Raw genomic sequence first — 72,089 nt, forward strand, 5'->3', positions numbered from 1 at the left:
TTGTGCACAACGGTATTTTTAGGCTTAATGGGTCGAAAACGGGCCAATGGGCCAACGGGCCCACTTTGGTAGAAAGACGGGTAAGTACTTCTGATTGCTTGGTAAACGCTAGAATGAGCATGGAACCTTAGCAATAGGTAATAATTACTGAAATACCCTTATGCGTGCAAAATTACGATTTTACCCCTAGGGTTACATTTTTTTCTGAAAAGCATGATGTTATGTTTCTGTATACGTATGCCATGACATATTATTTCTGTTGCATGGGACATGGGTTTATATTGATGGAGGAAGCGTTCTGGCAGCCTCGCTGCAATCTGTTGGCCTCGCCACATATATCTCTTCTGGTGACTTCGTCACAATATCTGGCAGCCTCGCTGCAATCTGGTGGCTTCGCCACATATATATATCTGTTCTGGTGGCCTAGCCACAATATCTGTATCTGGTGACTTCGTCACAATATCTGGCAGCCTCGCTGTAATTTCTTTGGTGTGTAGCGGTTGGGTGGGTCGAGTAGTCTCCCCACATGGTGTAAGGTTGGTACGAGGGTGTATACGGCTGGATTGGGTTGGGATTGCATTCACATTCTGATTTTGATTCTGTTACCTGATATTGATTCTGATTCTAATTCTGTCACCTAATTCTGATTCTGATTCTGATTTTGATTCTGTCACCTAATTCTGATTTTGATTCTCATTTTGTTTCTAGTTCTGATAATGTTTCTTATTCTATAATGGGCTAAGGCCCATCTGGTACTGTCTGTTATAATGGGCTAAGGCCCAATTGATACTAAAACTGTAAGTAAGGCTGGAGCCAAACTTTTAATTCTTTTATATGACTGACTGTTCCTTTTTAGTAGGGGATTTCACACTAAGTTTTCGTAAACTCACCTTGTTTATTAACCTTTTGTAACACCCCGTACCTGAGACTGTTTCTGGAGTCAAACACGAGGTGCTAACGGACTTAATTCCTTACTTAAACAGCTCATACAATTCGTTTTTAAAATTTCCAGACGAGCTGGCTAACTGCATCACAGTCACTCTAAAAATCATATCTCAAGTTCCGAAACTCCAAATCCAATTCCGTAAATTTTTCCTGAAAATAGACTCATACATATATTTATTAATTTTTTATAGAATTTTTGGTCGGGCCAATTAGTACAGTTTATTAGCTAAAGTCTCCCCTGTTTCAGGGTTCGACTACTCTAACCTTCATGCATTACGACTTAGATATCTCCCTGTACAGAGCTTCAATACTTATGCCGTTTGTTTCTAATGAAACTAGACTCAAAAAGGAATCTATAAATATAAAGCATGACTTCTAATTATCTCTGGTTAATTTATGGTGAATTTCCAAAGTCAGAACAGGGGATCCAGAAATCGCTCTGGCCCTGTTTCACAAAAACTTAAACATCTCATAAAATACGGCTCATATGGTCATTTCGTTTCTTTCATATGAAAATAGACTCATCAGGATTCGATTACATAATTTATTAATTATTTAATTCCATTTTTACTATTTTTAGTGATTTTTCAAATTCACATCACTGCTGCTGTCAGCATCTATTTTAAGGTAATTTACCTATTTCATAGTTTTCCATGAATCAACTAGTAATTTGACATACATTATTTCCAAGTATAGTCACGATTAGCCATGACATACGTAGCACCAATAGGACCATGATTGGCCATTCCAATGCCTAATCATTACCAAACATTTCCACACCACTTAATAACCATATCATAAGACCATATATACAAAATGATCATAATGTTATACTCAAAATATACAAGCCATTTTCGCATGGCTATACGAATATACATTACCAAAAGATACTTAATTACCAAAAGATACTTGGTCAGCCCTATACATGCCATTATCAAGTTCAACTGAAGAGTACCAAAAAGTGGCTTAGATAGTGTGGATGACTTCGACTTTGACACTTCCGAGTCCGATAGCTGACGAACAAAATCTATAACACAAGGAAACAAGGTAACGGAGTAAGCAAAATGATGCTTAGTAAGTCTTAAGTAATTTTAAACAGGTAAAATTTGACATATAAGTCAACATTCAAAATATTAAACTCGAATCAGCTATATACCTTTTTGCCCGAAATTACGTATATATATATACACTAACATACAAAGAGATCACAACCTGAACCTCGATCATAAACATGAATTATAGAAATAATTTAATCGTATACCTTCATATAAATAAAGACATCATCCGAAGTAGTTATTTTCATATTCATAGATGCGACATTCATCCACACGTATATCTATACATACATATGCACATTCCATTCCTTATATATGAAACTTCAATCTAAAAGTGGGTTTCCTTAAGTGTACGAAATGCGTACCTATTTTTCATACTGTATAGTACATTCAATTCATAACCTTACTCGAATTATCGACATTAAGCCTGCTAGGTTAGAACCCGAATCCAGTCACTAGCATAAAGCCTTCAAGACTTTAAATTCAGATATATGTCCAACACGTAGCCTGCGGAACTAAAGTCCGGATATAATTCTCGCATATAGCCTGCGGACATGAAGTCCAGATATAATTCTCGCATATAGCCTGCGGACCTGAAGTCCGGATATAATTCTCGCTTATAGCCTGCGGACCTGAAGTCCGGATATAATTCTTGCATATATATATTCACATGGTAACACATTTCACATAGCCTATCACATTGGTAATTCAATTGCTGCATTCGTATATAAGGGCAAAATATACACCATCATTTTCATTTCGTTTTGAAGATCATACAAACAAATCACATCTACCTTTCATCAATCCAATTTAACCCGAATTAACCATTCAACTAAATGTCATATAATTAAATTATTTACCACACATCTTAGATCAAATAGGACTAAAAGATAATGTTCATCTAGCATATACATATCAAGGCATCGTAAATCTTATACTAAAGGCGATTACTCAAAACTTACTTTATATCCTTCTGAACAAGTCTCGGTTTAGCTATTCCGTGACTTTAGCTTTTCCTCTATCCGATGTTGCCCCTCTATGCTCTTGAGCTATGTTAAACAAGTTTAGTCATATTAAACCTTTTCATCAACTCATTATTCATGACATAAAAATCATTAAGAGCCGAATAGGTGGCCACTTAATAAGCTTGAATTCATAGGAACTAAATGCCAAAAGAAAATGTCTATGAAACATTTACTCAAAATCTTCTATCTTTAGTTCAACTTCTTAGCTCCTAATCGGTACACTAAGGCCATATTAATTCATTTCTCATATTATTAACATAAGCATAGCAAAGCAATTCTCTATAAACAATTTTTATCAATTCATCCATTCACTAGGGACATAGCCGAATGTTCACTAAAAAATTTAAGCACACAAAGTATGGCTTCTTCAATTGACTTACCATTTTTAATTATCCAATTTATTTAAACATTCAATAACAAACTCCTCTATTATCAAACACACATTCGGCAAGAACATTGGTAACTTATACTACATCAATTCTAAGCATATAATATTCAAACACAACCAAATTCACATTCGGCCCTAGTTCATAACAAGATAGCCGATTCTTTTCCCTTAGTATCTAATGCTCACCTATGATTTTTTTTTATAGTTCAAACACTCATCTATCATCATTCACCTAACTTTAACATAAAACAACAAAATTCACCATTATTAACTACCATAGCCGAAAGCCCATTCATTCCAAAAAAATCAAAATTTCAACATGGGTTACAACAATAACTTGATATCTCACTCAATATTAACCAAAATTTCAAGAACTAATATAAACTTCTTACCTTAATATTAACCTAAGATGACTGAATGCTTTCCTCCCTTCTTCCTCTTTACATTCGGCCAAGAAGAACCAAATTCTAACTTTGTTTTTTTTTCACCCTTATTATTTCTTTTATTTATTTCCTTTCTTTTACATAAAATAATAACCATTTAATTAATATTTAATACATATTTTAATATATGTCATCATCATGGCCGGCCACTATTTATAAAAAGGAGTATTTGACATGCAAAACCATTATTTTCAATACATGCTTTAATAGATCCTTATAGATTAACCCATCACATTTCAAAAGTGTCACACATAAGTCCTATTAACTAAATTCACATGCAATCGACTAAATCGAAGTTTAAAACTTTCACACATTCATATTCACATATAATAAACATAAAATATAACGGTTAAATATTTTTATGACTCGGTTTTGTGGTCCCGAGACCACTTCCCGACTATGGTCAAATTAGGGTTGTCACAACTCTCCCCCTCATAAAGAATTTTCGTCCTTGAAAATCTTACCAGTGAATAAATTTGGGTATCTTTCTTTCATAGAGTTTTCAGTTTCCCAAGTAGCTTCTTCGATCCCGTGTTTGAGCCATAACACCTTTACTAAAGGAACCTTTTTGTTTCGCAACTCTTTCACCTCACGAGTTAGGATACGAATCGGTTCTTCTTCGTAACTCAAATCAGATTGAATTTCAACCTCTGATGGACTAATTATGTGCGAAGGGTCGGATCTATAACGTCGAAGCATCGAGACATGAAAAACATTGTGAATCTTTTCAAGTTCAGGGGGTAAAATTAATCTGTAAGCGACTGGCCCAATTCGTTCGGATATCTCATACGGCCCGATAAACCTCGGACTCAATTTGCCTTTACGGCCAAATCTGAGCACTTTTTTCCAAGGTGAAACTTTAAGAAACACTTTATCTCCGACCTGGTATTCAATGTCTTTTCGTTTCAAATCTGCGTACGACTTCTGACGATCTGCAGCTGCTTTCAGACTTTCCCTGATTACTTTTACTTTCTGCTCAGTATCTTTAATCAAATCAACCCCGAAGATTTTACTTTCCCTAAGCTCGATCCAAAACAACGGTGTACGGCATTTACGACCATACAAAGCCTTGTAAGGTGCCATCTTAATACTTGATTGAAAACTATTATTGTAAGCGAATTCAATCAAAGGTAAATACCGTTCCCATGAACCACTAAACTCAAGGATGCAACATCTCAACATATCCTTGAGTATCTGAATTATCCGCTCGGATTGACCATCAGTCTGGGGATGAAAAACGGTGCTAAAATGCAACTTGGTACCCAAAGCTTCTTGCAATTTCTTCCAAAATCGCGAGGTGAACCTCGGATCTCTATCCGACACAATAGAAATAGGTACCCCGTGTGATCTTACAATCTGAGAAACATACAATTTAGCTAGTTTATCCAGTGAATAATCCTACGTATGGGAATAAAATGAGTCGACTTAGTCAGTCTATCAACAACAACCCAAATCGCATCTTTCTTACTTGCCGACAATGGCAACCCAGATACAAAATCCATCGTGACTCGATCCCATTTCCATTCAGGTATCATGATCGGCTGAAGTAAACCTGTAGGCACTTGATGTTTCGCTTTCACTTGTTGACATATTAAAACACTTCGAAACAAAATCGAATATGTCTCGTTTCATACCATGCCACCAAAACTGACGTCTCAGATCGTTGTACATTTTCGTACTCCCCGGGTGAATTGACATTCGGCTACAATGAGCTTCGTTCAGAATCATCGAGATAAGTTCTGAATTTCTTGGAACACACAAACGACTTCTAAACCTCAAACAATCGTCATCATCAATTTGAAACTCTGATTCCATATTCGAAACACATTCAGCCCGTTTTGCAACCAATTCATCATCGACTTTCTGAGCTTCACGAATTTGATGAATCAACAATGGTTTGGCCTTTAATTCTGCTACTAACACATTATCGGATAGAACGGACAAGTGTACATTCATCACTCGTAAAGAAAACAGTGATTTACGACTTAAAGCATCCGCAACCACATTAGCCTTTCCCGGGTGATAGTCAATGACAAGCTCATAATCTTTTAACAACTCAAGCCGATGTCTTTGTCGCAGATTCAAATCTCTTTGAGTCATCAAATATTTGAGACTTTTGTGATCCGAAAATACATGGCACTTCTCACCAATTAAGTAATGTCGCCATATTTTCAAAGCGAATACGATGGCAGCTAATTTGAGATCATGGGTTGGATAATTTTTCTCATGTGGCTTCAATTGGCTCGACGCATAAGCTACAACTCGACCTTCTTGCATCAATACACAACCCAACCCAAGTAAGGATGCATCACTGTAAATGACAAACTCTTTGCCTGATTCGGGCTGCACTAGTACTGGAGCTTCAGTCAAATAAGTTTTTAGTTGATCGAAACTTTTCTGACATTTTTCTGTCCATTCAAACTTAACATCTTTCTGAAGTAGTTTCGTCATTGGTGTGGCTATCATCGAGAAACCCTTTACAAACCGTCTGTAGTAACCGGCAAGTCCTAAAAAGCTCCGAACCTCAGTAATATTTCTCGGAGGCTTCGAGTTAAGTATGGCTGAAATTTTGCTCGGATCAACTCGAATACCCGATGCAGATACCACATGACCCAAAAAGCTAACTTCTCTCAACCAGAACTCACATTTACTGAACTTAGCATATAACTGCTTATCCCGTAAAATCTGCAACACTAATCTCAGGTGCTCAGCATGTTCGGTTTCATCTCTCGAATAGACCAAAATGTCATCAATAAACACAACTAAAAACCGATCCAAATACTATTTGAAGATCTAATTCATCAAATCCATAAATACCGCAGGGGCATTAGTGAGTCCAAACGGCATCACTAAGAACTCATAGTGACCGTATCTCGTTCTAAAAGCGGTTTTGGGTATATCTGAATTTCGAACCCGCAACTGATAATAACCCGATCTCAAATCTATCTTTGAAAACACTGAGGCTCCCTTTAGTTGATCAAACAAATCATCAATACGCGGAAACGGATATTTATTCTTTATTGTCACTTTATTCAGCTGACGATAGTCGATGCACAACCTCATGGTTCCGTCCTTCTTTTTCACAAACAATACTGGTGCACCCCAAGGTGAGAAACTCGGTCGAGCGAAACCTCTATCCATCAACTCTTGCAACTGAGCTTTCAATTCCTTTAATTCCGTCGGTGCCATACGATACGGAGCTATCAAAATCGGTGTAGTCCCAGGTACAAGTTTGATGCCAAACTCTACCTCCCGAACAGGTGGTAACCCCGGTAATTCTTCGGGAAAAACATCCGGATATTCACAAACCGCTGGTACCGATTCAAGTTTCTTTTCTGATTCTTTATTATCAAGTACGTATGCAAGATACACTTCACACCCCTTTCTCACATATTTTTTGTGACAGCCCTAATTTGACCTTAGTTGGAAAGTGGTTTCGAGACCACAAAACCGAGTTGTAAAAAATAATTAATCGTCATATTTAATGCTTAATATATTTGAAAGTGCATGTGTGAAAGTTTCATACTTTAATTTCTTTAATTGTATGTGAAATTTATTAGAAAGGACTTATGTGAGAAAATTTAGAAATGTGCTAGGCAAATGTAAAGTGGCCTATTTATGCATGTTATAAAATAATTGTACTTGCATGTCAAATAACCCTTTTTGGTTATAGTGGCCGGCCATGATGAGGAATTTATATTAAAATAGATGTAAATAATTAGTTAATGGTTGTATAATTGAATTTTGTTAAGTAATAATAATAATAAAAGAAAAAAAGGTGATAAAAACAAAGCTTCATTCTTTTTGGTTCTTCTTGGCCGAATTGAAGAAAGAAGGGAGGAAAGCATTCGGTCATCTTAGGTTAATATTAAGGTAAGAAGTTTATATTAGTTCTTGAAATTTTGGTTAATCTTGAGTGAGATATCAAGTTATTTTTGTAACCCATGTTGAAATTTGGATTTTTTGGAATGAATAGGGCTTTCGGCTATGGTAGTTAATAATGGTGAATTTTGTTGTTTCATGTTAAAGTTAGATGAATGATGATAGATGAGTGTTTGAACTATAAAAAAAGATCATAGGTGAGCATTAGATACTAAGGGAAAAGAATCGGCTATCTTGTTATGAACTAGGGCCGAATGTGAATTTGGTTGTGTTTGACTATTATATGCTTAGAATTGATGTAGTATAAGTTACCAATGTTCTTGCCGAATGTGTGTTTGATAATAAAGGAGTTTGTTATTGAATGTTTAAATAAATTGGATAATTAAAAATGGTAAGTCAATTGAAGAAGCCATACTTTGTGTGCTTAAATTTCTTAGTGAACATTCGGCTATGTCCCTAGTGAATGGATGAATTGATAAAAATTGTTTATAGAGAATTGCTTTGCTATGCTTATGTTAATAATATGAGAAATGAATTAATATGGTCTTAGTGTACCGATTAGGAGCTAAGAAGTTGAACTAAAGATAGAAGATTTTGAGTAAATGTTTCATAGACATTTTCTTTTGGCATTTAGTTCCTATGAATTCAAGCTTATTAAGTGGCCACCTATTCGGCTCTTAATGATTTTTATGTCATGAATAATGAGTTGATGAAAAGGTTTAATATGACTAAACTTGTTTAACATAGCTCAAGAGCATAGAGGGGCAACATCGGATAGAGGAAAAGCTAAAGTCACGGAATAGCCAAACCGAGACTTGTTCAGAAGGATATAAGGTAAGTTTTGAGTAATCGCCATTAGTATAAGATTTACGATGCCTTGATATGTATATGCTAGATGAACATTATCTTTTAGTCCTATTTGATCTAAGATGTGTGGTAAATAATTTAATTATATGACATTTAGTTGAATGGTTAATTCGGGTTAAATTGGATTGATGAAAGGTAGATGTGATTTGTTTGTATGATCTTCAAAACAAAATGAAAATGATGGTGTATATTTTGCCCTTATATACGAATGGAGCAATTGCATTACCAATGTGATAGGCTATGTGAAATGTGTTACCATGTGAATATATATACGTGAGAATTATATCCGGACTTCAGGTCCGCAGGCTATAAGCGAGAATTATATCCGGATTTCAGGTTCGCAGGCTATATGCGAGAATTATATCCGGACTTCATGTCCGCAGGCTATATGCGAGAATTATATCCGGACTTTAGGTCTGCAGGCTACGTGCTGGACATATATCTTAATTTAAAGTCTTGAAGGCTTTATGCTAGTGACTGGATTCGGGTTCTAACCTAGCAGGCTTAATGTCGGTAATTCGAGTAAGGTTATGAATTGAATGTACTATACAGTATGAAAAACAGGTACGCATTTCGTACATTTAAGCGAACCCACTTTTAGATTGAAGTTTCATATATAAGGAATGGAATGTGCATATGTATGTATAGATACACGTATGGATGAATATCGCATCTATGAATATGAAAATAACTACTTCGGACGATGTCTTTATTTATATGAAGGTATACGATTAAATTATTTCTATAATTCATGTTTATGATCGAGGTTCAGGTTGTGATCTCTTTGTATGTTAGTGTATATATATACGTAATTTCGGGCAAAAAGGTATATAGCTGATTCGAGTTTAATATTTTGAATGTTGACTTATATGTCAAATTTTACCTATTTAAAATTACTTAAGACTTACTAAGCATCATTTTACTTACTCCGTTACCTTGTTTCCTTGTGTTATAGATTTTGTTCGTCAGCTATCGGACTCGGAAGTGTCAAAGTCAAAGTCATCCACACTATCTAAGCCACTTTTTGGTACTCTTCAGTTGAATTTGATAATGGCATGTATAGGGCTGACCCTTGTTGTTAATTAAGTATCTTTTGGTAATGTATATTCGTATAGCCATGCGAAAATGGCTTGTATATTTTGAGTATAACATTATGATCATTTTGTATATATGGTCTTATGATATGGTTATTAAGTGGTGTGGAAATGTTTGGTAATGATTAGGCATTGGATTGGCCAATCATGGTCCTATTGGTGCTACGTATGTCATGGCTAATCGTGATTATACTTGAAAATAATGTATGTCAAATTACTAGTTGATTCATGGAAAACTATGAAATAGGTGAAATTTACCTTAAAATAGATGCTGACAGCAGCAGTGATGTGAGTTTGAAAAATCACTAAAAATAGTAGAAATGGAATCAAATAATGAATATATTATGTAATCGAATATTGATGAGTATATTTTCATATGAAAGAAACGAAACAACCATATGAGCCGTATTTTATGAAATGTTTAAGTTTTCGTGAAACAGGGCCAGAGCGATTTATGGATCCCCTATTCTGACTTTGGAAATTCACCATAAATTAACCAGAGATAATTAGAAGTAATAATTTATATTTACAAATTTTTTTTTTAGTCTAGTTTCATTAGAAACAAACGGAATAAGTATTGAAGCCCTGTACAGGGAGATATGTAAGTCGTAATGCATGAAGGTCAGAGTAGTCAAACCCTGAAACAGGGGAGACTTTAACTAATAAACTGTACTAATTGGCCCGACCAAAAATTCTAGAAAACAATTATTAAATATATGTATGAGTGTAGTTTCAGGAAAAATTTACGGAATTGGATTTCGAGTTTTGAAACTCGAGATATGAATTTTAGAGTGACTGTGATGCAGTTAGCCAGCTTGTCTGGAAATTTTAAAAATGAATTGTATGAGCTGTTTAAGTAAGGAATTAAGTCCGTCAGCACCTCGTGTTCGACTCCGACAACGGTCTCGGGTACAAGGTGTTACATTTTTGAGCTAACATCGAGGATATTATTGTTGGAAATCCGTTCCAATTAGTAGACTGAACTCGGATTATCTCATTATTTGCACATCTCAAATCGATGGTCTTACTTTTGCAATTTACAATTGCATCATGTACGGTCAACCAATCCATCCCGAGGATAACATCAAATTCCTCAAATGGTAAAAGCATCAAATCGGCCGGAAAACAGGAACCTCGAATTACTAGGGGACATTTCTTACACACCTTATCGACAAGCACATAATGACCCAAGGGATTCGACACTCTAATAACGAACTCAGTAGACTCAACAGGTAAAGTCTTACTGGATGCTAAAGTCTCACATATATAAGAATGAGTAGAACCAGGGTCAATCAAAGCAAACACATCAGTATCAAAGAGAGTGAATGTACCGGTAATAACATCAGGTGAAGAAGCATCCTCGCGTGCACGTATAGCATAAGCTCTAGCAGGAGCATGAGCCTCAGATCTGGTGGTAACATCTCTAGATCCTCTCTGACCGCCACTAGCATTCCCCCCATTTTTAGATAGTCTACCTCGAGCAGTAGTAGCACCCGGTTTCCCACTCTGATTTACATTTTGTTCAGACAGTCTCGGGCAATCCTTGATAAAGTGGTCAGCTGATCCGCACTTATAACAGGAGCGGTCATGGAATCTACAACTCCCCGAATGCCATTTACCGCAAAACTGGCACTCCGTCCTGTCCCGACGATCATTTCCAACACTGGCAACCGAAGTGACTCACGTACTCACAGGGGGTCGATCACGATCTCGTCTGGAAAAGCCCAAAGTGTCTTTAGATCGGCCTGGATCACTTTTAAATTTCTTCGATGATTGTTGAAAGGGCTTTCCCGAAGACCTCTTACGAAATTCTCTTGCTTCCATTTCAGCTTTTCTTTTCTCCTTATTGAGCTCTTCGGCTTTGCAAGCTCATTCGACAAGTACTACAAATTCTCTAATTTGAAGAATGCCAATATACAGTTTTATATCTTCGTTCAACCCGTCCTCGAAGCGTTTACACATGATAGCCTCGGACGAAACACATTCCCGAGCGTATCTACTAAGTCTGACAAACTTTCGCTCATAATCAGTAACTGACATAGAACTCTGCTTAAGCTCAAGAAATTCTTTCTGTTTCTGATCGATGAATCTTTGACTGATATATTTCTTGCGGAACTCGGTTTGAAAGAATTCCCAAGTAACCCGTTCTCTCGGCACGACGGAAACCAAAGTATTCCACCAATAGTAGGCAGAATCACGTAACAGAGATATAGCACATTTTAAACATTCATCAGGTGTGCACGATAATTCATCGAACACACGAACGGTATTATCAAGCCAAAACTCAGCCTGCTCAGCATCATCACTGTCAGTAGCCTTGAACTCAGTAGCCCCATGCTTCTGAATCCTATCAACCGGGGGCTTGTTCAACCTCGACGGGTCAACTCCAGGAGATATTACAGGTGCAAGGTTTGTATTAGTCGGGGGTGGGGGTTGTGGGACAGCCGTATTAGTTCGAATATACTGATTGAACCAATCATTCATCACGCTATAAAAAGCCTGCCTAGCTTCATCATTCTGATTACTAGCAATAGGTTGAGAGTCCACCGGCGCCGTCCCATGTGCGAGAGCAGGCGCTACACTCTAAACATCATCAGCTACCGCTCGGTTGGGATCAGGATCCATTAGTATAAATAAACACATTTTTAACTGTCAGAAATCACCACACTATCAGATAAACACATAATGGCATGTATAGCTATTCCCCTACGTATTAAGGTAGTCCTAGAATCGACTAAACTGTAGCTCTGATACCAATTAAATGTAACATCCCGTACCCGATACCGTTGCCGGAGTCGAACACGAGGTGCTAATGGACTTAATTCCTTACTTAAACAGCTCATACAATTCATTTTTAAAATTTCCAGACAAGCTGGATAACTACATCACAGTCACTCTAAAATTCATATCTCGAGTTCCAAAACTCGAAATCCAATTCTATAAATTTTTCCTGAAACTAAACTCATACATATATTTAATAATTATTTTCTAGAATTTTTGGTCGGGCCAATTAGTACAGTTTATTAGTTAAAGTCTCCCCTGTTTCAGGTTCAACTACTCTGACCTTCATGCATTACGACTTAGATATCTCCCTGTACAGGGCTTCAATACTTATGCCGTTTGTTTCTAATAAAACTAGACTCAAAAAGGAATCTGTAAATATAAAGCATGACTTGTAATTATCTCTGGTTAATTTATGGTGAATTTCCAAATTCAGAATAGGGATCCAGAAATCGCTCTGGCCCTGTTTCACGAAAACTTAAACATCTCATAAAATACGGCTCATATGGTTGTTTCGTTTCTTTCATATGAAAATAGACTCATCAATATTCGATTACATAATTTATTCATTATTTAATTTCATTTCTACTATTTTTAGAGATTTTTCAAATTCACATCACTACTCCTATCAGCATCTATTTTAAGGTAAATTTTACCTATTTCATAGTTTTCCATGAATCAACTAGTAATTTGACATACATTATTTCCAAGTATAATCACGATTAGCCATGACATACGTAGCACCAATAGGACCATGATTGGCCATTCGAATGGCTAATCATTACCAAACATTTCCACACCACTTAATAACCATATCATAAGACCATATATACAAAATGATCATAATATTATACTCAAAATATACAAGCCATTTTCGCATGGCTATACGAATATACATTACCAAAAGATACTTGGTCAGCCCTATACATGCCATTATCAAGTTCAACTGAAGAGTACCAAAAAGTGGCTTAGATAGTGTGGATGACTTCGACTTTGACACTTCCGAGTCCGATAGCTGACAAACAAAATCTATAACACAAGGAAATAAGGTAACGGAGTAAGCAAAATGATGCTTAGTAAGTCTTAAGTAATTTTAAACAGGTAAAATTTGACATATAAGTCAACATTCAAAATATTAAACTCGAAACAGCTGTATACCTTTTTGCCCGAAATTACGTATATATATATACACTAACATACAAAGAGATCACAACCTGAACCTCGATCATAAACATGAATTATAGAAATAATTTAATCGTATACCTTCATATAAATAAAGACATCATCCGAAGTAGTTATTTTCATATTCATAGATGCGACATTCATCCATACGTATATCTATACATACATATGCACATTCCATTCCTTATATATGAAACTTCAATCTAAAAGTGGGTTCGCTTAAGTGTACGAAATGCGTACCTGTTTTTCATACTGTATAGTACATTCAATTCATAACCTTACTCGAATTATCGACATTAAGCCTGCTAGGTTAGAACCCGAATCCAGTCACTAGCATAAAGCCTTCAAGACTTTAAATTCAGATATATGTCCAACACGTAGCCTGCGGACCTAAAGTCCGGATATAATTCTCGCATATAGCCTGCGGACATGAAGTCCGGATATAATTCTCGCATATAGCCTGCGGACCTGAAGTCCGGATATAATTCTCGCATATAGCCTGCGGACCTGAAGTCCGGATATAATTCTCGCTTACAGCCCGCGGACCTAAAGTCCGGATAAAATTCTTGCATATATATATTCACATGGTAACACATTTCCCATAGCCTATCACATTGGTAATTCAATTGCTGCATTCGTATATAAGGGCAAAATATACACCATCATTTTCATTTCGTTTTGAAGATCATACAAACAAATCACATCTACCTTTCATCAATCCAATTTAACCCGAATTAACCATTCAACTAAATGTCATATAATTAAATTATTTACCACACATCTTAGATCAAATAGGACTAAAAGATAATGTTCATCTAGCATATACATATCAAGGCATCGTAAATCTTATACTAAAGGCGATTACTCAAAACTTACTTTATATCCTTCTGAACAAGTCTCGGTTTGGCTATTCCGTGACTTTAGCTTTTCCTCTATCCGATGTTGCCCCTCTATTCTCTTGAGCTATGTTAAACAAGTTTAGTCATATTAAACCTTTTCATCAACTCATTATTCATGACATTAAAAGCATTAGGAGCCGAATAGGTGGCCACTTAATAAGCTTGAATTCATAGGAACTAAATGCCAAAAGAAAATGTCTATGAAACATTTACTCAAAATCTTCTATCTTTAGTTCAACTTCTTATCTCCTAATCGGTACACTAAGGCCATATTAATTCATTTCTCATATTATTAACATAAGCATAGCAAAGCAATTCTCTATAAACAATTTTTATCAATTCATCCATTCACTAGGGACATAGCCGAATGTTCACTAAAAAATTTAAGCACACAAAGTATGGCTTCTTCAATTGACTTACCATTTTTAATTATCCAATTTATTTAAACATTCAATAACAAACTCCTCTATTATCAAACACACATTCGGCAAGAACATTGGTAACTTATACTACATCAATTCTAAGCATATAATATTCAAACACAACCAAATTCACATTCGGCCCTAGTTCATAACAAGATAGCCGATTCTTTTCCCTTAGTATCTAATGCTCACCTATGATTTTTTTTATAGTTCAAACACTCATCTATCATCATTCATCTAACTTTAACATGAAACAACAAAATTCACCATTATTAACTACCATAGCCGAAAGCCCTATTCATTCCAAAAAAATCAAAATTTCAACATGGGCTACAAAAATAACTTGATATCTCACTCAAGATTAACCAAAATTTCAAGAACTAATATAAACTTCTTACCTTAATATTAACCTAAGATGACCGAATGCTTTCCTCCCTTCTTCCTCTTTACATTCGGCCAAGAAGAACCAAATTCTAACTTTGTTTTTTTTTTCACCCTTATTATTTCTTTTATTTATTTCCTTTCTTTTACATAAAATAATAACCATTTAATTAATATTTAATACATATTTTAATATATGTCATCATCATGGCCGGCCACTATTTATAAAAAGGAGTATTTGACATGCAAAACCATTGTTTTCAATACATGCTTTAATAGATCCTTATAGATTAACCTATCACATTTCAAAAGTGTCACACATAAGTCCTATTAACTAAATTCACATGCAATCGACTAAATCGAAGTTTAAAACTTTCACACATTCATATTCACATATAATAAACATAAAATATAACGGCTAAATATTTTTATGACTCGGTTTTGTGGTCCCGAGACCACTTCCCGACTATGGTCAAATTAGGGTTGTCACACCTTTCAAGTAATTTCCAGCCTTAGACGGATCGGAGATGCGAGGGGCTCGGAGGAAGCCACACACATTGTTTATTTTATAGTTTTGATTATTACTTTTAAATTTTTTATGTGGGTTGTAGTAAAGCCGTTGTAATTTTCTGGATTTCAAATTTGGAATTTTATTTATTGTTTCTATAATTGCTAGTATTAAAACATGGTTTTCCAAAGCAACTACTGTTGTTCAAAAGATCACGTATCCACAATTGTTTTTAAATTAAGCTTTCGTAACTACCAAGATTTTTACAAAGTTGTTAAGAATGTTATTTAGCTGAGGTTTTCTAACAAGGTTTAAAAAGGTATAAGTTTTTAATTATTAAGAAGGGTTTTTAATGGAAACATGGTTTTCGAAAAGCACTTCAATGTGACACACCAGATTCGAGCCAAACATCCGGGCCGGGTTTGGTGTGTTACAGATAGTGTGATGAACTTTGTTGACAGTCGCTGAGCTCGTAGCTTGACTTCAAAAATCTATAAAACAAAGAAATATGAACACACAGAGTAAGCTTTTATAGCTTAGTAAGTCATAAGCAAATAATATCCCAATAATATAGTTAACTCATTAAATTTAAATTAAACTAATTTACATTATCAGTGCCACATTTCATCTTAACTTATACATTCCATAAACCTCACATTTTTTTTCAAACATAACAATCACTTTGGCCGAATACTTATAAGGTTAAATTTTGCAAATTTCCTTTCAACTTTCAAAGCCAGGTATCATTATACATTCAAATATCCAGTCATTTACACAAGCTCACGTACAAGATTTAACTTCATATACATATATCACTTATTTGGCCGAATACACAAGATCATATATAACACCACATATGTATATTATCTATCTAGCCGAATATACATGGTCACACCTATGTACATAGTTAAGAATCATTTCAATAATATTCAAATTATTTAGTCACAAGGCCGAATGCACATACCAATCTCACATATATTTTTCACTTCTATCATACATGATTTTAAACAAATATTCAAAGTACTTACTTACCTTATCTCACATAGGTAACAAGTAATTCATACCTGACCATTTAGCCTATTTTACTTATTCGAACACAACTTATCCTTGCCCGATAAACCATTCAAAATTGGATAGGACAGTCGGATAATCACATATATCGTACAATGCCAACATCCCAAACATGGTCTTACATGTAATCACATATCGATGCCACTGTCCCAGATAGGGTCTTACTCGTACACATATATCAGAATCACATATCGATGCCATGGTCTTACTCACACACATATATCGGAATCCTATGTCATGACATATGTATCATAATTATTCCTAGGGCTCATATGGGGCTTTCAAACGTCGTAACTTGGTCGAAACAAATTCAGAAATATAGTAGCCAAGCTTATTCACATTCGACTATAGCTTAGTTAAATTCATATGCTTATATAAATTTATACATTTCATTTCAGCATGTATACAAAGCATTTAATTAAAATTAAGTATGTCTATTTTCTTATAAATTTACCTCGGACGATACAAAATGGAACAGGGCAGCTAGTAGACAACTTTCGTTTTACCTCGATCCAAATCTAATTTCTTTAGTTCTTGATCTAAACATATTCAAATTAAGCTCATTCAAACATATTTTCACTCAATTTAGTCCAAAAACACATAAATGGGAAAATTACCATTTTACCCCTAACATTTACACTTTTTACATTTTAGTCCCTGTTGCACAAAACACAAAATGTACAAAATTTCAATATACCCATGTTGGGCCGAAATTTACCTATACTCATAAAAGTCCATATATTTCATTTATTTCACATTTTATTAACTAAAATTATTATTTTTGCAATTTAGTTCTAATTACACAAAATTATCAAAAACTCCAATACAAAACATGTTAATCTAAAACATATCTTTCATATTTCATCATCAAACAAAAAAAAATGATAAGCTCTCAATAATGGCATAACTCAAGATATTCACCAAAATAAAAAATTTAAGCATGTGTTTTGTAGTACTCGAAGCAACGATCTGAAAAACGTAAAAATTATCAAAAATTGAGCTAGAACTTACCTTGAATCAAGTTGAGAAATGGCCGAACCTTAGTGTCTTTTACTTTTCTTTCTTATTTCGAAAAGAACATGAAAATAACACATATATGGATTTGTTTATGATATGTTTATATTATATTAACTTATTTTATTAATTTACCATATTAACCTTAGTTAAAAACATTATATTATCTCATTTACATGTCTTTAGCTGTCCACCTATATCACTAATGGCATATTTACATAATAAATGCCTCCATTTATAAAGAAAAAACATCACGTATCCGCAATTGTTTTTAGATTAAGCTTCCGCAACTGCCAAGGTTTTTAGGAAGTTGTTAAGAATGTTATTTAGCTGAGGTTTTCTAACAAGGTTTAAAAAGGGTATAAGTTTTTTAATTATTAAGAAGGGTTTTTAATGGAAACATGGTTTTCAAAAAACACTTCAATGTGACACGCTAGATTCGAGCCAAACTTCCAGGCCGGGTTTGGGGTGTTACAGATGGTGAGAAGGGAAAGGCCTCTAGTTGATCGAGTTAGAAAGCAATGAGCTGAAAAGTTTCGAGCTAACATTGATGATGATTCGGAAAGAGCAAAGTTTTAGCTCGAGAACACCATCCGAGTCTTTGATTAGTTGTCATACATACCGGAGGAGTGCATGAAGTACGTGGTATCGCTTCTAAGAGATTCCGTTTACCAGTGGTGGAATTCCCTCGTGTCAGTTGTGCCGAGGGAGAAAGTTATTTGGGAGTTTTTCCAAGAGGAATTTCACAAGAAGTATATTAGTCAAAGGTTTATGGATCAAAAAAGTAAGGAGTTCCTCGAGTTGAAATAGGGAAAATGACAGTTATCGAGTATAAGCGTGAGTTTGTGAGGCTTAGCAAATACACTCGGGAATGTTTATCTACCAAAACCATCGTGTGTAAAAGATTTGAGAACGGGTTGAACGAAGACATCCAATTGTTGGTTGGCATCCTCGAATTGAAAGAGTTTGTAGAATTGGTCGAAAGAGAATGCAAGGCCGAAGAATTGGCCAAAAAAACATGGAAAGCTGATTTGGTGTCTCAAGACTTGAAGAAGAGGCAACTGAACAAATCTTTTCAATCTTCATCTAAGAATTCGCGAGAGTTTACTACTCGATCTAATGCCTCTTCTGGATATTCGAGCAAGAATAGGAGTAAACAGTACACAGTTTCGAAAGCTCAGACTACCTCAATTGCCAGTGTTTGGAATGCTCGACCTGATAGATCAGGATGTCCTCAACGTGGGAGACACCACTTTGGTGAGTGTCAAGGGAATGATAGAACTTGTTTTAAGTGCAGTTCCCTTGATCACTTTGTTAAGGACTGCCCCGAGAGGACGGAAAGAAGAAATCTCCAAGGAACAAGGTTAGATAGTACTGCTAATAAGGGAAAACCTCAGAGGAATCCGAGTAGTGGAACGAGTAGTAAAGCTGCACCTAGAGATTCTACTGTGAGACCTGAGGGCAGGGCACCTACGAGGACCTATGCCATTCGCCCTTGCGAAGAGGCCTCGTCTCCTGATGTAATTACGGGTACATTTTCTATCTATGAAACTCCTATTGTTCCTTTGATTGATCTAGGTTCTACCCATTCATATATTTGCATGAAGTTGGTGTCTGGTATGAACTTGTTTGTTGAACCTACTGAATTCGTAGTAAAGGTGTCAAACCCATTAGGCAAGTATGTGTTAGTTGATAAAGTGTGTAAAAATTGCCCTTTAATGATTAGAGGTCATTGTTTCCAGGCTAATCTTCTGCTATTACCGTTCGATGAATTTGATGTAATTCTTGGTATGAATTGGTTGACCACTCATGATGTGGTAGTGAATTTTGGAAGAAAGTTTATCGAGCTGAAATATGAGAGTGGTAATGTTTTTTGGGTTGAACAAGATGAATTAAATGGCATGCCTGCAATGATTTTTTCCATGTCTACTCAGAGATGTATAAGAAAGGCGTATGAAGCTTACCTCACCTTTGTACTAAACACTAAAGAGTCTGAGTTAAAGATTGAGTTGGTACCAGTAGTATGTGAATATTCGAATTTATTTTTGGAAGAATCGTCGGGGTTACCTCCTATTAGGGAAGTAGAGTTTGGCATTGATTTGACTCCTGGTACTACGCCTATTTCAATTGCCCCGTATAGGATGGCCCCGATAGAATTAAAAGAGTTGAAGGTTCAGTTATAGGAGTTAACTGATAAGGGTTTCGCGAGACGGAGCTTTTCTCCTTGGGTTGCTCCTAAGTTATTTGTGAAAAAGAAAAATGGTTCGATAAGACTATGTATAGATTATCGACAGCTCAACAAGGTGATAATAAAGAACAAGTATCCTTTGCCAAAGATTGATGATCTATTTGATCAATTGAAGGGAGCCATAGTATTTTTAAAGATAGACTTGAGGTCCGACTACTATCAGTTGCGGGTTAAAGAATTAGATGTGCCTAAGATTGCTATTAGAACGAGGTATGGCCATTACAAATTCCTCGTTATGCCATTTGGGTTAAGAAATGCTCCTGTCGTGTTTATGGATTTAATAAATAGAATATTTCTGCCTTATTTGGATAAATTTGTTGTGGTGTTCATCGATGATATTTTGATTTATTCAAGAGATGAGGAAGGGAATGCCGGGCACTTGAGAACTATTTTGCAGACTTTAAGGGACAAACAATTGTATGCTAAGTTCAATAAAAGGAAATTTTGGCTTCATGAAGTTGGGTTTTTAGGACATTTTGTTTCTAGATATGGTATTAGAGTTGACCCGAGTAAGATTTCAGGCATTGTTGACTAGAAACCGCCAAAGAATGTGACAGTGGTCAGAAGCTTTTTAGGCTTGGCTGGTTATTACAGATGGTTTGTTAAAGGATTTTCGATGATTTCCACTCTAATGACGAAGTTGTTACAAAAGGATGTTAAGTTTGAATGGACAGAGAAATGCCTATAAAGTTTTGAGAAACTGAAAGTGTTGTTGACTGAAGCTCCAGTGTTAGTTCAACCTGAGCTGGGAAAGGAGTTCGTGATTTTCAATAATGTATTCTTGAATGTTTTGGGATGCGTGCTTATGCAATAAGGCAGAGTGATAGCCTATGCATCTAGACAACTGAAACCGCATGAGAAAAATTACCCGATACATGATTTAGAGCTTGCCACTATTGTGTTTGCATTAAAGATTTGGAGACACCATTTGTATGGTGAGACTTGCCGAATATTCACCAATCACAAGAGTTTGAAATACCTGATGACCCAAAAGGATTTAAATATTAGGCAATAGAGATGGTTAGAGTTGATAAAATATTATGAGTTAATAATTGACTACCATCTGAGAATGGCGAATGTGATCACCGATGCCCTAAGTAGAAAATCTTTGCTTCCTTTGAGAGCCATGGATGATCAGTTAGCCTTATCAGATGATGGTGCTATCGTAGCGGAGTTGAGAGCTAGGCTGATGTTCCTTCAAGAAATTTGTGAAGCACGAAGTAACGACAATGAATTGCAAGCTAAGAGAACTCAGTGTGAGTCGAGTTCTGAATCCAATTTTCGGGTTGATTCCGATGGTTGCTTGATGTTTCGAGATAGAATTTTTGTTCCTAAAGACACCGAGTTGATTCATAAGATTTTGAATGAGGCACATAATGGTCGTCTGTCAGTACACCCCGGTAGTACTAAAATGTACAATGACTTCAAGAAAATATATTGGTGGGACGGTATGAAAAGAGATATTTCTGAGTTTGTTGTGAGATGCTTAATTTGTCAACAAATAAAAGCTAAGCACCAAGTGCCTTTAGGATTTCTACAACCTATCATGGTTCCCGAGTGGAAATGAGACCGAATTACCATGGATTTTGTATCAAGCTTACCTTTGACGTTTAGTAAGAAAGATACAGTATGGGTCTGTAACACCCCAAACCCGGCCCAGACGTTACGGTCGAATCTGACGTGCCACATTGGAGTTAAAAATCCACGTTTCATTTTAACGCTTTAAAAACCAACTTTTGTTAAGCTTAACCAAGTGAATGGAGGCTGGGCACCAGGTAGGAATCCGTAACAGAGGAGGTAAGCCATGAAGGTTGCTTAAGTACCAAGCTCTTCGATTGGATCCAATCCTAGACATGCCCACAACCATTGCCACACTAGGTTTTAACGAGTTGAAATTTCTTTGAGTAGATATCTTTGATAAATCGAATAATCGTGACGTTGTGTTATTTTGAAAACAAGTATTGTTTTGAAAATGCGTCCTAAGTCTAGCCCATTTGGATTATTATCAACTAGTTTAAAGTTATTTAAAAATAAAATAATCCTAGAAAAGAAAATAAAGTTAAAATGGCCTTATTACAACCCAAAAATAAATAATAGATAAGGTAAACTAAAGAAAACCAATCACTTATTTCAAAAGCCCAAAAGCGATTACTGTGGCTACTCTGAATCCCCTCCGGCTCCAAGTCCCCAAATCAAGGCTCACCTGCAAGGTTAAGGAAAGGGGTGAGTTTGGAAACTCAGTGTGCAACAAGCCCCTTTCAGAGCCTAAAACAATATCAGCCAGCTGGGCCTCAGCCCAAATTGAATCTCAGCATATACTGGGCCGAAGCCTTTACATTATTCATATCACTGGGCCGAAGCTTTTTCATTATTCATATCACTGGGTCGAAGCCTTTACTGTAACAATATGGCCTATAGGCCCATTTCAATAATACATGCAACATCAATGAACATATGCAAGCCCATTCGGGGAGACTACTCAACCCACCAACCTCTACTCTCCACCCGTACCAACCAAGTTCTCCATGTGGGGAATAACTCAACCCACCCAACCAAAATTTCAACTGGTAGCATAGCTGCTTTAACATATAACTGGAGGCCTAGCCTCTTTTAATAACTAGGGCAAAGCCTTTTTTGATAAACTGGGGCAAAAGCCCTTTTCGGTAAACTAGGGCAAAGCCCTTTTGCACTTCCTCCATCCATATAAACCCAACCCATGAATAAATGAATACATCATGTGCATATCATACATATCATGTGCATATCGTATCAAATCATATATATATATCAAAATCTCATGCATCAAAACTCATAATTAAACCCCAGGGGTAAAATGGTCATTTTTACCTAGGGGCAAAATAGTCATTTTCATTTTATAAGGGTAATTTTGTAATTCTACCAAATATTAGGGTTTTCCATGTTCATTATCATTTACTAACAATTTCATGTGTTTTGATAGCGATTCTAGCCCATTCTTAGCGAAACTGAGTTATTGGGCCAAAAACCCCTAATGGGCCCTACATAGCCAAATTAGTCATCTAGGCCCATTTAGCCCATCTTCCATAACGGTCTTAGCCGTATTAATGCACAATCTGACAGGATTCCATTTTCTACCAAATTTACCCAAATGGGCCCGGAAGCCCATTGAGCCCGATTTTAGCCCCTCGAGGCCCAACCTACCATCGTGCACCAAATCGTGCCCTTAGCTGTTCCAACGATCCCGATCATTGAACTTAGCGAATCTAACTAACCTATGAGTGTTTGCATGCTCACGAGTCCTCGAAATGCCAGAGTTTCGGTATTTCGGTTTTTCGGCAAATATCGAGTTAAGCTACGAAAGAGGGTTCGTTACACACCTGGTTTGTGATATTCCTTGACGAGATCTCTTACGTAATTTCTCCTATAATCAAACACTTATAGATTAGATCATGTTAATAATCAAACCAAATCGAAGACTACCCATTAACACTTACATATTCGGCCACCATCCATAATCTAGATTTAGTCACTCCGATGATCCAAGCTTATCCAAATCGACACCCCACGCCTTGCTGCTCCTCCAATGTATCTACTCCACCATAAAACCCATAAAAAAATGAAGAAGTCAAATAAGGCTTATATCTCTAGTCGGCCACCTCCCTAAACTATAGGGGTTTCGGCATTTGTCAATAGTTACTATTGAAATCAATTAGAGTACGAATACTTACCACAGTTTCTCTTATTGAATCCATTTAAAACCCAGAAGATAAAGGGATTAGCCACCAAAAAGTGAAGGAAAATAGAGAGTTGCTGATCAACAAGAAATCGGCACCACAGGTTTCGACTTTTGTGACTTTTCGGCAAAAGTAAAGATAAAAGTAGTAGATGAACGGAAGGGAATAGTGAACAGGTTTTGGAAAAGAAAAGGAAGGAAAAGTGGATGGAAGGGTGATGGTTCGGCTAGAGAAGAAGAAAGAAAAAAGAAGAAAAAAATAAAACTATGGTTTACAGAAGAAAACGACACAGCTAAATTCCTAAATGCCGAAAATACTAGCCTAACACCCCTCTGTCGAAATCCCCTCCCTAATCCCCTCTAATCGGCTAACTCTATCTCCCTCTCAAATCCTTAAAATCTCTCCCCTTATCCCTCCTTAATCCATGCGTTTGACTGATTCAAACTCTCTCCCACAGAGTTCCATTCGGCTACAACTCCTGCCAGCTCAAAGCATAAAAATTAACATCACATTTTCCATCACAGGGAATCGAACCCAGGTCTTCCCCCAACCACTTACACGCCACCTTTTTAGCTCCCTAGTGGCGTCACTTAGCCACTTTACCAGAGGCTCATTTGTGATACATTTTACCCACAATTTTTAATAAGACCACCTATCCAAATCCCCTAACTTCTTAAGTCCAAAATTCAAAAATCCTACCGGGTTTCTGCCAACACATGGGCCTTCCATAAGTCCATTTACACCCTCCAATTATGAATTTCACGACCAAATATCTAAATTTAAAAAAAAAACTTTAACAATATATCAAGAATCATGACAAAACCCAAAAATCGGGATATTACAGGGTCGTTGTTGATCGATTGACGAAGTTGTCTCATTTCATCCCGGTACGTATCGACTACTCGCTTGATAAACTGGCTAAGTTATATATTTTTGAAATTGTGAGACTTCATAGAATACCCTTATCGATCATATCGGATAGAGATCCAATGTTTACCTCACAATTTTGGAAAAGGTTGCAAGAAGCCTTGGGCACGAGGTTGAGTTTTAGTTTCGCTTTCCACCCACAAAGTGATGGCCAATTCGAGAGAGTGATTTAATCCTTGGAAGACATGTTGAGATGTTGTGTTATAAAAGTCCAAGGTATTTGGGAAAAATACTTACCTTTGGTTGAGTTTGCCTATATCAATAGTTTTCAGACGAGTTTAAAAATGGCACCCTATGAAGCATTGTATGCCCAGAAGTGTCGAACTCCCTTGTATTAGATAAAGTTCAAGGAACTTAAATTGCACGGGGTTGACTTGGTTAACGAAACCGAGGACAAATTTAAAGTAATAAAGATTTTTTAAGAGCAGTATCAGATAGACAAAAGTCTTGTGCGGATTTGAAAAGAAAAGAAATTGAGTTTCAAGTGGGTGATAAGGTATTTTTGAAAGTATCCCCATGGAAAAAGGTTCTGAGATTCGACAAGAAGGGCAAGTTAAGTACTCATTTCATAGGACCTTACGAGATCACTGAAAGGATAGGACCGATAGCTTATCAGTTGGCTTTACCATTGAAATTGGAAAAGATCCATGACATATTCCACGTGTCTATGTTGCACCGTTATAGATCAGACCCCTCACATGTGATATCACTGACAGAAGTTGAGATTCGACCGGACATGACTTATGGTGAAGAGTCGATCAAGATCTTGGATCGGGAAGTCAAATATTTGAGAAACAAGAATATCGACTTAGTAAAAGAGTTGTGGCATAGGCATGGGATAAAGAAGGATACATGGGAGCCCAAGGAAACCATGAGAAATCAATGCCCACAGTTGTTTACCGATAAGATTTTTGGGGACGAAAATCTCTAAGGGAGAGAATTGTAACATCCCGAATTAGGGCCTAGTTGGAACAGTGGTTTTGAGACCACAAATCTGAGATAGAAATAATTATTTTATGGATGTTACGAGGTCCATAATATATATGCATGCTTGTGTGAAAATATCAATGAGAAATTTTACCAATAAAGTGTCCAATTGAGTTATTTGGACAAAATTGCAATAAGTGAAAAACATGTGTTCTACTTCATTTAAGGGCTTAATTGTGATGACATTTGAAATATGAAGTCCTTATTTGGCAATTAGACCATTAGATGTCATTATGGACAAAAATGGACATAGGAGGGATAAAATATCAAAATTATAATGGAAGGACATCTCGGTCCATTGGTGAATAAAAGAATTAAAAGGGAAAAATAGTCAAAATTTGTATCCATCTTCATCCTTCTTGGCCTAATTTCACAAGAAGCCATAGCTAGGGTTTCTTTCATCTTTCAAGCTCAAAAGTAAGTGCATTCTAGCCTTGTTTTTAATGTTCTTTATATTTTTGAAATTATCATAGCTCGATTTAGCTATTTCTATCTTTAATTTGAGCTAGGGTTCATGTTCAAAAACATACCCATGAATGACATGCTTGTGCTTTGATGTCTAATGGAAGAATATAGAGGTTTGAGGTGTGATAAACAACTTTTATTAGGTGGTTTTTGGTGAAATTGATAAAAAGGACCTAATTGTAAAAGTTGTAGAAACTATGTCTCAATGTGTAAACAAATGAAAAATGTGGGTTGGTATAAGAGGGAAAATGATACGGCTAGGCTTGAATAATGAGAAAATTAGGTACTTTCATTTTACGAGCCTAGGGGTAATTTTGTAATTTTGTAAAATTTTAGGGGCAAAATTATAATTGAAATGAATAATGCGTGTATTAAATAAGCTAAATGTGCTATTATAGGTCAAGAGGGACGAGAGATAGACCTTGAACGAGGAAAAGGCAATGTTGTGGACTAAATCGTAAATTTGCCATATTTTGCACCAAAGTAAGTTGTAAGTAATTCAATAACTCCAATATTACGTATTTAATATTTGACATTATATGATACATGTATGTATGCTTTAATAAAATTGATTTGTGATGATCCATTAGAAGTTTAGTGATAACCTCATCTCTCAGAAGCCCAGGTGACCCAAATGTCGTGACACCGTGCTAAATGTGCTTGTGTAAGACCATGTCAGGGACATGGCATCGGCGATGATATGTGTACTAGTGTAAGACCATGTCCGAGACATGGCATCAGCGATGATATGTGTGCCAGTGTAAGACCATGCCTGGGATATGGCATCGGCGATGATATGTGTGCCAGTGTAAGACCATGTCTGGGACATGGCATCTGTGATGATATGTGTGCTAGTGTGAGACCATGTCTGGGACATGGCATCGGTGATGATATGTGTGCCAGTATATGTGTGCCAGTGTAAGACCATGTCGGGGACATGGCATCGGCGATGATATGTGTGCCAATGTAAGACCATGTCTGAGACATGGCATCGGTGATGATATGTGTGCCAGTGTAAGACCATGTCTAGGACATGGCATTGACGATGATATGTGGATTCATGTAAGACCATGTCGGGGACATGGCATTGGTACTTTTTTGGTATATGACAGTCCTGAGTGTCCTTTAGTATTCCGGTGGTTCAACGAGCTATTCAAGATGTTGGGTTAAGTAGTGGAGTGATATGTGTAAGAATGTACGGAATAGGTATGTACGTAAACCTCACGAGTATTGAACTCGATTCATGATGGGAAGTTTAGCATGAGTAGACAGGAGTAAAATAAGCTTGATGTTTAATGATATTTAATGTCAATTTTGACTACGTTCATGTGTGTAGTATGATATTGTGGTGATAATTGATAATATGTTTAATCTATGAATATCTTGACTTATGTCGTTTATTATTTGCATGCAACTTACTGAGCTTTGTGCTTACCTTTCTCTCCTTTCCCTTTTCTTTTAGCATCGTCAAGCTAGCTCGGGGATTGTGGATGTGGGAGCTTGAGTCACACTATCAACAAATATTTTGGGGTATAATTAGTTTACTACATTTAAGTATGGAATGTATAGGGGACTTAGTATTTTGTTATATGTGTCATATTTGTTACCCAAAGCGATGGCTCCTTTTGGTATATTATTCCATTTTGTATATGGCTATGAAATATGGCTCATATTGATTATTGGGTTGAAATCCCTAAATATTGTTGCATGCATGAGATTTGTTATTACTTTTGTGGTTTGTGCCAAATGGTTGATAAAATGTGGAATTTATGTTTGATGGATAAATGATGCTGATTAGTATGGTCACTATATTAATAAAGGTAAGGAAATATATTGAATGAACTTAACAAATCAAGGAGTCCCAATTAGGTAAACTTGATATGAATTTATCATGCATGAGTTAAAGCTATGGATGTCTAAGTAACCCTTTTATGCCATGTCAACCACTATTGGCATATGAGTGTATGTTGGGGTTGTTAAGGGTGACAAGAGGGCTTGGAAAATAGCCTCAAAGTTTTAAACACGGGTAGACACATGGCCATGTGTCTAGGCCATGTTTGTGACACACGGTCAGTCCCATAGGTGTCTAGTCCGACCGTGTGTCCACTGTACTCTAGTTTACAAGTCAGTATGCGTGGTAGTAAACACAAGGGCAGAGACACAACCTTGTGTCTCAGTCGTGCAAAGGACAGGGCCTTAGGACTTGGGCGTGTGCCCAGGCCGTGTGAAGTCTACACCTTAAATGTGAAAATTAAATTTGCCACACGACCTAGCACACGGGCGTATGACTTGGCCGTATGATATTAAATTCATCCTGACGTCACAAACAGAGAGTTACACGGCCTGGGGACATGAGCGTGTCAAAGGCACATAGGAGTGTCCTTGTGTCTCTACGGGCGTGTGACCCTATTTTAAGAAAATTTTCTAAAGTTCACGGTTTTTCCCGAACTACCGCCAATGTATGTTTTGGGCCTCGTAGGCCCATATAAGGGACGATATGCATGTTCTCGAATAAATTTTATGGCAAGTTTTACATAGTAATGTATGTTTAAGTCCTATAATTCCTCATATCCTGTCCCGTCATTGGACACAGGTAAAGGGTGTTACACAAGCCCGATCAAGTGAGCCGTGTAGGCCACATCGGTATGTGGGCCCACACAACTGAATCACACGGGTGTGTGAGATTTTTGGACCAGACCGTGTGGCCAATTTGGGCCGTGTGGGCCATAAGGGCGTGTGAGCCCACACGAGCAGGCCGAATGGGCTTGTGAGCCATTTTCTTGAAAGAATTCTATAAGGTTGCACAGGTGACCTACTATAGGGTCTGTAAGCATTCTGGACCCCTTAAATGTGTGATCTATTATATGATATCTGTACTAAGCCTAATAATGTTGTACTGATTGTGTAATTGATTATTGCATATTAGCATGCCGTTCCTTGTATGTTGCATTGCATCGGGGATTGTGTAATTGATTATTGCATATTAGCATGCCGTTCCTTGTATGTTGCATTGCATCGGGGTGGGTTAATGATTTAATGGAGGAAGTGTCTAAATTAAGCCTGTTATCTAGCAACTCAGCTGCAAATATCTGTTTATGTGCTGTGTTTTGGTACAACATGGTGTCTAGGGATGGGTGGGTCGATTTTACCCCCACATGGTGTGTAGGGCTGGATGGAGATAGTGTATAGAGGCTGGTAGGTAGGATTCTGATATTCAGTTCTGCATCTTTATCTGATTGGGCTAAAGCCCTAATTTATATATGATTTTGCATCTGAATGGGCTAAGGCCTGAACTAATTCTATAATAGGCTCTGGTCTCAGATTGTTTATTTTTGACTTCTGATGATTATTCTGTATGTTTGATATCTGTGGGGATTACACACTGAGTTAAAAAACTCACCCTTTTCTGTTTAATACGTTCAAGTAATCTCCAGCTCTAGGTGAATCGGTGTAGCAGAGGACTCGGCGGTGGCCATACGTAATAAATTTAGATTATTTCCATTGGTTTTTTCAGTTTTGATATATAATTTATTTGGGGTTTTTGTTGTAATTTTGGACTTTAGACTTTTTGGCTTTTAATTTCGGCTTTTGATATGTTAATGGTTTTATTACTGATAAGCACGATTAAAATCCATTATTACTGATAAGCACGATTAAAATCCAGTTTTCTCTAAAAACAAATAGTTTTCCTAAAATAAAGGCTTTTTAAAGCTTCCGTGTAAAAGAGACATTTTAGCCACAACAAAGACCATGTGGTTTTACTTCGTGACAAAACAAAGATTAAGCAACTGGAACAGACTTTACTCGTCAAACCTATTTTCAAAAACACTCTCATGCCAGATTCAGCCATAACGTCCAGGTTAAGTTTGGGGTGTGACATTTAGTGGTGTCAGAGCCAAGTTCAAAACTCGGCTGTAAAATTTTGGGTTACAAAATTGGTTTTTAAAGGAATTATTTCCAAAAGTTTTCAAATATTCTGGTTAAGGGTGTGGTTCATAGAGTCTCCGGCGCCGATCCTGGAAGTTTTCTGAAATTTGTACTATTTATTTCGTAATACAGTAGAAAGTATATTCTAAAACTATTATAGGTAGTAAACTGTATAGTAAGACTGCGACTTACAAAAACTAACTCTGAACTTCTCATACTGTTTTGCATAAGACATCTGTTAATAAATACTGAAATTGTAACTTATCTATAAAATTTGTAATACAGATAAATTCGATTAGACAATGAGTGCACGAGGTATTCGCATACATGGTACTAGAGGTAGGGGTAGAGGCCGTAGAGGGCTCAAGCTGAGTCCTCTTCCATGGATAATATATTGAATTTGGACACGAGTGAGGCGCCAGTGTCGCCTACTACTGAGACTAGGTCTCTGATCGCATGGCTGGGGATAACGCATTGTCCCAGGCTATGTTCAGGATTTTGGAGAGGGTCGCTGGGCCCAATGCTAGATCTAGGGGCCAAGGGTCAATTACGGAACGACTCTGGTCCAATGGGGCTGAGTTATTTAGGGGTGTCACTAGAGTCGCCCCTAGAGTGGCCGAGTACTGGATGGAGGCCAATGAAAGAATCTTGGATGATTTGGATTTTACCCCCGAGTAGAAACTGAAGGGCGTTATTTCCTTGCTTTGCGATGAAGCAAACCAGTGATGGCTGACAGTTAAGGAGGGCCCTCAGGCCGAACGATTGACTTAAGAGTATTTTAAGACAACATTTCGGAGTAAGTATGTGGGAGCCAGTTATATTGATGCTAGGAGACGTGAGTTCCTAAATCTCACCCAGGGTGATCAATTGATGGCCGAGTATGAGGCTGAATTTCTGAGACTGAGCCGTTATATGCGAGGTATAGTGGCAACTGAATATGAGAGATGTGCTTCTTGAGGAACTACCAGGGTAGCCTCTAAACCGTGAGGTAGAGTTTGGGATTGAGTTGATTCCTAGCACAGCTCCGGTGTCTATCGCCCCTTACCGAATGGCACTGAAAGAGCTAACAGAACCTAAGGCTCAGATTCAGGAACTGTTAGACCGTGGGTTCATTCGTCCCAGTGTGACTCCGTGGGAAGCACCTGTTCTATTTGTAAAGAAGAAAGATGGGACGATAAGGATGTGCAACGATTATCCACAGCTGAACAAGCGAACAATTAAGAACAAGTACCCACTTCTGAGGATAGAGGACTTATTCGACCAGTTCAGAGGGGCATCTGTGCTCTCTAAGGTTGATCTGCGTTCGGGTTACCATTAGTTGAGAGTCAAGGAGGCCGATGTGTATAAGACGGCATTTAGGATTCAATATGGACATTACGAGTTCCTTGTTATGCCCTTTGGTTTGGCTAATACACCTGCGGCATTTATGGATTTATTGAATCGAGTATTTCTGCCCTACCTAAATCAGTTTGTGGTGGTGTTCATCGACGACATCTTGGTATATTCTAAGACAGAGGATGAGCATGATGAGCATCTCAGAGTGGTCCTACAGATTCTTTGTAAGAAATAGTTGTATGCGAAGTTTAGCAAGTGTAAGTTCTGGCTTTAGGAAGTGACATTTCTGGGACATGTGGTTTATGCTGAGGGGATTCGTGTTGATCCCCGTAAGATTGAGGCTGTGTTGAATTGGGAAAAGTCGTAAAATGTGTTTGAAATCCGTAGCTTTCTAGGGCTAGCAGGATATTATCGACGTTTTGTAGAGGGGTTCTCCTTGATCGCAACTCCGATAACTAAGCTACTGCATAAGGGAGTTCTTTTCATTTGGACTGATGCACAGCAGGAGAGCTTTGATAAGCTCAAGATGGTTTTAACTGAGGCTCTTGTTCTGATACAGCTTGAGCCTTATAAAGACTTCATGGTATACTGTGATGCGTCGCATGTGGGTCTGGGTTGTGTTCTGATGCAAGAAAGAAAGGTAGTTGCGTATGCATCTCGACAGCTTAAAACTCATGAAGCTAACTACCTGATGCATGATCTGGAGTTGGCAGGAATAGTCTTCGCTCTGAGAATTTGGAGTCACTATCTGTATGGTGAGAAGTGTATTATTTACTCTAATCATAAGAGCCTCAAATATCTCCTCACCTAGAAAGAGTTAAACCTTAGGCAGCATAGATGGGTTAAACTGTTTAAGGATTACGACTGCACCATTGTGTACCATCCTGGTAAGGCCAATGTGGTGGCTGATGCATTAAACCGTAGGGCTATGACTAATCTGAGAGCAATGTTCGCTCGACTGAGTATTTTCGATGATGGGAGTTTGTTGGCAGAACTTCAAGTGAAACCGACATGGATTGACCAGATCAGAGATAAGCAGTTGGGAGACAAGTCTTTGGAGTTGCGTTTTCGTCCAGTGGATAGTGGTGTTACTACAGATTTTGGGATTAATAAAGATGGGATATTGTGTTTCCACGGTTAGATTTGTGTACTAAATAATGAGGACTTGAGAAAGTCGATTTTGAGGGAAGCATGAGGTTTGCGAGATTTATACTAGTGTTCAGGGGTGAAGCATGAGGTTTACTGACTTCATTGCTCGCTGCTTTGTCCGTAGGTTAAGCCTGAGCATCAGTTACCTTCGAGTTTGCTGCACTCGATTAAGATACCGTTATAGAAGTAAGAGCGAGTAACGATGGACTTCGTTAGAGGGTTGCCTCTAACACCCATTAAGAAGGATTTTGTTTGGGTTATCGTGGATCGATTGACCAAGTCCACTCACTTCATTCCGGTCAAGATGGACATTTCTATGCAAAAATTGGCTAAAATCTATATTTATGAAATAGTGAGGTTGCATGAGGTACCTGTCTCAATCATATCTGATAAGGATCCTTGTTTCACATCTCCGTTCTGGAAGAAGCTACATGAGGCTTTGGGTTTGAGGTTAGACTTCAGTACTATTTTTCATCCTCAGACAGATGGTCAGTCAAAGAGGGTGATTCAAATTCTGGAGGATGTGTTGAGAAGCTGTGTTATTGATTTCCGAGGCAGTTGGGAGGAATTCTTGCCATTAGCAGGGTTTGCCTATAATAACAGCATCCAGATGGCACCTTACGAGGCACTATATGGTCGTAAGTTTCGTACTTCCTTATGTTGGACTAAGTTGGGCGAGCGACGTGTTATGGGTTCTGAATTAGTCTCCGAGATAGAGGATAAGGTTACATTGATCAGGGATCATCTGAAAGCAGCTTCTGACAAGCAGAAGTCTTATGTGGATATGAAGAGACGTAAGATTGAGTATCCTGTGGGGGATTTCGTGTTTCTCAAGGTCTTGCCATGGAAGAAGATTCTGAGGTTTGGTCGTAAGGCAAGTTAAGCCCTAGGTTTATTGGGTCGTACCATATTCTGAAGCGAGTAGGGCTAGTCGCCTATCAGTTGGAGCTACCTCCGGAGTTGAATCGGATTCATGACATGTTACATGTATCTATGTTGAGGCGCTACTGCTTTGATCCCATGCATATTGTGCCTATTGAAGAAATTGAGGTTCGATCAGATCTGACCTTCGAGGAGGAGCCGGTTCATATTCTGGAGCGTGATGTTAAAGTTTTGAGAAGGAAATCCATTCCATTACTGAAGGTGCTGTGGCAGAATCACTGAAGGTGCTGTGGCAGAATCATAGCACTGAGGAGGCTACGTAAGAGCCTGAGGATGCGATGCGTCAGTAGTATCCTCACCTGTTCTAATCAGGTAAATTTTGAGGCCAAAATTTTTTTTAGGGGTTAGAGTTGTAAGGCCACAAAAGTTATATTTTTGTTTATGTGAATTTATAACACAACTATGTATCTGCTTCAGTGGTTAAGTGTTCTGGGTGTGTGTGTGAGGTTCCAAGTTCAAGCCACAACTTGGGTAAATTTTGGCTTTTCCTTGAATTAAGCCTTAACTTTTAGGCAGCAGGCTTATATTAAACTATTTGTAATTCCATATCAGAATGGGCCTGCTGGTCTAGTGGTTAAGTGGAGTGTTGGTGTGATGGAGGGCTTGTGTTCGAGTCTCTATGTGTGCGATGAAATTTATTTTAACTCGATTGACCAAAGGAGTTTCAATCAAATAAGAATTCTGAGAAGTGGGTTAGAGGGAGAGTGAAATTAAGGATGTGGGGATATCCATTTATTTGTTTTATTTCTTTTATTTTTGAAATTTTCCCCTCTTTTCTCCCTCAGCCGAAATTTCCTAAACCACTTAGTCATTTTTTTCTTCACCTTTTTCTTCTCTGCTCCTGCCTGCCGGCATTGTTTGCTGTTTTTTATTATTTTCTATTCAATTTTCCGCATTCTGTCGTTTCTGGTAAGTTCAGTAGGTGATTTTCTATTTGAGTTTTAGAATCGTTAAACCGGTTATCTTTTATTTCGCTTTGGTAACATATGGGTATTTGGCAGCAACGAATTGAGGAACTTGTGTCTCTACACTTGCGGAGTTGTAGTCAGTCATTTGGAGTATTGAGTAGGTGGTAAGTGCTTGTTTTAAGGTTGTGGTTGATTTCAGGTTTTGGTTTATTCGAGTGTAAATACTGAAATTGAACGTTGCAATATTGTGTGTAGGTTCGGGAGTGCTCGTAGTTGTCTTACCAGCGTAAACGACACAGGTGTGTACTCAATTGCATAGAAAACGAGGATCGACGAAAGCTGAAAAATAAAACTATAGATGCCACATGGGCATGTGGTCGCCCATGTGGGAGGCTTGTGGTAGTACACAGCCGTGTGGTCGACAAACAAGACCATGCACGTGTGACACGAGTGCACAACATAGCCGTGTGATGGGTTGAGAGTCCGTGTACCAAACACGGGCCCGATAAAGTGAGTCGTGTATGCCCACACGGGCATGTGGGATTTTTGGGCAAGGTTGCACAGGTCGCCCATGTCGACTATGACCTATTGTAGGGTCGATAAGCATTATCTAAACCCCTAAACATGTGATCTATTGTATGATATTTGTACTGAGCTTGATAATATAGTACTGATTGTGTGATTGATTATTGCATATTAGCATGCCATTCATTGTATGTTGCATTGCATCGGGTGGGTTAATGATTTAATGGAGGAAGTGTCTGAAAGGCTCTTAAGCCTGTTTTATTGGCAGCTCAGCTGCAAATATCTGTTTATGTGCCGTGTTTCGGTATAGCATGGTGTGTAGGGATGGGTGGGTTGATTTTATCCCCACATGGTGTTTAGGGTTGGATGGAGATGGTGTGTAAAGTTTGGTGGGTAGGATTCTGATATTCAGTCCTGCATCTGTATCTGATTTGGCTAAAGCCCTAATTTATATCTGATTCTGCATCTGAATGGGCTAAGGCCTGAACTAATTCTGTAATGGGCTCCGGCATGAGACTGTTTATTTCTGACTTCTAATGATTATTCTATATGTTTGATATCTGTGGGGATTACACACTGAGTTGCAAAACTCACCTTTTTCTGTTTAATCTGTTTAGGTAATCCCCAGCTCTAGGCGGATCGGTGTAGTGGAGGACTCAACGGTGGCCACACTTAATAATTTTAGATTATTTCCATTGGTTTTTTCGGTTTTGATATATTATTTATTTGGGGTTTTTATAGTAATTTTGGACTTTGGACTTTTTGGCTTTTGATTTTGTCTTTTGAACTGTTGATGGTTTTGTTGCCGATAAGCACGATTAAAATTTAGTTTTCTCTAAAAACAAACAACTTTCTTAAAATAGAGGTTTTCTAAAGCTTTCGTGTAAAAGAGACGTTTTAGTCACAACAAAGACCATGTGTTTTTACTCCGTGGCAAAACAAAGATTAAGGAAGTGGAAAGACTTTACTCGTCAAACTCGTTTTCAAAAGCACTCTCATGTGACATCGCCAGATTCGACCATAACGTCTTGGCCAGGTTTGGGGTTTTACAATTTCAGTTGAGTTCACCAAAGATCAAGAAGAAGAGGCACTTGTGATTTTGGAAAGGCATGAGAAGGGTGTTAGATTTATTATTTCACATATTCCAGTCAAGAGTTGAAGGAGTTTTAGGAATTATACGAAGTTAAACAAGGCCACCAGGAAAGATCATTCCAGGTTTTCTTTCCTTAATAAGATGTTGGACAGATTTGATAGGAAAGAATACAATTTCTTCCTATATTGTTAGGGTTGGTATGAAAAATGTCCATTTGACACCACCATGGTCAATGAGGATCTTGAATAAAATGGAGAATGTACTCTTCACTTTCTCTATTGTTGTTTTATATTTTTAGTTTTTTTCTCATTTGAATAAAATGGTAGGCTTAGATAAATTTTTTTTTGGTTCATTACATTAATTAAAACTCTGTCTAGGAGATTGGGACTTAAGCGGGACCATTCGTGACCCCTCTAGTCTTTCCTGAGAGTTTAATTTAATGTAATTTTTCGAAAAATATTTCTCTAAGTAGCCCTAAGAATTTAAGTATTTTCTTTTTTAAATAAAAGGTTAACTATTAACCCAAGCACTAATTTTTTAAAGGTTTTTTAGTTTATTTTTAGTACAGGAGCTTAGGATCCAAAAAGGAATTGCCATTGGGCTTAATACACTACTAAGAAGGGAAATATTCAACCCTTTTTTCGCACAAACCTATAGCCCTTACCTTGCTTCACTGCCACTCCTAAGTAGCCCAATAGTGCATCTCACTTAAACCCTTAATGTCATAGCCCTTAACTCCTTGAATCACCACCTTGAACACCTTCATTCGAAGTCACCAATTACCGCACCTAAACTATCCTTACAACTACATCCCTCTTCAACTTTAAACCTTACCATCGGCTACTCAACCACCTACCTGAAACTGAAACCACCCTTAAAATATTTTCTAAGCCCGACGTTGAGAGTCCCTTCATCTAGCACCGTTTACAAAGTGAACATTTTGATATAATGGCTATGCTGCAACCCATGCAGTTGCAGCAACAAGCTTACTAGAGATACTCAAAAATTTGAGATGACTCAACCAATGATATATTTAAAAAATATATATTTCATAACCCATTTGTTTTTGTGCTTGAATTTCCTGACTTTATACTCAAACCATGGACTCCAATGTCGGGGAAGGAACGAGGTGATCGAATTCTGAGGGTTCTGCAAATAAATAAAATGGGGGCATCTTGTCTCTACTTTATTTTATTTTATCTCTTAGGATATTTCTATTTCTCGCATAATAAATAAAGAGGTTGAAATCATTAATAAAATTGAACAATTTATAAAATAGAAAGTGTGGCAATAGATATGTACATGTCTAAGATTGGATCTGTCTAGGAAGAGCTTGGTATCTAAGCAGTTAAACTTGACTCACCACATTTTTTTGGGATCCGACCTACTGTACAGTATCTATTCACTTCTATATTTTCATTTTCTCTATTATTTTTAACAATGGGGACATTGTTCATCTTAAGTAGGGGGGACTGAAAAATTGAAATTATTTCCTCTTAGAATAAATTTTTATTTTAATTATGATTAGGTTTAATTTTGTTCAAAAATTCAAAATTTTGTTAACTACACTAAACTTCAATATGAATAAAGTTCTATTATTCCAGTAATTGTTGTTAGTTGAAGCATGACACAAATGTACTCCTAATAAAGTGTGTAAATCATACCATAAAATTTTAGTTCCTTAGGAAAGCTAGGCATGCATGATAGTTTAAGTCTCTAGAATTGACTTAGTAATTCCTTGAGGCAAAATCCTAGGAAGCATGAAATATTGAAAATGATTTAGGCAACTTTTTTTTGGGCCATTTGAGCCTTTCAAGCCAAGCTTCATGAATTTTTATCCCTTGAAACCCAACTTTGAGACTATATGGCCTAATTTTATTTGAACCTTTGCAATATTTAGCCATCACTTTTCTCTTAATTATCTTTAAATTGTCCCAAATACTAGACTCAGTACTATTCAGAATATTCTTTGAAACAAGTTTGGAGGAGTTGAAAGAAGTATCAAATGCTAAAAGAATTGTAGTACATACAACAAAATGCTCGTTAAAAATAAATAGAAAAAAGAAAAAAAAGAGAAAAAAGAGAGAGCATATGTACTCGAAAGAAATAGATGTACAAAAGAGCATGTGAAAGCAAAATAAGTTGGTGAATTGAAGCTAATTATTTCGAAGGTCCGATTCAAGCTGAGTTTAGAGTTTTTAGCCTAAATTTGTCTATCTTTTACCAACCCCTAGCCTAGCCACGTTACAACGTATTTAAAAGACCTATTGATTCAAGTTTCTGTGCTACCTACATTAGTGGAGAGAAATTGCTATGTTCAACATATGAAGGCATAAATTAAACTTGATGATTGTAGCTTAATCTTAAATAAGGGAATAAAATCAATGTAGCTTAATCTTAAATAAGGGAATAAAATCAAATTGGTAGGGATTTACATGTTTTTATTGAGAAAGCATTTAGTCTATTTTTGCTATCATAATAGTTATTGAGATTAATTTGAATGATATGTATACTTAAGTATCATAATTATCAAAATTCTAGTTCTTGAGCATAAGTATGCTAAATTCATAATTTTGGAAAGAATGTTTTTTTGAAGGAATTTTTCAAAGGTGTTTTTGAGAAATTCTTTTCAATTTGTCCATTACTCGAGACGATCAATGAATTAAGTTTGGGGGTGTGGAAACACAAAAATATACATACTTTTTCATGCCCGTTTTGACTCAAATTCATGCAGTTTCAATAATTTTTTTGTCGAAAAAAATATAATATCTATAAAATAATTAAATTGTACTTAAATAATTAACATGTTGAATTTTAATTAATTTTATAATAAATTTTGATTAATTTTGATCATTTTTGATAGATTTGCACAAATGGTGAAAATTGGCTCGGCAGACTTTATTAGAAGCGTAAAACCGAGAAGCAATTTTTGAAGCATCGAGGCAAATTAATTTTTCAACTGAAGACGGTCCAAGTTATGAATATTAATTCATAACATAATTAATTTTAATTTTAATCCAATTTATTTTGGGTTAATTATAATTATTAATTAATTATGAAAAGAGGCCCAGTTGAGTTAAACAGAGAAAACTGATCTGACCGAGCATTGGGCAGCCCAAAACCCTCCCACATGTTGACCCAATCAACTTTTTTGGCTGATTATTTGACTTTCAAAATATCCCTTGAAGACTCCTTGGATTTGCTATAACAACCCATTTTTAGTGAAACTGGAACAGTGGTTTTGGGACAACAAATCCAACCCAAAAATAAGGTTTATTTTTATTTCATTATATGGTCCGTATTATAATAGGCATGTTGTGTGAAAACGTTGATATGAAAATTTTATCGATTAAGTGTTTAATTATGAGGACTAAACTGCAAAAAATGCAAAAGTTGAATTCTAGTAGCTATAAGGATCAAATAGCTATGAAATTTAAAACTAGAGGTCCTTATATGGTAATTAGACCATTAAGAAAAGTATGTAGATTTTTCTTGGTGACTCATTCATCGAAATATAGAAAAAGGGTAAGGACTAAATTAGAAATAGCAAAATACTTAATTAATTAAAAGATGAAAAGAAAATATATCATCTTATTTTCATCATCTTCAACCCAAAAACACATGGAAACCTTAGGTGAAAGAAAAGAAACTTTCAAGGCCTAATTGGGTAAGTTTCCTTGTCCCGTTTTTAGTTATATTGATATTTTCGAAACCGGGATAGCTTAATCTCTCTATTTGAGGGATTAATTTGAAAAATTATCAAGGTATGAAAAAAGGGTCATGGATGCATATGCTGGAAATTAGAAATTTATGGTAGAAAATGAAAGATTACTGATAGATAAACAACCTTTAGAAAGTAATTTTTGATGAAAACATGATTTAGGGACTAAAATGAAAAGTTACAACATTTGATAAAAGATTATGAAATTTTATGAATACATGTGCTATAAAATTTGTAATGGGGCTTTGGTTAGGCTTGGAATAGGGAGTCGTTTGCACAAGTTTCATTTTTCGGGCCTAAGGACAAAATTGAAATTTATGAAAAGGTTAAGAGCAAAATGATAATTTTTCCTGAGACGTAAATTGAGTCCATTTGAATATGAAATGTGTGAAATTGATGGTTAAAGTCATTTATATAGATCCGGACAACACTGATTCGAGGTTAGATCGAGGAAAAGAATAGGTTTCGGATTAGTGGACCTTTTACGCGAACAAATGTCAAGGCAAGTTCGTGTAACTTAACTGAACTTGTAAATATGTTTAATTGAATGTTGTAGTCGTATGTAATGTGACTTATAGTGATATGATTTATTTGATTGTTAGGACGAATGTTTGAATACATGCTTGAAATGATGATAAAGGGGTAAGTCCTGATTGAATACTGAATTTCGATGATTATATACACTTTCCCGAAACTAATAAGGTCCTACATTTGTTGCGGACGACACTTAACTCGGACGAGTAATCCCATTGAACTTGTTATAGAAACGATTTAGCCCGGATGGGTAATCCTGATAATACCTCTCGAGCATATGTTATGATTAGGGTTTAGCCTGGACTGGTATCCTAATTGAGCTCCTCTGAGCTTACGTTATATAAAGGATTTAGCCTGGACTGGTAATCCTAATTGAGCTCCTCTGAGCTTACGTTATATAAAGGATTTATCCTAGACTGGTAATCCTGTTATACAATATGTGGCTTGAGAGAGTGTTTCTTGATTAAGTGCCCTAATAGGTACCCTTGAATAAAAAATTGACGAATTATTGAATCGTACACTTTGAGTGTACTACTTAAGCATCCATCGGAATTCAATGATTCAACAGAAATAAAACTCTCGACATGGCATGAAAATCTTGAGATGAAATGATAATGACTTGAAAGAATATTGCTTGATGAGCTCATCTATATTGCTTGATTGATATGAAGATTTTTATGACAAACATGTTTGATTGAATGTACGTGAATAGGCAATTTAGCCAAATGGATGGAAACATATCATTGCATGCTTAGATTTAATAAACAGGATAAGTAAGTTTAGTTTCCGTTATACGAACTGACTAAGCATGTAATGCTTACTCCATTTATTTTTTCCTATTTTATAGTGCTTAGAAGCTCGTGAAGGTTGGAAGATCACCGGAGCATCATCACACTATCAACTAGTCCTTTTGGGTATAATTAGTAAAAATCATTTTGGTATAATGGCATGTATATGACAACTTGGCCAATAGTGGCTTGAAATGTTACTTTGTAACCTAGCCATTAGAATGGCTAGTAATGTTTCATTTTTGTACGACTAAGTAGATTATTAGGATATAAATATATGCACGTGTTATGTTAAGAATGTGTGATCAATGTTGTGAATGCCTAAGTTAAACTAAGGTAAGGTTGTGATCATGTATGCTTAGAGTGATATGCCTTGTGAATGATGAAATTTGCTTAAGTTGAATGCTTGGATTGGCTGGTATTGAATATGTGTTTCAAGTGAAGGTCTTGGGTGAAATTTTGGGTGAGAAATGAAGCTAGAAATGGCTTCATTTTGTCCACACGGGCATGTGTCTAGATCGTGACATGGGCATGTGGTTAGGCCGTGTGTCCCCTGCACCTTAATTTTGAGATACAAAATGCTCAGAATTGAGCACATTGACAGAGACACGGGCGTGTGTCTCAGTCGTGTGTGCTACACGGCCTAGAACACGGGCATGTGTCTTGGCCATGTGAAACCTGCACCAAATTTCGAATTGAATTAATTAACCACACGGCTTAGCACACAGGCCTGTGGCATGGCCATGTGCAAGTCAGAAAGTTACACGGGGTCGAACACGGCCTCTAGCACGGGCGTGTCCTAAGGTTACACAGGTGTGTCCCTTGTACCACACAGGCGTGCGAGCCTTGCACCTTGGAAAAATTATGAAAAGCCGCGAAAAATTCTTAAAGGTTTCGATTAAGTCCCAACTCGACTTTAATGCTCATTTTGGGCCTCAAGGGTCCAATTAAGGGACATTTTGAATGATCTCAGTAAATGAATAGTAAATTATAAGAATTATCGATAAATTGTTCTGAAAGTTCTGGTAATGCTTTGAAAATTTGTTCTGATGATGAATACGGGTTAGGGGTGTTACATTTAGTGGTATTAGAGCGACGATTTAGTTGATTCTCAGATTTGACGTAGCAAACACGAGTTTAGCTATACATTCCATTATATAAATTGTGATAGTGTGATGACTCCTGATCATTTTAAATATGTTTTTCATATAGTAATGTCATCCAACCAAGCTAGAGCCGAATCCAATGAAGCTGAGAGTAATGCTTTAACTTCAGTTCAAAGAGTTGTGTCTGCGGTTGGTAGTGAAAGCCCTGAGTCTGAGGGTTGAAGTGAGGAGGCAAAACAAGCCTTCTTTAATATGATAAATGAATGGTTTACCTAATACTTAAGAACAAACCCTGCTATACAATGACCTCCCCCACTTGCTCCCCAATCGATTCTTGAGGTACCACAGGGTGCTGAACCTGTTAGAATTAGTAAGCCTTTGATAGATAAAATCCACAAGCATGGGGCAAAATAATTTAGAGCTACTGCAGATGATGATCTAGAAAGGGCTGAGTTTTGGCTAGAAATACTCTCTGGGTTTTTGATGAGTTATCTTGCACACCTGCCAAATATTTGAAATGTATAGTATCCCTAATGAAAGAGACACCTTATTATTGGTGGAATACCTGAGAGAATGTTACATGGGAATTCTTCCAAGTTGAATTTAGGAAGAAATATGTTAGTTAGAGCTCAAACAAGGAAATATGACTATGGCTAAATATGAACGAGAATTTGTTCAACTGAGTAAGTATGCTAGAGAATAGGTTCTAACTGAGGCTGAGATGTGTAAATGCATTGAAGAGGGTTTAAATGAGGATATCAAGTTATTGATTGGAATTCTCGAAATAAGGGAATTTGTAGTGTTAGCTGATCGATCACACAAAACTGAAGAAATGAGCAAAGAAAAGAAACAAGCCGAAAGAGAGGCTCGGGTTTCTGGAAAAAGAACTATTAGTAAGTCACAATCATTTGCTTCTAAGAAATTAAAGAAGTATTACGATCGTGTTACCAACTCTACGGGATATTCTGGAAGAGAGCGAGACTCTTAACATTCTAACCCGATGTCTTTATCTCCATCTGTGACCAGTGTGGGTAGTGTTGGTAATGTAACACCCCTTACCCGTGTCCGACACCGGGACAAGGTACGAGGCATTACCGGACTTAAACATACACATACATGTAAAAATTGAGCCATAAAATTTCTTTTCATTCAAAACTTTTCAAACACATGCAGGTCGTCTCTTATTTGGGTCTACGAAGCCCAAAAAATACATCGGAACTGATTCGGGAGTAAACTGAGAACTTTGAGAAGTTTCAAGAAAACTTACAAAATTTTTCGATGGAACAGGGTCACACACCCGTGTGGACATAGGGACACACCCGTGTGCCTTCGGCACACCCGTGTCCTCAGGCCGTGTAACTCTCTAACTATGATGTCAGCAACTAAATTAAACCACACGGCCAAGCCACACGCCCATGTGCTAAGGCCGTGCCCCCCACACGGTTGAGACACACGGCTGTGTCTCAGCCCGTGTGACCAATACTTAGGCTATTTTTCAAGCCTTTATGTTACCCTTAATCCTTCACGTCTTTATACCCACCAAGGACACATATCATGACATCATTTTAATGATTTAGCATCTCATATTAAGACACATTCATAATATTAACATGTTGTCATTCACACATTTCATATACTCATATAATATCAAGTCAAGACAGAACAATACCTATTCATTAGCCTTGTCATTTAATGACCACTTTTACTAAATTTTCATAATTATCATATTATTTCCATATTACACATTTAATTCATGGCCATGACCATTTCGATTGGTCATAAAGCATTCATCATGCACATAATTCATAACACCAACCATATATGGCCAACAAGCATAATCACATCATCACATCACAAGCATTAGAACATAGCATAGATAGATAAGTTCACAAACCATAATCAATATGAGTCACACTTCATGGACATATATAAGTAACTCAAAATAGGCCAATACATTTGGCTAACCATAATAACTCAGATCATAAAACTGAGCCCCTATACATGCCACTCACTTGAAAACGCAAACATATATATTAATGCTCCAAAGGTGATAGCTTGATAGTGTGATGCCCCTTCCGACGATCTCCAATGCCGAGTTAACCTGAAAAGCTAAAAGAAATGGAAAGGAGGGAGTAAGCTTCACACTTAGTAAGTCCATATGAAAATAAAAAGCAATATGCCAACATGCTTTTCAAGGTAATACAACCATAATTACACTTTTACTTATATTCTGGTCATGCGGTTTTCTCGAGTCATAGTTACCAATTTATTTATATCTAGAGCTACAGAACTCCAAATTAAGATTCTCTAATTTTCCCTAAAACTATAATTCCATATCTTCTTACCATAAAATTTTAAGAATTTTTGGTCTAGCTAATAAGTACAATTTATTCCTTACATTTACCCCTTTTCCGTTGTTTGACAGCTAATAACTACTGCTGCTGTCCAAAACTATTTTAGTGTAAATTAATGATACTAAGTTTATCACACCTTATTAATTCATTTTCACCACATTGGTAAAAATACATGTTTATACGTAAGGTCATCACAAAATAATTCTCATAGGCATGACTTACCTATATACATATTCACCAAATTTGTATCATAAATCGAAATCATTTCTCATGAGTTTGGCATACATACTTGTGTTACTCAACATGCTCATATACTTACTCATATTCATTCCTTATCAATCATACAACATGAATTACATTCACTTCTCATCAATTTCATGTAAGTGCCTGTACCACTCACAACATAGCCATAAGCTCTATCATTCGATATAAATCATACATCTCCCGTTGAACCATTTGGAATGCTACAGGATATTCAATAGCCCAAACATGGGATAAGATGCTGACGCCATGTCCCAGACATGGTCTTACTCTAGCTAGCACATCAATGTCGATGGCATGTCCCAAACAGGTCTTACACTGACTTTCATCTATTGAGGCCGATACCGTGTCCTAGACAGGTCTTACACTGGCTCTCATCTATCGGTGTCAATACCATGTCCCAGACAGGACTTACACTGACACACAATAAGCTGAAGCCATGTCCTAGATAGGTCTTACACTAGCTTGTATATCTTGAGGCCGATGCATGTCTCAGACATGTCTTACACTAGCTCTTGTCTCAATGCCGATGCATGTCCCAAGCATGTCTTACACTGGCTCTCATAATGTGGCCGATGCATGTCCTAGACATGTCTTACACTGGCACACATATCACCCAATGTCATGACATGAATATCCAAATCTATTTCTAATGTTCAACCGGGAGCCTTTATTACATTAATTTCTCATCATGCGTACTCATATTCACAATCAAAAGAATTTATGCAATATCAATTTAATCACACATAATAACAATATGGTTGCATTATTAACATACAACTTACTTGTTTCAATAGAATGTCATATTCCATCAACATATAATTAAATACAATCATAGCAAAATAGATTTCAAGTATATTAACAATAATATGGATAACATGCTTATTTAGTCTCATGAACTTACCTTGAATACAATTTTGGCTAATTACTCCATTTTAGTCCATAACCTCGTACTTTCCGATTTAAGCTCAAATCTCGATTTTCTTGATCTAACATAATGAAATTCACTCATTTAATCATTACATTAATTAAAACATTCTATAATTCACAATTTTACAAAATGACCATTTTACCCTTAGACTTTACAAAAATTATGATTTTGCCCTTAGTTTTATCAAATTTTCTCAGTACCCAAGCCTAGCCGAATTCTGTTTATACTAGGAGCAGCCCACAATTCTCATTATTACTCATACTTATCACCCATTTTTCCATCTTTACAAAATGGCCCATATTAGGTGTTTTCATGAAAATACTTTCACAAAAGTTGTTTATTACACAACCAAGACTCATTTTCTTCCATTAAAATTCAGAAAACAACATAAATCCTTTCATGGAAAATCCCTAGACTATCAACCATTTAACAAAATAGTCCCCCCATTAGCTAGATTAAGCTTTAGGGGTTCCAAAAACACAAAAATTATCAAGAAAGACCACCAAGACGACTTACTTGAAAGAGTCTAAGGTTCTAAAAATTTTGAGCTTCCATGGATGTTTTCTTGAAGAGAAATCAGTGGAGAAAGAAGGAGAGAGATGAGAAAATGACAACTTTTCCTATTTCTTTTATTTTATTCATTTTTATCACCAAATTTCCACTAACTGTTGACTTTTCTATTTGGAAAGCCACCTCTCTCAAAATGGTCCATTTGCCCTTTAAAGACCTCCAGAATATGATTCATAGTCAATTTACACCTTTAGCTAATAAAATAGGACTTTTGTACTTAATGCGATTTAGTCCTTTTTCACAATTAAGCTCACAAACGCTACAATTAACTAACCAAATTTTCATGCACTTATATAATCATGCTATGACACATAAAATAATTTTAAAAACAATTTCTTTGGCCTCAGAATAGTGGTTCTGAAACCACTATTCTGACTAGGCCCAAAATCAAGCTATTACAATTCTCCTCCCTTTAGGAATTTTCGTCCCCGAAAATCATACCAGGAAAAAGGTTTAGTTTTTCACATAAACTTCTGTTTTCCATACTCATTGCTAAAGAACATTTGCTCAGTTGTGCCTCTAATATTTATCTCTTCACTTTCTCATATCAGTGTCATAAGCGGTTCATTGCTATTCCCCACCTCAGTTGAATTACAACCTCCATCTGAAAATTCATATACACAATGGTCCGATCCGTACCATCATGTTACATATACATTCATACCTGAATCTTTTCGTATTCGAATAGTGAAACTAGCAAGTTCATCTCGGCCTCATACTCTTTATAATTCCACACAGTCCTTATTTGCCAATTCAACTCTCAGTTACCTTTCATTTCAAAGCCTCCTCTGGCTTTCCTAAGAAATCATGATATGAAACTCAGATCTCAATTCGATTAGTGGAGACTAGAATTTCAAGATGTCCAACATTCATAAAGACACGAAATTCCTCAAACTTGATGAGCGAAAATTCAATACATACCAGCATGATTTACATATCTTGTCAAACATTTAACAATAAGTCACATAACATTTTTCCCTTTCAGAGACAGTAATAAATTAGACATGAAATCCATAATAACTTCTTCTTATTTCCATTTTGTTGCCAACATGGGCAAAGATAATTCTGATGACACTTGATATACATCCTTAAACCTTTCAACATTTCAAGTATTCATATACAAGGATCAACGATGTCGAGTTCTAAACTAGATCGCTAATACATTACTCCTGTAAGTTTTCTTGCGAAATCTCTATACAAGTTATGGATTTTCTACCCAAGTGTTTGTCACTACATTCTGCTCTTCTCAAAGATCATACAACAACTATCACTGAAAATTAAGAAGTCTTTGCCAAATGCATACTAAACCAGTTCAAAGGCTTCGGTTCATAATGTTCTCATCTGACCAAACCTTTCTAACAAGTAATAGACTTTTCAACTTTTGTAAGACGAAAAATTCTATCTTTCAAAGTAGCCTTAAATTATATCAAAGCATTCTAAGAACTATATACTTTTCATTCAAAATGTTCGTACTTTACCCTTAAGGAAATGAAATCTTATTCCCAGACACACATATCTCATTTAATCCTCCAAACAATAACCGATTATCGATTGAACAATCAAGCCAGTCTTAATCATCAGTAAATGATATTTCAAGAAATCTTCTCTTCCAGTCGATAGAACGACTCAACATGTAATCATTCAAAATTAAATTATCATGTTAATCAAAAGACCATTTCAAATACATTAACTCAAAATAACAAGAATATCGCGACTGAAGGCATTAACTTTAATTAACTTACTCGGGAAAAGAAATCCAAATACTGGAATTATCATGTTACTATAATTAAGCCAGAACATAGTCGTAATTGGTGTAGTCTTCATAAGCCAAAGAATACACTTTAGGTACAAACCATGATTAATAATTTACGGAATAAATATGGCAAGAAAAATCCATATAAAGAAGTCCAAGACAGAGATATCCAAGATAAAGAAATTCGATGATTTAGAATCCAAGACACATTGTCAAAATGAAATATTTAGAACAAAGTTCATGAGAAAAATATGAAGGATCTCGATATTTCCTCAGAGAAAAGAAGTCCAGAAGAATACATCATTCCAATCAACTAGAAGTAAATGCAACAAGAATGATATACCTTCCCATATATATATACATGTTGAATAGAACATCAATTAGAAGAAGCAGAGTTATATCATCATGTGTACTTTTTCATAAAGTTTCAATAGATGAAACGCAATCGAATGTCAGAGGGAAATGGAGCAATACTGATTATATATACCAGTCAGACTACCAATACTTTCGTCTATACATCATGATTAGAAAACATTTCCATAAAACAAAGGTTTTATCAGAAGAGTAAAGGCCATAGGAACAAATCTCAAGAACAATTACACATATAGAATACCTCAAAAGAGACTGTCAAAATCAATCCAGCCATAACTGCCACACTCAATGTCTTACCTTTCAAATATTATTACTTTAACTATTTCTATCATCACTAATCTCGTATTATTCCTTTCACTGAAAAAGTAAGTTCAGAAGGAATTCCAGTTACTACATTCTTTCGACGTCGTGTCTGAATCAGTCGGTTTACCAAAGTTAATTTCTTCTCTCATTACGATATTTCATAAACTGAATAATCTTTAGATCAACCTGATACCTTTCTAGTTCTATCTTTACTTATCAACTCACTCTCAATCTCTAATCATGTTTATAGATATTTCTCCACTGAACTCTTTGGTTTTCACACTTGTAAGTTTATTCAGTGCAAATCTCATGAAATTCCATTACAATAAACAACTCTGGTAAAGGGGGTGAGGTCGTAGGGCCTCTGACTCGACTTTCATATACATACACATGTAACACAACTTTCATCATCATAGCAACATCATCTAAATCATATCATTCATTTTAGACAAACTGACATTCATATTCATTTTACACCAACTTTCCAGTTATCTCATTTAAACAAGTATACTTATGCATGCACTCTATGAATTCTGAGGAACTTTACTCATCATATTCACTTAATTAAACATATCAAGCACATCATATCATATGAGGGCCAACAAATATGGATGAATATACATTACAATCGAAACCTTGATTTCGCACATCATCATATGCATGTCATTACAATCATATAAATTTATTAGAACAATTTAACGCATTTACTTAAGCTATACGAGCTTACCAATCATAATCATTCACATAATACATAAACACTCGTATTACGTATATTTTTAGTAAGTTATTGTAACACCCCTTACCCGTGTCTGACTCTGGGACAGGATACGAGGCATTGCCGGACTTAAACATACATATACATGTAAAACCATGCCATAAATTTCAACCAATTCAAAAACATTCAAACACATGGATATCGTCCCTTATACAGGCCTACAAAACCCAAAACACACATCAGGGATAGTTCGGGACTAAACCAAGAACTTCTAAAAATTTCACAACACTTAGAGAAATTTTCCATGTTTAGAGACTCACACGCCCCTGTGGATTAGGCCGTATGATTACACACGCCCATGTGGCTTGGGACACGCCCATGTCCTCAGCCTGTGTAACTCTCTATTTATGACATCACCAAAGAAATGGGGTCACACGACCAAGTCACATGCCCGTGTGCTAAGGCTGTGTTCCTTACACAGCTGAGACACACGGCCGTGTCTCTACCCGTATGGCCAACACTTAAGCTATTTTCCAAGCCTTGCTCAACCATAATCCCTCACACATTTATACAACATCTAGGATATATAACATGGCATCTATTTAGCGATTAATCATCCCCAATTAAGTCACAAACATAGCATTTGTATGTCATCATACTTGTGTTTTTCATACTCATTTTATACCAAGTCTAGACATACCAAATCATATTCATTTGGCCTTGTCATCTTCACTACCAGTTATACCTTATACCATGGTTGTCTTCATGCTGATATTCTCAACTTAGTCAACTAGCATTCATAGTCATGTCTAATTCATATCCTTAATGTCACATATCACACACTCACATTAACATGTTTCCATAAGGCATTCCACACAAATTCCATTCTTTATTAACATCATTAACTTACTCTAAATTTACACTTTTATACTAAGAATATGGTCACATCTATTGATAAAATTTCATCCATCAAATATGCAAACCATATCACACATTCATCGATACCAAGCCATCACAACATGAACATCATCAAGACATTAGATCAGTCATGCAAAATCAATTAGGTTTACAACCCAATGATCAAATATGAGTCATATCTCATGGCTCTATACAAATGAATCATTATAAGCCAACTCAATTGGCCAAATCATGAAACACATATCATAAAGTACTACGTCTCTATACATGCCACACACTTCAAAATACTGAAGGTTTATTAATACCCTAACTTGATAATTTAATAGTGTGATGTTACCTCCAACGATCTCTAACCCCGAGGTAACATAACAACGATAAAGAAATGGAAAGGAGGGGGTAAGCTTTATAGCTTAGTAAGTCCGTATGAAAATAATAATAAGCAATTTATTAACGTGCTTTTGCCAAATTCTTACAACATATTATCATGGTAACACAATCAAAGTTGCACATAATTCCACTATTTCCTCATATTCCAGTCAAGTTGTCTACTCGAGTCATAGTAATTAAATTATTAATATATTGAGCTAAGAAACTTCAAATTATGATCCACTAATTTTTCCTGAAACTAGACTCACATATCTTCTTATCATAAAATTTTTAGAATTTTTAGTCTAGCAACTAAGTACAATTTATTCGTTAAATTCTCCCCTATTTTGCTGTATAACAGTTCCGAACCCTCTTCACTAAATATTAATTATCTCCTCATACGGGATTCGTATGATGTTCCCATTTCTTTATTTTGAAAATAGACTCACTAAGGATGTTAAGCATATAAATTATAGCCTATAATTATTCTTGTAAAAATTTAGTGATTTTCTAAAGTTAAGACACGGGAGCAAGAAATTGCTCTGACTCTATCTCACAAAAATTCAAATATCTCATAATATGAAATTATTGTTTCTTACACTGTTTCCTCTATGTGAAACTAGACTAAATAATATATAATTTCATATTTTATTCAGTCTCTAATTCGATTTCCACAATATTTGGTGGATTTTCAAAGTCGGACTACTGTTGTTGTCCAAAACTGTTTTAGTGCAATATGATGATAACTATCATAAGTTCATTTTTAACTAATCATCAACTCACCATTTCATGGATTCCATGTTCAATTACACAATGTAAGATAGCATGATATTGAAACAAAATTCATAATCATAATTCATACATCTTAGCTCACCGAGGTCTCGACATTTCATAGTCTCAATAACCATAAGCTTAGTGTTCATACCTGTACCCTTTCTACACTTTTCACATATTACTCCACTTTTTAACCATAATCTTGAATGGTCTGTTGAACCACCTGGAATACCAAAGGACGTTTGGAATCATCATACACCAAATAAAGTACCAAAGCCATGTCCCAGACATGGTCTTACATGGATCTACATCTAGACGCCATATCCCAAATATGGTCTTATACGGAGTCTCATATCGGTGCCGATGCCATGTCCCAGACATGGTATTACATTAGCACATATATCAAAGCCGATGACATGTACTAGACATGGTCTTACACTGGCACACATATCAACGCTAATGCCATGTCCCAGACATGGTCTTACATTGGCACACATATCAACGCCGATGCCATGTCCCAAACATGGTCTTGCATTGGCTCTCATCTCGGTTGCCGATACCATGACCCAGACATGGTCTTACACGGGATCTCATTAACCATGGTGTCATGATATCCAAATCCTAAGCATTCCTCACGGTCTCTCGGGGCTTCTTCGAATACACATATCGTCGAAACTTGTCCCTAGGACCAAATCGTATATCTCATGATGGTAATTAAGCTTATTATTTCACATAATGTTAATAATCATGATAATCGATTTTTAACACAAATCACAATTCATCACATTGTCATCACAAATCATAGACATATTGTAGATCACTTCTTATGCATAGCATACAATAACCTTTAACTCAACAAGTTCAAATCAACTTACTAATTTAGATTCAATCACAATCAACGATAACATTATCGTAGGTACTTGCCAAATTCTCGTTGTATGCATCCGTATGACAACTCATTCAATTTATGAGACAATAATATAATTTACAATTTAGGTATGACATTGCATTAGTATTATTATTATCACACGAACTTACCTCGAATCCGAGCACGGCTAATTATTCTGTTTTAGTCCATAATCTCGTACCTTCCCGATTTAAGTCTGAATCTCATTTTCCTTAATCTATAATATCACATTTAGCTTGCTAATTAGTCACATTATTCATTGTGACCCAAAAATCATATTATGGAAAATTACATTTTTACCCCAAAACTTTGCCATATTTACACTTTTGCACCTAGTCTCATAAAATGATTTTTATTCAATTTATTTTCACTTTAAGCCTAACCGAATCATTTTCATAACTATAGTAGCGCACAATTTCCACTAAATCACAGTTTTATAACATATTTTATATTTTTTTACAAAATGGTCCTTTTAGACATTTTCACCTAAAATCACTTAGTAAAAGTTGTTTATTTAACACCCAACATTCATTTTCTACCATTATACATCAAAACACATACATATCACTCACGGGTAAATTTTTAACATGAATCCTAGCTCAAAATAATGGTAGAAATAGGTAAATCAAGTTACGAGGACTTAAAAAATGTAAAGAACATTAAAAACAGGGCTAGGATGCACTTACTATGGAGCTTGGAAGCTTGAACCAAACCCTAGCCATGGCTTCCATGGTAGATTCAGCTGGAACAAGAAGAAGATGGACAATTTGGCTTATTTTGGCTTTTTTATTGTTTTAATTATTAGATTACCAAAATGCCCTTAACTTAAAAATATTTTATTTGACCTATTTCATGCCCATTTTTGTCCAATACATTAACCAATGGTTTAATTACCATATAATGACTTCCAATTTAAAATTTCATAACAATTGGACACCTCTAACATGTAAAACTTAACTTTTGCACTTTTTACGATTTAGTCATTTTGACAATATTGAGTGCCCAAATGTCAAAATTTTTTGAACGAAATTTTCACGAAATCATATCGTAAATTTGTAGACCATAAAAATATAATAAAAAAATTTTTCTTACGTCGAATTTGTGGTCTCGAAACCACTGTTTCAACTAGGCCCAAAATTGGGCTGTTATAACTCTCCCCCCTTTAGGGATTTTTGTCCCCGAAAATCGTACCGGAAATGAGGTTTGTTTTTCGCATAAGCTCATTTATTCATAACGTTGTTAGAGAACCTTTACTAATACTGAACTTTTAGTTCCTAACACTTCAATCCTTCGTTCCAAGCTCATGAACATTTCTTCGTTATACAACACATCAATTGAATCTTGACTTATGTCGGAGAACTCATATACACGAAGAATTTGATCCATACCGTCATAATAAACATACACATAACATACTTGAATCCTTTCGAATTCGAAGGGTGAAACTAGCCAATTCATCACGGCCTTATATTCTCCATAATTTCATATGGCCCGATAGTTTACGAATTCGATCTCTTAGTTGTCTGTAAATTTTCAGAGCTTCCTTTAACTTTCCCAAGAAATTACGATATAAACCTTGGATCTCAATCTTATCAATGAAGACTAGCATTTAAAGAAATCTAACAACTTCAAAGACACATAATTCCATTTACCTGTTAAGGGAGAATTTTGTACATGTTGAAATGATTTGCAATTTCGCTAAATAGAGGGCAACAATTCACATAACATCTCTCTTTTTCAGAGATGGAGATAATCTAGATATGAAAACTATAGTAGCTCTTTCCCATTTCATTCTAGTATCAATATTGTACTCCCTTAGTTCTCGAATTACTAACACATTTCCTAGCTACACAGACTTACAATAAAACTTCAATTTTCAGTCTTGAACCCATCTAAGACCAAGCCGTCAATAGACAAGATCAACCGTAAAACCATCATCCTCAATGAAATCGAGGATTTTCAACTCCCATACTAGTAATCGCGTTTTGCTGTTCTCAAAGATCAAACAATAACTAACTCATCATCCTTCAATGGTTCAAATTATCTATGCTATCTCAGATTCGGATCTTTCCATAACATCGGATACTTTCAGCTATTACGTTATTTTCTGGCCTTGAAACACATCCCAATTTATTCAATATCGTATCTCGAAAAATTGAGAACACTATGCCCGAGGCAGGCTGTTTCAAATCTAATATTTCGGTTAACAATACATCCAACCATTTTGAACCTTACTAGCATGTAGCAGACCATCCAAATTTTCATGAAGGCAATAACTTTATCAATCAGTACGAATTCGACTTGTAATAATGTCTTTTAAAACATACATTCTTCATTCTGAATACCCATCTTTTACTCATAAAGAAATGAAATTCTGTTTCCAGCCATGGGAATAGACTCGGATATAGATATCTCATTTAATCTTTCAAAAAAATAACCCATACAGTTTGAAAAATCGAGTCGATCATAATTATCAATCATAAATAATTCAAGTATTTCTCTCACAGTAATGATAGAACAATTCAAACATACAATCTTTTATAATTCTTTCACAACACAAGTCAAAATTCTTTATAAACTGTTTCAGATCAAACAAAACACAAAGCTTTTTTCTAATCCAATAGAAATCAAGATTATCGGTAAAAATGAAAACTAATATACAATCTGAACTCGAACTATCGCAATCTATACTTTGGCCAATTTCAACCCTTTTTTATAAAGACTAGAAAACCTCATATCAATATCACCATGTTCCCATGATCAGACTAGAGATATAGCCATATAGATATATTTAGTTTCGAACCATGGATATCCCACGCAAAGAAATCACATTTTATTCATTTTAACATTAAGAATAACAAGAAAATCGAGACATTGGCATTCAAGATATGTAGACATATAGAATTTTCGGGAACACATCCTAAATGAAATAATAAAGATCTCTATGATCCTCTCAAAGAAAAGAAATCCAGAAGAAAATACCATTCAGACTCGCTGAAACCAAATGCTACAAGGACAATGCATTTTCCATATATATACCGAATAGAGCAAGAATCATTAGAAACAGAATCATAGCATCATATGCATTTTCTTATTGATTTCCAACAGACGGATGGTAATAGAATACTAGGGAGAATTAAAGCAATGCAAATTATAAACCATTCGGACTAATAATGCTTTCACCCGCTATCATTTACAGCTATTCTCATGGTAACACAATCGAAGTTGCACATAATTCCACTATTTGCTCATATTCCAGTCAAGCTGTCTACTCGAGGCATAGTCATTAAATTGTTAATATCTTGAGCTACGAAACTCCAAATTAAGATCTACTAACTTTTCCTGAAACTAGACTCACATATCTTCTTACCATAAAATTTTTAGAATCTTTGGTCTAGCAAATAAGTACAGTTTATTCATTAAATTCTCCCATGTTTCGCTGTCCGACAGTTCCGAGCCCTCTTCACTGAAAATTAATTATCTCCTCATACAGGATCAGGTGATGTTCCGGTTTCTTTCATTTGAAACTTGACTCATTAAGGATTTTAATCATATAAATTATAACCCATAATTATCCTTGTAAATTTGGTGATTTTCCAAAATTAAGATAGGGGAGCACGAAATCACTCTGACCTGTCCCACAAAATTTCAAATATCTTATAATATGAAATTATTTTTGCTTACACCATTTCCTCTATGTGAAACTAGACTCAATAGGCTTTAATTTAATATTTTATTCAGTCTCCAATTCGATTTTCACAATTTTTGGTGGATTTTCAAAGTCAGATTACTGCTGCTGTTCAAAACTGTTTTAGTGCAATATGATGGTAACTATCATAAGTTCATTTTCAACTAATCATCAACTCACCATTTCATGGATTCCATGTTCAATTACACAATGTATGATAGCATGATATTTCAACAAAATTCATAATCATAATTCATACATCTTAGCTCATCGAGGTCTTGACATTTCAAAGTCTCAATAACCATAAGCTTAGTGTTCGTACCTGTACCCTTTCTACACTTTTCACATATTACTCCACTTTTTAACCATAATCTAGAATGGCCTGTTGAACCACCTGGAATACTGAAGGACATTTGGAATCATCATACACCAAATAAAGTACTAAAGCCATGTCCCAGACATGGTCTTACATGGATCCACATCTAGACACCATATCCCAAATATGGTCTAATACAAAGTCTCATATCGATGCTGATGCCATGTCCCAGACATGGTATTACATTGGCACATATATCAACGCCGATGCCATGTCCTAGACATGGTCTTACACTGTAACACCCCGTACCCGAGTCCGTCGCCGGAGTCGGACACGAGGGGTTCACAGACTAAATTCGCTTACTATTGCAGTCCATTTTAAATTTTCCAGGCAAGCTGGCTAACTGCATCACTGTCACCTTAAAAATCATATCTTGAGTTTCACAACTCGAAAATCAGCTTCGTGATTTTTCCCTGAAACTATACTCATATATTCATCTACAAATTTTTTTCTAGAATTTTTGGTCGGGCCAATTAGTACAGTTTATTAGTCAAAGTCTCCCATGTTACAGGGATCGACTACACTGACCTTTGCGCATTACGACTTGAATATCTCCCTGTACAGGGCTTCAATACTGATGCCGTTTGTTTCTATAGAAACTAAACTCACAGAGGAATCTATACATATATGGCATGACTCCTAATTATCTCTGGTTAATTTATAATGAATTTCCAAATTCGGAACAGGGAATCCAGAAATAGTTCTGGTCCTGTCTCACGAAAACCTAATTATCTCTTAACATACCACTCATATGACCGTTTCGTTTCTTTCATATGAAAGTGGATTCATCAAGGTTCATTTAAATAATTTATTCACTATTTAATTCTATTCCTACTATTTTTAGTGATTTTCCAAATCTACATCACTGCTGTTGTCAGCATCTGCCTTTAAGGTAGACTTTACCTATTTCATAGTTTCCATGATTCAACTAGCCCTTTTAGCATAAATAGCACAAATTATGATAGTGATTAACCATTCCCATGGCCAATCCTTGTTAAGCATATCCACACCTCTCAATAACCATATCCATACCAAATGATTATAACATTATGCTCAAACATATATAAGCCATTTTCGCATGGCTATCCAAAATTATACAAATCCAAAGGGTCCATGACCCACTACAAAAAGGGTAGTCCTATACATGCCATTTTCAGAGTTCAACCAAAAGTGTACCAAAAGGGCTTTGATAGTGTGGGCGACTTCGACTTCAATAATCCTGAGTCCGATAGCTGACGAACCAAAATCTATAAAACAGAGATTCAAAGAACGGAGTAAGCATTTAATGCTTAGTAAGTTTTAAGCAAGACAAAGTGTTCTCAATCACTATTATTGGTCATTCATTTCAACTGTTTGATGAAGTTAATCTAGAGCTTCATCTCGATCTATAATATCATTAAACGCAACACTTGGCTGCCACATATATACTTTCGAATAATAATGACCTAGATGGTCAAATATTTCCAAGCACATTCTCACATTTGGAGTTATAATATTAATCACATTTACCTACCTCTTTCATACTGATAATTCACCTCGAAATCACTCCACCGATGAGTAAGTAATACGTACCTGAACATCTTGAATACATAATACTTATTTGATGGTAACTTAATGCATATACTCAATATCAAAGTCCTACTTGAATCCTAGCATTTAGCCGTCGGGTCTTTAAAGCTCGGATATAGTACGAGCACGAAGCCTACGGACATTAATCAGGATAATACTCTCGCATAAAGCCTGCGGGGTTTTAACCCGGATATAGTACTGACACAATTGCCCTTCGGGACTTATCACATTTATACACTTTCACATCCATCACGTTGGGCACTCGGCCCTGTCACATATATACACTTTCACATTCATCACATCGGCTATTAGGCCTTATCACATATATACACTTTCACATTCATCACATCGGCCATTAGGCCTTATCACATATATATACACTTTCACATTCATCACATCGGCTATTAGGCCTTATCACATATATACACTTTCACATTCATCACATCGGCCATTAGGCCTTATCACATATATATACACTTTCACATTCATCACATTGGCCATTCGGCCTTAACACATATATACACTTTCACATTCATCACATCGGCCATTAGGCCTTATCACATATATACACTTTCACATTCATCACATCGGCCATTAGGCCTTATCACATATATATACATTCACATCACAATTATCCAAATATACTTCACATATCACATATACTATCATATATACACTTTGTCTTGGCTGAATCTACATTAATCATTTCCCAATGAATAATTCAATTTCACGCCATACTATCATTTCATATTCGAATACTCATAAACTTACAATTTCACAAATTTTAATATCAAAGATCCATCTAACACTCATGTATCGTTTTACAATATCACGATTTAGAATTCACGTATGGGTTTAATCAATAGCTTATGAGTAACTAAAACAAGTTTTATCCATGTTTACAACAAAATCACATATTCACTACGAGCTGTTTTCCTGAGCAGTAGTCACTAAATTATTTATAACTGGAGCTACAAAACTCCAAATCACTTCCGTTAATTTTCCCTGAATATAGACTCGTATATCTTCCATCCATTAAATTTTCAGAATTTTAGGTTTGGCCAATCAATACCAGATTTTTCTTAAAGTTTCCCCTGTTTCACTGTTTGACTAATCTGACCACTCTTCACTACGAATCAAATTTCTCATTTTACAGAATTCAAAATGTGTTATATTTGATTTCATTTGAAACTAGACTCATTAAGGAGTCTAAGCATATAAATTTTATCTTATAACCATTTTTGTACAATTTATAATGATTTTCTAAAAATAGAACAGGGGATTTCGGAGTCATTCTGACACCGTCTCAGACAACTTTAAATATCTCTTTATAGGAAATTTCTTTGCTTCCACGGTCTCTTTTATAAGAAACTAGACTAAATAAGCTTTGATTACATATTTTATTCAGCCTATAATTCCACACCAACAATTTATAGTGATTTTCTAAAATCACATTACTGCTGCTGTCCAAAGCAAATTATTACAATTTGCTCTTAAATTTCCAAGTCCAAACACTTATGAACTTACCATTTGAGTTTAAGACATATCATGGCCACATCATATCTTATTAAATCAACTCATTATGTCCTATTATGACTGAATTTACTCAACGTTTAATCACTTAAAACTTACCTCGGATGTGGTCGAACGATTTCGGCGGCTATTCGATCACTTTTTCCTTCCCTTTATCGGATTTAGATCCCCTTTGCTCTTGAGCTTAATTTAAACAAATAAATTCATTTAATATTTTCACTTGGGCAATTCCATTCAATACATGTATGTCAGACAATTTAAGTACAATGACCTTGCTCAATACTATTTAAACATCATGCATTACCGAACTTCATCAACACCATCTAACTTCATATAGAAACACATATCGTCCTAGGTCGGTACACAAGTCAAATGCATCATTTAAATTGTCAAAGTCCACAATTTAGTCATATTTCTCTATCATAGTTTCTTCACTTAAACCGAATTAACAAGCCCATATAGTCCTTGGCCGAATGCTATTTAACCCAAGTCATCAAGAATTTCATTATTTAACACCTTAGATATCCATAGCTAAATAGGTTATTTGTACATACATATATATACATAAGTGCATAGATACTATGTTACTAACAATTATTTCCTTGCTTAGCAGCCGAACCAATATACACATTACTTCATATCTATCCGTCACGTTTTCTCTACTTAAACCGAATAAACTTGCACATAAGGTCCTTGGCCGAACCTCACTAAAACAAGTCAACCAAAATCTTAGTATTTATCTTGTGTATAACCTTATTTACCTTCCAAAAATCGCAAAAACATCAAACTCTTAATGTTTATGTACAAGGCCGAATCTTAGCATGATCCAACCTCCAACTCATTCCTTTCAACAACCAAAACCGAATGCTCAAGCCATCACCGAGATTTCGAAATTTTGCCATGGTTTGTGTAAGAAATTTTCTAATTAACTAGAAACAAGTTTAAAACTTAAGAATTTAACACAACATACTAACCTCCCCTTAAGCTCAAGGTGACCGAAACCTCTCCTCTTCCTCCTTTCAAACCGGCCAAGAAGAACCAAAGGATGAAGCCTTTCTCTTTTTTTTTTCTAGTTTCGGCAAAATGGGGGAACAACCACACACTTTTTTTTTGTTTTCATCATATTCCCTTTCATTATTTTATTCCCATGATCCTTATTTTATCATACTTCCCATGAAACACTAACTTAACATGTTTATGACATGTTCTTGCCCATCACACTTGGTCTACCATACTTGTCATGGCCGGCCACTACTAATTAGGGGGGGAAATTGACATGCAAGTCCCCCCTTTTTATTTCATGCACTAATAGATCCTTATGCTTTGACCTATCACATTTCAAAATTTTCTCACATAAGTCCTATTTGATAAAATTCACTTACTATTAACAAAATTCAAACATGAAATTTTCCCACATGCATATGTACATATAATGAGCATCAACTATGACGGTTAATTATCTTTATGACTTGGTTTAGTGGTCCCGAAACCACTTTCCGACTAGGGTCACTTTAGGGGTGTCACATACACTGGCACACATATCAACACCGATGCCATGTCCCAGACATGGTCTTACACTGGCACACATATCAACGTCGATGCCATGTACCAGACATGGTCTTACACTGGCACACATATCAACGCCGATGTTATGTCCTAGACATGGTCTTACACTGGCACACATATCAACGCCGATGCCATGTCCCAGATATGGTCTTACACTGGCTCTGATCTCGGATGCCATGTCCCAAACATGGTCTTACACGGGATCTCGTTAACCATGGTGTCATGATATCCGAATCCTAAGTATTCCTTAGGGTCAGTCGGGGCTTCTTTGAATACACATCTCATCGAAACTTATCCCTAGGACCAAATCATATATCTCATGATGGTAATTAAGCTCATGATTTCACATAATGTTAATAATCATGATAATCACTTTTTAACACAAATCACAATTCATCACATTGTCATCACAAATCATAGACATATTGTAGATCACTTCTTATGCATAACATACAATAACCTTTATCTCAACAAGTTCAAATCAACTTACCAATTTAGATTCAGTCACAATCAACGATAACATTATCGTGGGTACTTGCTTGTCAAATTCTCGTCGTATGCATCCGTATGACAAGTCATTCAATTTACTAGACAATAATATAATTTACAATTCAAGTACGTCATTGCATTACTATTATTATTATCACACAAACTTACCTTGAATCCGAGCATGACCAATTATTCCATTTTAGTCCATAATCTCGTACCTTTCCGATTTAAGTCCATATCTCGTTTTCCTTGATCTATAGTATCACATTTAGCTTGCTAATTAGTCACATTATTCATTGTGACCCAAAAATCATATTATGGAAAAATTTCGTTTTTGCCCCTAAACTTTATCATATTTACACTTTTGCCCCTAGGCTTGTAAAATTATTTTTATTCAATTTCATTGCTCTTTAAGCCTAACCGAATCATTTCATAACTATATTAGCCCACAATTTTCACTAAGTCACACCTTTATGACATTTTTATATTTTTTTACAAAATGGTCCTTTCAAACATTTTCACCGAAAATTACTCAATAAAAGTTGTTTATTTAACACCCAACATTCATTTTCTACCATTAGACATCAAAAAACATACATATCACTCATGGGTAAATTTTTAAACATGAATCCTAGCTCAAAATAATGGTAGAAATAGGTAAATCGAGTTACGGGGACTTTAAAAATGTAAAGAACATTAAAAACGGGGCTAGGAAGCACTTAATATGGAGCTTGAAGCTTGAACCAAACCCTAGACATGGCTTCCATGGATGATTCGATGTGAAATAAGAAGAAGATACACAATTTGGCTTATTCTGGCTTTTTAATTCTTTTAATTATTAGATTACCGAAATGCCCCTAACTTAAAAATATTTTATCTGACCTATTTCATGCCCATTTTTGTCCAAAAAATTAACCAATTGTATAATTACCATATAAGGACCTCCAATTTAAAATTTCATAGCAATTGGACACCTCTAACATGTAGAACTCAACTTTTACACTTTTTATGATTTAGTCCTTTTGACTAAATTGAGTGCCCAAACGTCAAAATTTTCGAACGAAATTTTCATGAAATCATCCCGTGAATTTGTAGAGCATAAAAATAAATTTTATAATGTCAGATTTGTGGTCCCAAAACGACTGTTCCAACTAGGCCTAAAATCGGGCTATTACAGTTATCTAAACACATGCATTCACTCGAACAAATCAATCATATACACCATGGGATTGTCAATCAATCATAGGTAAGCTCATTATGCCATGTACACATTCTATTTCATGTTTCTCATATCACAAATATGTACATATACATTTCACGAATTCTTATTCGTACTTTTTTTGAGTTTCAATTCATCATAACTACACTTGATTAGAATACCTTCGTATCTCTGTCTATGTGATCAGGTGTAGCTCAGTTGGAGTGTACTTTTGTCTGAGCAAGATAGTTCTCATTCACGTCGAGAGACATCACACCTATCACGAATCTCTGGCATGTATAGCTAAACTCTTACACATGCTAAGTTAGTCTGAGAACCGACTAAACCATAGCTCTGATATCACTAAATGTAACACCCCGTACTCGTGTCTGATGCCAGGACAAGGTACGAGGCATTACCAAACTTAAACATAGACAAACATGCAAAAACCGGGCCATAACATTTCTTTTAATTCAAAAATTTTCAAACACATGCATGTCGTTCCTTATTTGGCTCTACAAAGCCCAAAACATACATTGAGATTGATTCGGGCCTAAATCGAGAAGTTTGAGAAGTTTCATAAAAAGTAAAAAAATTTCCCATGGAACAAGGTCACACACCCGTGTGCCTTTGACACGTCCGTGTCCTTAGGCCTTGTAATGCTCTGACTATGATCTCAGTGACTAAATTAAACCACACAGCCAAGCCTAAGGTCGTGTCCCCCACATGGTTGAGACACACGGCCGTGTCTCAGCCCGTGTGGCCAACACTTAGGCTATTTTTCAAGCCTTTATGTTACCCTTAATCCTCCACGTCTTTGTACCCACCAAGGACACATATCATGACATCATTTTAATGATTTAGCATCCCATATTAAGACACATTCATAACATTAACATGTTATCGTTCACACATTTCACATACTCATTTAATATCAAGTCAAGACACAATAATACCTATTCATTAGCCTTGTCATTTAATGACCGCTTTTACCAAATTTTCATAATCTTCATCTTATTTCCATATTATACATTTAATTCATGGTCATGACCATTTTGATTGCTCATAAAACATTCATCATGCACATAATTCATAACACCAACGATATATGGCCAATAAGCATAATCACATCATCACATCACTAGCATTAGAATATAGCATAGATAGATAAGTTCACAAAATATAATCAATATGAGTCACACTTCATGGTCATATACAAATAACTCAATATAGGCCAATACATTTGGCTAACCAAAATAACTCATATCATAAAAATGAGCCCCTATACATGCCACTCACTTGAAAACGCTAACATATGTATCAATGCTCTAAAGGTGATAGCTTGATAGTGTGATGCTGCCTCTGACGATCTCCAACCCCGAGCTAACCTGACAAGCTAAAAGAAATGGAAAGGAGGGAGTAAGCTTCACGCTTAGTAAGTCCATATGAAAATAATAAGGAATATGCCAACATGCTTCTCAAGGTAATACAACCATAATTGAACTTTTACTTATATTCTGGCCATGCTATTTTCTCGAGTCATAGTTACATTTATATATGGAGCTACAAAACTCCAAATTAAGATTCTCTAATTTTCCCTGAAACTAGACTCACATATCTTCTTACCTTTAAATTTTCAGAATTTTTGGTCTAGCCAATAAGTACATTTTATTCCTTAAAATTACCCCTTTTTTGCTATTCGACAGTTCTGACCCCTCTTGACTAAAAATTAATTATCTCATAATATGGGACTCGGATGATGGTCCCATCTATTTATATTTAAAATAGAATCATTAAGAATTCTAAGCATATAAATTATAGCCTATAAATAATTTTTTTACAATTTTCAAAAAATTTATCAAATCAGAATAGGGGATTTCAAAATCATTCTGACTCTATCTCACAATAGTTTAGATATTTGACAGTATGAAACTCCTTTGCTTACATCATTTCTTCTACGTGAAACTAGACTAATTAATCTTTAATTTCATATTTTATTCAGCCTCTAACTCAATTTATACTATTTTTGGTGGATTTTCAAAGTCGCACTGTTGCTTTTGTCCAAAGCTATTTTAGTGTAAATTAATGATACTAAGTTTATCACACCTTATTAATTCATTTTCACCACATTGGTAAAAATACCTGTTTTTACATCATAAGTATAGACCTATAATCATAAGGTCATCACAAAATCATTCTCACAGGCATGACTTACCTATTTACATCCTCACCAAATGTGTACCATAAACCAAAATCATTTCTCACGAGTTTGGCATACATACCTGTGTTACTCAACATGCTCATATACTTACTCATATTCATTCCTTATCAATCATACAACATGAATTAGATTCACATCTCATCAAATTTCATGTAAGTTCTTGTACCACTCACAACATAACCATAAGCTCTATCATTCGATATAAATCATACATCTCTCGTTGAACCATTTGGAATACTACAAGATATTCAATAGCCCCAATCATGGGATAAGATGTCAACACCATGTCCTAGACATGGCTTTACACTGGCTAGCACATCAAAGTTGATGCCATGTCCCAGACAGGTCTTACACTGGCTTTCATATATCGAGGCCGATGTCGTGTCCTAGACAGGTCTTACACTGGCTCTCATCTATCGGTGTCGATGCCATGTCCCAGATAGGTCTTACACTAGCTTGTATATCTCGAGGCCAATGCATGTCTGAAACATGTCTTGCACTAGCTCTCGTCTCAATGCCGATGCATGTCCCAGACATGTCTTACACTAGCACATATATCACCCAATGTCATGGCATGAATATCCAAATCTATCCCTAATGTTCAACCGAGAGTCTTTATTACATTAATTTCTCATCATGCATACTCATATTCACTGTCAAAACAATTTATGCAATATCAATTCAATCACACATCATAACAATATGGTTGCATTATTAACATACAACTTGTTTCAATGGAATGTCATATTCCATCAACTTATAATTAAAGACAATCATAGCAAAATAGATTTCAAGTATATTAACAATAATATGGATAACATGCTTATTTAGTCACACGGATTTAACTCAAATGCAATTCCGGCTAATTACTCCATTTTAGTCCATAACCTCGTACTTTCCGATTTAAGCTCAAATCTCGATTTTCTTGATCTAACATGGTGAAATTCACACATTTAATCATTACATTAATTAAAACATTCTATAATTCACAATTTGGCAAAATGACCGTTTTGCCCTTAGACTTTACAAAAATTACAATTTTTCCCTTAGGCTCGTAAATTAATTTTGATCAATTTTTCTCACTACCGAAGCCTAGCTGAATTCTTTTTATACTAGGAGCAGCCCACAATTCTCATTATTACTCATACTTACCACTCATTTTGTCATCTTTACAAAATGGTCCATATTAGGTGTTTTCATGAAAATTCTTTTACAAAAGTTGTTTATTAGACAACCAAGACTCATTGTCTTCCATTAAAATTCAGCAAACAACATAATTCCTTTCATGACAAATCCCTAGACTATCAACCATTTTAAAAAATAGTCCCTCCATCAGCTAGATTAAGCTTTAGGGGTTTTTGGAGTGTTTTAGCGTGTTTTGAGTTTTTTTCTCCAAGAATTGGGCGATTTCTTTTCTTGTTTTTCTCGTTAGTGTGTCTGCCTGTATTCTTTCGAATATTGTGGCAGTAAGGAGGGTTATTGGGTGTTGTTTTATTTTGCGTGGCCTTCTATTTTGGTCTTTATTTTGGCTTTTGATACTGTTCGGTGACTTGATTTGATGCGAAAGGATTTGATATTGTTTTACGCTTGTAAAAGACATTCCTGCAGTGCCATCGAGTGATCTTCACGGTGATTTTTGTCCTTTTTGCTATTTTCTATTTCGATTCTTGGTGTTTTTGGGTGCGTTTTTTCAATGTTTACGTGCGAAATGCATGTATGTTTGGGATAAGTCGCTGAAAGCTTTGTGGCGGGTCCCATGGTGGACAAGGAAAGTTACGGTGCAGTTGATTTGCATACATGTACGATTTTCTTGTACGTTCTTTTCTCTGTTTATTATCTAAGTTTTGTGTGCTTTGTCTCTCTCTTCTCTGGCATGGTTTTCTTTAGGTTTCTTGCTGGGAATTATTTCCTTTTAACTAGGCTGATTTTTTGTGAAGAAGCTGTAGTATATTTGTATCCTTTAAGTCTTTTGCTTAATTTATGGATTCGTGTTTTTGGTTCTCTTGCATGGTTTTTTTGACTCTTTTGTATGCTTCCCATTATTGGCTGATTTCCCTTTCTTTGGCTTGTCTACGAAATCTAGTTAGGGTTTCTTTTTGTTTATTTTGATTTTTCCGCATGTTTTTTACGAGTCTTAATATTATCTCTAGCTTATAGATGTATTTTCTTTTATTTTCAAGACTGTAGCTTAGTTTTCCTGGGTTTTTTTATCTGAAAAGTCTTGCTTCATTTTTTTTGTTTTCTTGTCCGTTCTTTTCTTCTTGGTGCTTAGGTATGGGTGTTGATGGTGGGCGCTATTTCCGTTTTATAATAAGTTTTCTTCTTGCGATACTCGTTTTCTCTATTTCTTCCTTTTGTTCTGCTTTCTCTGTTTTTCTTTTCATTATTTTTTTCGGGTCGTCCATCGAGAATTGGTTCAAGGGTTGCGCTGTGTCTGTGGTTTTCTTAAGAAATGTGTTTTTCTCAAAAAGTTTGATCGCTTCGGGAGAAGAGTTAGTGGCAAGGAGGAGATTACTAGATATCGGGTCACCTTGTAAGGTGACGGCTAACGACCAACCCCGCTAAGCGTTATAAAGATTTTGGTTTGGAACTGTCGTGGGATTGGAAACCCTACAACAGTGTGAGAATTAAAGCAACTCCTTGTTGCAAATGATCCTGAAGTTGTTTTTCTTTGTGAAACAAAAGTGCATTCTAACAAATTTTATCATATCCGTAGTAGATGCAGGATGGATGGTTGTCTGGCTGTTAATACCATAGGAAAAAGTGGCGGTCTCGTTATGATGTGGAAGGAGGGCACAAATGTTGAAATCAAAAGCTATTCCAGCAACCACATTGACTCTTTGATTCAAGTTGAAAACGACAATCCATTTCAGTTTACTAGGTTTTATGGGAACGCTGACCCTAATAATAGAAAAAGCTCGTGGGATATGCTGAGGAGGGTGGGAAGCTCAGCTAAGGAAAAGTGGATTATTGGAGGTGATTTCAATGCCATACTTGACAACTCGGAGAAGGAAGGTGGTAGGAGGAAACAGCATGCCCTGATGGATGACTTCCGTGAGGTTATTGATGAGTTATCACTCATAGACTTGAAAACAGAGAATGGGTGGTTTACATGGGTTAACAATTGAGAGGCCACCGCTATGGTCAAAGAAAGACTGGATCGTTTTTTGATCTCGATAAGTGATGTGCACAGCTTCCTGTTCATTGAAACTAAGGTTATTAGCCAGTCTAACTCTGACCACGATGCTATTGTGCTTGATACTAAGGGTCGAAAGCCTAGAGAGGAGTAGAGGGATTCTAGACTTATGTTTAGATATGATATATGCTGGGCTAAAGAGATGGAAGCTAAAAATATCATTAAAAATGCTTAGAAGATGGATTCAGAGGATATAATGGATAAGATAGAGAAGGTGGGACATGACCTGGGAGCGTGGCAATTTAGGAGGTACAAGAGGATGAGTAGACAGATTGATGCGCTTAAGTCCAATATTAATAGGCTTATTTATAAACCTGTGAAAGTGTACGATGGAAACAAACTTAAAGCAATGAGATTAAAGCTAAGGAAACTGTTGGACAGAGAGGAGCAGTACTAGGCACAGAAATCAAGAGTTAAATGGCTAAAAGAGAGGGACAAAAATACTAGGTTATTTCACTTGAGGGCAACTAGTAGAAAAAAGAAGAACAGAATTAAAAGGCTGAAAGACATTCATAGCTACTGGAGGGAGAATACCAAAGATATTTGCGAGGCTGCCAGAGAGTATTTTCAAAATCTATTTGAGTCAACGTTACATGTGGATGAAACATTAAATCTTGACTATATTGATACTTGTATTTTAGGAGAGATGAATGATGGATTAACCATGGCGCTCACGGGTCATGAAATTATTAAGGCTTTCAAGTAGATGGATCCTAGAAAAGCCCCTGGCATAGATGAGTTATCCAGAAATTTCTATAAAGAAAATTGGGAGGTGGTGGGCGATGATATTTTAAATCTATGTCATGATGTCCTGAGGGGAGATACAAGTGTGGAATTCCTCAATGAGACCATTATTGTCCTTATCCCTAAAATCAAAGAACCCATTGAGATGACTCATTTCCAACCATTTACCCTATGTAGGGTGATATACAAAATTGTTGCTAAATTTTTATGAAATCGGTTGAAAGACACTCTTCCGACGTGCATTAGCCAAAATCAAAGCGCTTTTTTTCCTGGATGAATGATTCACGACAATGTCTTGATCACTTACGAGTTGGTTCACTATCTTCAAAGCACTAAAAATGGCCTTAATAAAGGCTTTGTGATCAAGTTTGATATGAGCAAAGCCTATGACATAGTTCAATGGAAGTTTATTGAAGAGGTGATGAAAAGAATGGGTTATGTGGAGGTTTGGGTGAATAAAATTATGAGCTGTGTTTGTTCGGTTCATTACATGGTCAAATGCAACTCTACCCTTTCTGATACTATTGTACAGGGAAGGGGACTTAGACAAGGGGATCCTCTTTCTTCCTATCTTTTTCTCTTTTGCATGGAAGCTTTTTCTAAGTTGTTAATTCAAGCTCAGAACAATAATAAGCTTAAAGAAATTCGGGCTAGCATTAATGGACCACGTATTAATCACTTATTTTTTGCCAATGACGCTCTCCTATTTATTTGTAACAAAAACAACGATGTGGAGGAGATGGTCAATATTTTAACGAAATTCTCAGGGCATCGGGTCAAAAAATTAATAATGATAAACCCATGATTATGTTCAGCCCGAAAACTCCTTTGGCTCAAAGACACCTTTTTTGTTCTAAGCTTGGGATGAGAATGGTTGACCAACTTGATAATTATCTTGGGTTACCATTACCTATTGGTAGGAAGAAATCTCTTGCTTTTACTAATATTTTAGATCGGTGTGATTGCAGGATCAATGGCTGGTCAAAGCGGCTTCTATCTTATGGAGGAAAAGGGATTTTCATTAAAACCATTATTCAGTCTATCCCAACCTATGCCTTTTCTATCTTTCTTGCTCCAAATGGTATTATCGAGAAATTACATTCGAAAATGTGCAAGCAGTGGTGGATGAATAATGAAAAAACTCGGGGCTGGGTCATGCTGGCTTGGGAGCGTATGTGCTATCCGAAAGAATGGGGGTATCATTTTTCAGGACATGCATTTGTTTAATATTGCCCTGCTTGGTAGACAAGTTTGGAGGCTTATGCAGTTAAAGGATAATATTTCCCGGAGGGTGACGTGCTCAGACTGAAATATTATGAAAAGCCATCTTTTACTTGGTCTAGTATTGCTAAAGCGATAGACGCCCTTAAGGATGGCTTTCTGTGGCAGATTGGGGATGGTAACTCTATCGATATTTGCAGGGATCACTAGGGTATCGAAGGACTCAATGGGGTGTCGGTTTGTCAGTCACGGTTAACAAATGAAGAAAGAAAAGTCAAAGACTTGTGGGACCACAATTATGGGCGGTAGAAAAAGGACAGGGTTTTAGAATTATATGGTAAAAACATGAGGGATCTTATTTGTAATTTACCCATTCTCTATAATGGCATAAATGATAGTACAACGTGGATTCAAAACCCTCATAGAGTATATACCTCAAAATCAGCTAATTCATGGTTATTACTTAGAAGAATCGGCTTCTGTCCCCACAGATTGATTTGGAGAATTATATGGAAGTTAAAAATGCTTCCTAAAATTAAGGTCTTTAGCTGGAGAATCTGTCACAATATTCTGCCTACCTACGACATATTGCTCGTATCCGTCAAGAGTTCTCGACAGCTTGTCCCAGATGCAATAGCGGGAAGGAAAAGCTTATCCACGCTATGAAAGATTGCCCTAAAGTGCGAGAGATCCTCATGATCGGTAGGTTAAACAAAAGGCTGATTGATGGAAGATATAAACAGTGCATTGACTGGTTGGAAGATGTTCTTCGTGTGCTGGACAAGAAAGCAGCTGCCGATTTTTTCACTCTCCTCTAGAACTGCTGGAATGACACGAACAATCTTGTTTTTAGGGGAAGGAAGATCTGGCCATGGTGGTATGGGAAAAAGCACAGACTCTAAGCAAAGATTTCTGAGTTTTCAACCTAGCAGAGCCTTCTGTTATCCCCTTAATTCCGATCCGTAAAGGTTGGACGAGACCTCCAGATGGTGTTATTAAAATTAACGTCGACACTGTGGTTGTGGATGGGAATTGTAACGCCCCGTACCTGAGACCATCGCCGGAGTCGAACACGAGGTGTTAATAGACTTAATTCATTACTTAAACAGCTCAAACAATTTATTTTTAAAATTTTCAGTCAAGCGAATAATCTGCGTCATAGTCGCTTAAAAATTCATATCTCAAGTTACGAAACTTGAAATCTAATTCCGTAAATTTTCCCTGAGACTAGACTCATATATATATTTACTAATTTTTTTATAGAATTTTTGGTCAAGGAAATTAGTACAATTTATTAGTTAAAATCTCCCCTATTTCAGCGTTTGACTGCTCTGTCCTCTGTGTATTACGAATTAGATATCTCCCTATACAGAGCTTCAATGACTATTCCGTTTCTTTTTAATAAAACTAGACTAAATCAGGAATCTGTACATATAAATCATGACTTCTAATTATATTTGAAAAATTTATGGTGAATTTCCAAAGTCAGAATAGGGGATCCAGAAATCGCACTGCCCTGTTTAAAAATAATTTAAACATCTCATAAAATATAACTCATATACCTGTTTTGTTCCATCCATATGAAAATAGACTCATAATTCTTCAATTCCATATATTATTCATCATCTAATTGTATCTCTACTATTTTTAGTGATTTTTTCAAACTCACGTCACTGCTGATGTCTGAATCTATTTTATGGTAAATTTTACCTATTTCATGGTTTCCATGGATTAGCTAG

The 72,089-nt window shown here is 36.0% G+C and overlaps 2 protein-coding genes across 2 annotated transcripts; both read left to right on the forward strand.

The window, feature by feature from the left end:
• Positions 1–18,772: 18,772 nt before the first annotated feature.
• On the forward strand, positions 18,773–20,140 carry LOC107887635 (uncharacterized). The gene is made up of 2 exons (XM_016811879.1): positions 18,773–19,606; positions 19,700–20,140. Exons 1-2 carry the CDS (start codon positions 18,773–18,775, stop codon positions 20,138–20,140), a joined length of 1,275 nt encoding a protein of 424 aa, XP_016667368.1.
• An 11,132-nt stretch (positions 20,141–31,272) lies between these two features.
• LOC107887636 (uncharacterized) lies at positions 31,273–32,318 on the forward strand. The gene is made up of 3 exons (XM_016811881.1): positions 31,273–31,515; positions 32,062–32,207; positions 32,273–32,318. Exons 1-3 carry the CDS (start codon positions 31,273–31,275, stop codon positions 32,316–32,318), a joined length of 435 nt encoding a protein of 144 aa, XP_016667370.1.
• The last annotated feature ends 39,771 nt before the right edge of the window (positions 32,319–72,089 follow it).

The sequence above is a fragment of the Gossypium hirsutum genome, chromosome A03, assembly GCF_007990345.1.
Source record: "Gossypium hirsutum isolate 1008001.06 chromosome A03, Gossypium_hirsutum_v2.1, whole genome shotgun sequence".
NCBI lineage: Eukaryota > Viridiplantae > Streptophyta > Magnoliopsida > Malvales > Malvaceae > Gossypium > Gossypium hirsutum.

What these genes read in the sequence shown, in the direction of transcription:
- LOC107887635 (XM_016811879.1), top strand. Translation starts at nt 18,773, where the DNA reads ATGACAGTTATCGAGTATAAGCGTGAGTTTGTGAGGCTTAGCAAATAC. An exon ending in TTGTTGAACCTACTGAATTC is followed by an intron (nt 19,607 to 19,699) that starts GTAGTAAAGGTG and finishes CATTGTTTCCAG; the next exon opens with GCTAATCTTCTGCTATTACC.
- LOC107887636 (XM_016811881.1), top strand. Translation starts at nt 31,273, where the DNA reads ATGGCACTGAAAGAGCTAACAGAACCTAAGGCTCAGATTCAGGAACTG. An exon ending in GGGCATCTGTGCTCTCTAAG is followed by an intron (nt 31,516 to 32,061) that starts GTTGATCTGCGT and finishes ACTGATGCACAG; the next exon opens with CAGGAGAGCTTTGATAAGCT. An exon ending in CAAGAAAGAAAGGTAGTTGC is followed by an intron (nt 32,208 to 32,272) that starts GTATGCATCTCG and finishes TGGAGTTGGCAG; the next exon opens with GAATAGTCTTCGCTCTGAGA.